The following is a 72089-nucleotide window of genomic DNA, read 5'->3' as shown; positions in this document are numbered from 1 at the left end:
CCCAGCACTGTGGGGCACCTGCCAGCAGGCCCCCACCCATGTCCAACTCATGTTCCCCACCACCCCCACCCCCCAGGGGCAGCCTCCACCAGGCCCCCAACCATGTCTCCCACCACCCCCAGCCCCCAGCCACCAGGGGCAGCCTCCACCAGGCCCCCACCCATGTCTCCCACCACCCCCACCCCCCAGCCACCAGGGGCATCCACCACCAGGCCCCCACCCATGTCACCCAGCACCCCCACCCCCCAGCCACCACGGGCAGCCTCCACCAGGCCCCCACCCATGTCTCCCAGCACACCCACCCCCCAGCAGTGCAGGGGCACCCACCACCAGGCCCCCACCCATGTCTCCCAGCACCCCCACCCCCCAGCAGTGCAGGGGCAGCCTCCACCAGGCCCCCGCCCATGTCTCCCAGCACCCCCACCCCCCAGCAGTGCAGGGGCAGCCTCCACCAGGCCCCCACCCATGTCTCCCAGCACCCCCACCCCCCAGCAGTGCATGGGCACCCACCACCAGGCCCCCACCCATGTCTCCCACCAGCCACACTCCCCTGCAGTGCAGGGGCAGCCTCCACCAGGCCCCCACCCATGTCTCCCAGCACCCCCACCACCCAGCAGTGCAGGCACACCCAGCACCAGGCCCCCACCCATGTCTCCCCCCACCCCCCAGCAGTGCAGGGGCAGCCTCCAGCAGGCCCCCACCTATGTCTCCCACCACCCCCACCCCCCAGCCACCAGGGGCAGCCTCCACCAGGCCCCCACCCATGTCTCCCACCACCCCCACCCCCCAGCAGTGCAGGGGCAGCCTCCAGCAGGCCCCCACCCATGTCTCCCACAACCCCCACCCCCCAGCAGTGCAGGGGCAGCCTTCACCAGGCCCCCACCCATGTCTCCCACCACCCCCACCCCCCAGCAGTGCAGGGGCAGCCTCCACCAGGCCCCCACCCATGTCTCCCAGCACACCCACCCCCCAGGAGTGCAGGGGCAGCCTCCACCAGGCCCCCACCCATGTCTCCCACCACCCCCAATACCCCAGCCACCAGGGGCAGCCTCCACCAGGCCCCCACCCATGTCTCCCACCACCCCCACCACCCAGCCACCAGGGGCACCCACCACCAGGGCCCCACCCATGTCTCCCAGCACGCCCACCCCCCAGCCACCAGGGGCAGCCTCAACCAGGCCCCCACCCATGTCTCCGAGCACCAGAACCCCCCAACAGTGCAGGGGCACCCACCACCAGGCCCCCACCCATGTCTCCCAGCACCCCCACCCCCCAGCAGTGCAGGGGCAGCCTCCACCAGGCCCCCACCCATGTCTCCCACCACCCCCACCCCCCAGCAGTGCAGGGGCAGCCTCCACCAGGCCCCCACCCATGTCTCCCAGCACCCCCACCCCCCAGCAGTGCAGGGGCACCCACCACCAGGCCCCCACCCATGTCTCCCACCACCCCCACCCCCAGCAGTGCAGGGGCAGCCTCCACCAGGCCCCCACCCATGTCTCTCACCACCCCCACCCCCCAGCCACCAGAGGCAGCCTCCACCAGGCCCCCACCCATGTCTCCCACCACCCCCACCCCCCCAGCACTGAAGGGGCAGCCTCCACCAGGCCCCCACCCATGTCTCCCACCACCCCCACCCCCCAGCAGTGCAGGGGCAGCCTCCACCAGGCCCCCACCCATGTCTCCCACCACCCCCACCCCCCCAGCACTGAAGGGGCAGCCTCCACCAGGCCCCCACCCATGTCTCCCAGCACCCCCACCCCCCAGCAGTGCAGGGGCAGCCTCCACCAGGCCCCCACCCATGTCTCCCACCACCCCCACCCCCCAGCAGTGCAGGGGCAGCCTCCACCAGGCCCCCACCCATGTCTCCCAGCACCCCCACCCCCCAGCAGTGCAGGGGCAGCCTCCACCAGGCCCCCACCCATGTCTCCCACCACCCCCACCCCCCAGCAGTGCAGGGGCAGCCTCCACCAGGCCCCCACCCATGTCTCCCAGCACCCCCACCCCCCAGCAGTGCAGTGGCATCCACCACCAGGCCCCCACCCATGTCTCCCACCACCCCCACCCCCCAGCAGTGCAGGGGCAGCCTCCACCAGGCCCCCACCCATGTCTCCCACCACCCCCACCCCCCAGCCACCAGGGGCAGCCTCCACCAGGCCCCCACCCATGTCTCCCACGACCCCCACCCCCCAGCCACCAGGGGCACCCACCACCAGGCCCCCACCCATGTCTCCCAGCACCCCCACCCCCCAGCCACCAGGGGCAGCCTCCACCAGGCCCCCACCCATGTCTCCCAGCACCCCCACCCCCCAGCAGTGCAAGGGCACCAAGCACCAGGCCTCCACCCATGTCTCCCAGCACCTCCCAGCAGTGCAGGGGCAGCCTCCACCAGGCCCCCACCCATGTCTCCCACCACCCCCAACCCCACCCCCCAGCAGTGCAGGGGCAGCCTCCACCAGGCCCCCACCCATGTCTCCCACCACCCCCACCCCTCAGCAGTGCAGGGGCACCCACCACCAGGACCCCACCCATGTCTCCCAGCACCCCCACCCCCCAGCACCAGGGGCCCCATCACCAGGCCCCCACCCATGTCTCCCAGCACCCCCAGCCCCCAGCCACCAGGGGCAGCCTCCACCAGGCCCCCACCCATGTCTCCCAGCACCCCCACCCCACAGCCACCAGGGGCAGCCTCCACCAGGCCCCCACCCATGTCTCCCACCACCCCCACCCCCCAGCCACCAGGGGCAGCCTCCACCAGGCCCCCACCCATGTCTCCCAGCACCCACACCCCCCAGCAGTGCAGGGGCACCCACCACCAGGCCCCCACCCATGTCTCCCAGCACCCCCACCCCCCAGCCACCAGGGGCATTCACCACCAGGCCCCCACCCATGGCTCCCAGCACCCCCACCCCCCAGCCGCCAGGGGCAGCCTCCACCAGGCCCCCACCCATGTCTCCCACCACCCCCACCCCCCAGCAGTGCAGGGGCACCCACCACCAGGACCCCACCCATGTCTCCCAGCACCCCCACCCCCCAGCACCAGGGGCACCCATCACCAGGCCCCCACCCATGTCTCCCAGCACCCCCAGCCCCCAGCCACCAGGGGCAGCCTCCACCAGGCCCCCACCCATGTCTCCCAGCACCCCCACCCCCCAGCCACCAGGGGCAGCCTCCACCAGGCCCCCACCCATGTCTCCCACCACCCCCACCCCCCAGCCACCAGGGGCAGCCTCCACCAGGCCCCCACCCATGTCTCCCAGCACCCACACCCCCCAGCAGTGCAGGGGCACCCACCACCAGGCCCCCACCCATGTCTCCCAGCACCCCCACCCCCCAGCCACCAGGGGCACCCACCACCAGGCCCCCACCCATGTCTCCCAGCACCCCCACCCCCCAGCCACCAGGGGCAGCCTCCACCAGGCCCCCACCCATGTCTCCCACCACCCCCACCCCCCAGCACTGTGGGGCACCTGCCAGCAGGCCCCCACCCATGTCCAACTCATGTTCCCCATCACCCCCAACCCCCAGCAGTGCAGGGGCAGCCTCCAGCAGGCCTCCACCCATGTCTCCCACCACCCCCACCCCCAGCACTGTGGGGCACCTGCCAGCAGGCCCCCACCCATGACCAACTCATGTTCCCCACCACCCCCACCCCCCAGCAGTGCAGGGGCAGCCTCCACCAGGCCCCCACCCATGTCTCCCACCACCCCCACCCCCCAGCCACCAGGGGCAGCCTCCACCAGGCCCCCACCCATGTCTCCCAGCACCCACACCCCCCAGCAGTGCAGGGGCACCCACCACCAGGCCCCCACCCATGTCTCCCAGCACCCCCACCCCCCAGCCACCAGGGGCACCCACCACCAGGCCCCCACCCATGTCTCCCAGCACCCCCACCCCCCAGCCACCAGGGGCAGCCTCCACCAGGCCCCCACCCATGTCTCCCACCACCCCCACCCCCCAGCACTGTGGGGCACCTGCCAGCAGGCCCCCACCCATGTCCAACTCATGTTCCCCATCACCCCCACCCCCCAGCAGTGCAGGGGCAGCCTCCAGCAGGCCTCCACCCATGTCTCCCACCACCCCCACCCCCCAGCACTGTGGGGCACCTGCCAGCAGGCCCCCACCCATGACCAACTCATGTTCCCCACCACCCCCACCCCCCAGCAGTGCAGGGGCAGCCTCCACCAGGCCCCCACCCATGTCTCCCACCACCCCCACCCCCCAGCCACCAGGGGCAGCCTCCACCAGGCCCCCACCCATGTCTCCCACCAACCCCACCCCCCAGCAGTGCAGGGGCAGCCTCCAGCAGGCCCCCACCCATGTCTCCCACAACCCCCACCCCCCAGCAGTGCAGGGGCAGCCTCCACCAGGCCCCCACCCATGTCTCCCACCACCCCCACCCCCCAGCAGTGCAGGGGCAGCCTCCACCAGGCCCCCACCCATGTCTCCCAGCACCCCCACCCCCCAGGAGTGCAGGGGCAGCCTCCACCAGGCCCCCACCCATGTCTCCCACCACCCCCAATACCCCAGCCACCAGGGGCAGCCTCCACCAGGCCCCCACCCATGTCTCCCACCACCCCCACCACCCAGCCACCAGGGGCACCCACCACCAGGGCCCCACCCATGTCTCCCAGCACGCCCACCCCCCAGCCACCAGGGGCAGCCTCAACCAGGCCCCCACCCATGTCTCCGAGCACCCCCACCCCCCAACAGTGCAGGGGCACCCACCACCAGGCCCCCACCCATGTCTCCCAGCACCCCTACCCCCCAGCAGTGCAGGGGCAGCCTCCACCAGGCCCCCACCCATGTCTCCCACCACCCCCACCCCCCAGCAGTGCAGGGGCAGCCTCCACCAGGCCCCCACCCATGTCTCCCAGCACCCCCACCCCCCAGCAGTGCAGGGGCACCCACCACCAGGCCCCCACCCATGTCTCCCACCACCCCCACCCCCCAGCAGTGCAGGGGCAGCCTCCACCAGGCCCCCACCCATGTCTCTCACCACCCCCACCCCCCAGCCACCAGGGGCAGCCTCCACCAGGCCCCCACCCATGTCTCCCACCACCCCACCCCCCAGCAGTGCAGGGGCAGCCTCCACCAGGCCCCCACCCATGTCTCCAACCACCCCCACCCCCCAGCAGTGCAGGGGCAGCCTCCACCAGGCCCCCACCCATGTCTCCCAGCACCCCCACCCCCCAGCAGTGCAGGGGCACCCACCACCAGGCCCCCACCCATGTCTCCCAGCACCCCCACCCCCCAGCAGTGCAGGGGCAGCCTCCACCAGGCCCCCACCCATGTCTCCCACCACCCCCACCCCCCAGCAGAGCAGGGGCAGCCTCCACCAGGCCCCCACCCATGTCTCCCAGCACCCCCACCACCCAGCAGTGCAGTGGCATTCACCACCAGGCCCCCACCCATGTCTCCCACCACCCCCATGCCCAGCAGTGCAGGGGCAGCCTCCACCAGGCCCCCACCCATGTCTCCCACCACCCCCACCAACCAGCCACCAGGGGTAGCCTCCACCAGGCCCCCACCCATGTCTCCCACGACCCCCACCCCCCAGCCACCAGGGGCACCCACCACCAGGCCCCCACCCATGTCTCCCAGCACCCCCACCCCCCAGCCACCAGGGGCAGCCTCCACCAGGCCCCCACCCATGTCTCCCAGCACCCCCACCCCCAGCAGTGCAGGGGCACCCACCACCAGGCCTCCAACCATGTCTCCCAGCACCCCCACCCCCCAGCAGTGCAGGGGCAGCCTCCACCAGGCCCCCACCCATGTCTCCCACCACCCCCACCCCCCAGCAGTGCAGGGGCAGCCTCCACCAGGCCCCCACCTATGTCTCCCACCACCCCCACCCCCCAGCAGTGCAGGGGCACCCACCACCAGGACCCCACCCATGTCTCCCAGCACCCCCACCCCCCAGCACCAGGGGCACCCATCACCAGGCCCCCACCCATGTCTCCCAGCACCCCCACCCCCCAGCCACCAGGGGCAGCCTCCACCAGGCCCCCACCCATGTCTCCCAGCACCCCCACCCCCCAGCCACCAGGGGCACCCACCACCAGGCCCCCACCCATGTCTCCCAGCACCCCCACCCCCCAGCCACCAGGGGCAGCCTCCACCAGGCCCCCACCCATGTCTCCCACCACCCCCACCGCCCAGCAGTGCAGGGGCAGCCTCCACCAGGCCCCCACCCATGTCTCCCACCACCCCCACCCCCCAGCACTGTGGGGCACCTGCCAGCAGGCCCCCACCCATGTCCAACTCATGTTCCCCACCACCCCCACCCCCAGCAGTGCAGGGGCAGCCTCCAGCAGGCCTCCACCCATGTCTCCCACCACCCCCACCCCCAGCACTGTGGGGCACCTGCCAGCAGGCCCCCACCCATGTCCAACTCATGTTCCCCACCACCCCCACCCCCCAGCAGTGCAGGGGCAGCCTCCAGCAGGCCCCCACCCATGTCTCCCACCACCCCCACCCCACAGCACTGTGGGGCACCTGCCAGCAGGCCCCCACCCATGTCCAACTCATGTTCCCCACCACCCCCACCCCCCAGCACTGTGGGGCACCTGCCAGCAGGCCCCCACCCATGTGCAACTCATGTTCCCCAGCCAACATGTCATCACAATCTAGATCCCTGGTCCCTATGGTCAGCCTCCAAATGCAAAACACCCACCCGAGTATTGCATCCACACACTCATAATTTGCAATTACATCACAGAACACCAATTGCAAGTTCCGAAACAAACACATTTCCCTCACATACACCCAATGGGTGTCAGTGAATCTCAAAACACATATCATGAAATGCATGAAACCAATGAGATACCACACATTGAAGTTGACCAAAAAAAATATGTATTAAAGGAAACATAAATAGAATCCAAAATGAAGAAACAGAAATGTGAATGTACAAAAATTAAAAGAAGCATGTCCGTGAAAAAAAGCAAAACCAAAAATAAAATTCCAAAGTAATGTTGTCCAAAGTCAATGTCCACAAAACAAAATCCATTGGGAAATAGAAAAGAAAGCCTTTGCTCCATGGTTAAAATGTGAAAAAATAAATACAATCCAACTGTGAACTATGTACATGGGAACAAGCCAGGGTCCATTATCCCAACAAAAGAAAGGAAACCTATCTAACTACACTAACTAATAAAATAAACTATATACAAAAATGTGGCCAATGTCCGAAAGGTCCAAATAAAATCAAAACAAAAATTAAACCTAACCCTACCTACATAACTATGTACAAGGGCAGCGGGCTAGTTTCACGGCTCACTTGTGGATGTCCCGGGCCAGGGCATCATCGAACTCCTCCTCAATGTCCCGGAGGCGGTCCTCCTCCATGGCCCGAGGGTCCGCAGGGCCGTCGACGTGTCCACCTCCAAACCCCTGCGGATTGCCTCGAGGCACCCGGCCCGCCTCAGGGCCCTCCGCATGGAGTTCTCCGCCCTGACCATTGTGAGCCGTGCCTCTTCCGCCCGCTGCCGCTCTGCATCTATGGCGTGGCCCAACCGCTGCCACACGAAAGACACTCTCTGTCCTGGGTCCTCCTGCCCTCCGGCCGATGCCTGCCCCTCCGATGTTGAAGGCCCCGAGCCTTCATGGCTCCCACCACGTTGCTGCTGCTGCTGTGCCTCTGCCCGTGCACTGCCTCCTGCTGCCTGCACATCCTCCGCCGGCCGGGGTGCAGTCGTAGATGTGGCCACCCCTGCTGGACGTCCGACTCCCGACTGTGGCAGGGATGCCACCTCCACCAGCCTGGCCGCACCGTCAGAGGCAGCTCCACAGGGCACCCAGGTGACTGATGGGTGGGAAGATGGCACGGAGGATGACTGGCGTGTAGGGGGTCCAGTTGAGGAGGGGGTCGTAGCAAGCCCCATCAGACAGAGGAATCCGGCCTGGGTGACCTGTCCCAGCAGGCTGACGTGGTCAACGAGCCATTCGAGATGACGTGCAGTCTCCTCATGAAAAGACTGCAGGTCACCTCGCCTGGCCCGTTGACGCAACGCCACACCAGCCAGGACAGGCTCAACCCGGACCCGGATAGCCACGTCCGCAGGCAGAGGAAGGCCAGTTGACGTGAGCTCATCCCCTGCATGAAAACGGGTCTGGACGTAGGCATCCCTGCTGGTGCAAGATGATGCAGGGACAGGATTGCACACAGGCACCTCCGCGGCGGCCAGTGATGCCTCCTGTCCCTGGTCCTGCACTGCACCACTAGCACCAGTGGGATCCCCACCTCCAGACCCCAACTCTGGTGCTTGCACGGCCTCCTCCTCCACCAAACCCCCCACCAACCTGGATGACTCCGTGCCATCTTCCCCTGTTGGGCCCAGTGGGGTCCCAGTTGCCCCTTCTGTTGCCGAGGAGTCCAACTCCAACCTCCGCCTCTTGGACCTCCCCCCGGCAGCTGCGGCCTGGGACGCGGCACCGGACTCCTCACTCCCCGACGAGATCACAACATGGGAGGGGAGCCAGGCCTTGCGTCTCCGGCTGGCGGTGGGATCCCCGCCGCTGTGCTCCACAGCACCTTCTCCGCTCTCTTCATCAGTTGACGCTGCAGACAGGGAGAAACAAAACACAGGCATCAGGGCACTGTACAATGGACACATACACACATGACAGTTGTACATGAGTGGCATTGGCAAACCTCAGACATGTCATCACAATCCCCAACACACATGTCATTTCAACTCGTACACATGAGCCATACCACAGCCATATCGCAACTGCCAGCACCATCCATACACATACAACAGCATGAGCAGCCAAAGGTGAGCCAGACATCACATGCAACACAGGAAGTGCACCACACATGTACACACACCACCACGCTTGCATGCATGTGTACACCTCTGCCAAGTGTCGCAGTGTTCAGAAGGGCATCCATGTCACATCTGCCAATCAGGCTTCCACATACCGCTGTCACATGCATCCATGTTGCATCACTGTTGCACCCTTGTCAAATACACACACATGCACATGTAGACAGTGCTGATACATGCAGCTGAAAACAACATACACGCGTGACATCACAGACATGTCTACTTAAATACACATTCATCCAAACATGTGTGCCCACACAACTGCATTTGGCATGCAAGCCTACACACACAAGCACCATCCATGTCTCACACATACCAGCCCTCGCATGTGTTAGCCCCACGGCCCTGTACACCCCCACCCATACTCGACCCCATACAAACAGATGTGCAACCTGCACACTACTGAATAATCACCACACGCACTGCTCACAATCAGGATGCATGTACACTCACCGCTCAACTCCAGACGAGTCTGCCTCTCAAGGACCTGGACGTGGAGCGCTGGGGATATGCGTTCCAGGACCCTCATCTGTTCTTCCGACAAGTGGCCCCGGCGCCCCTTGGCATCCGCTGCCTTCAAGAGGCACCGGGCCTTGTTCAGGGTCCTGGACCTGAAGTCCTCCCAGCGCTTCTTGACATGTTGTAAGTCGCGGACTGCCACCCCCTCCGCGTTGATGGCAGTCACGATGTCAGTCCAGATCCGAGTCCGTCCTTCCTTGTCGGCGTGGGAACTTCCGAAGAGGGCATCATACTGCCCCAGGACTTGCTCCACCAGGACACGAACTTCGGTGGCACTGAAGCTGGTGCCCCTCTGCCTCTCTGGCCGGGGGTTGTCAGTGGTCTCAGATGGTGTTTGCCCTGACATGACAACCCCAGAGGCAGGAGTGGGTGGGCAACTGGGTCCTGGGGCTGGGCTGTGGAGCGATGGAATCCGAGTCGGGAGTCTTTGGTTCCAGCAGGGGTGGTCACAGCAACAGCACCCCTGGCTGATGTGCAGGCAGCAAATGGCAGGGCATGTGGGCAGCAGGCAGTCAGGCAGCAGCAGATGGCAGGTGGGAGCATGCTCAGGGCTCTGGGGGGCAGTAGTTCGGCCTTCTGGGCAGGAGCGTGGTCTTCCGTGTGCTTACGCGTGGCCAGCTTGATACAGAGTGTTTTGGCACGTGAAAAATCTGCACGTCAGCGTGTAATTCGAGGAAAGGCCCTTAGCGCGTAAGCGCGTCTGCACGCATACGCATTTTCATTGGACAGAAGGCCCCTCAAGCGCAAGCGCCCCTGTGACGTGACGCGTACAGACGTGCATGGGCATTTCAGCGTGCGTGGAAAACTGCACGTCCGCGTGTAATACGAGGAAAGGCCCTTAGCGCGTATGCACGGCAGCACGCATATGCGATTTCATTGAACCAAAGGCCCTTAGCGCGTGAGCGCATTTGTGATGTGACGCGCGCGGGTGTTTCCCTCATTGCACGTGATGACAGAACACACGTGGATTTCCACCAATCGCGTGTGAAAGTTCCCGGCACCCCGGAACACACGTACCCAGGCTAATCGCGTGTGGAACTTCCCGCGCACCCCGAAACACACGTACCCAGGCCAATCGCATGTACGCCCACTCCCCTCCGATCACACGCGATGACACTCGGACCTACAGTCTTACCACGTATCTGAATACGGGAAACCCGCGCGCGGCAAAAGACGTGCACAGGCGTCAACGCGTCCGCCCACACGAAGGCAGGCGGAGGCGTCCCCGCCCACAGCATAAAAGTGCACGCAAACAACAAACGCGTATATACAGCTACGATGAATGCCCCATTTGTCGCTGCACTGATCGTGGGACACCGCAGGAGGAGGAGAATAGCCAGGGCACGCATTTTCGCACCACGGACAAGCCTTTTTGGGATGCCTGACGACCAGGTCTACGGCAGGTATAGGCTTCCACCCCATATCATCCTAGACCTGATCAGGGAGTGGGAAGATGACCTCACATCCCCCACCCTTTGCTCCCAAGCATTGAGCCCCTTGGAGAAGCTGCTCAATGTCCTGCATTTTTTGGCCACTGGGTCATTTCAGCGGACCACTGCCATAGTGGGGGGGGTCTCACAGGCCACGCAGTCACACTGCCTACACCAGGTACTGGCAATCATGACAGCGCGCCCCTCAGTCCGCAGGCACATATACATGCCCAGAACACCCGCAGAAAGGCACGCCGTTGTCCTGGATTTTTTCAGGGTGGCACACTTCCCCAAAGTGCTCGGTGCCATAGATTGCACCCATGTGGCCCTACGTCCACCCAGGGCCATTGAGCACATCTACCGAAACCGCAAGCACTGGCATTCCATCAATGTACAGGTGGTATGTGATGCAAAGGGAATCATCACCTCTGTCTATGCAAACTACCCTGGCTCCATCCATGACAGTTTCATATACAGAATGTCTGCCCTGAGCTGGGCCCCGGAAGCTGAGCAGCATGGCGACACATGGCTCCTAGGTCAGTACAAATGCCCTTGCACATGCATGCAAGTCACACACAGACAAATATCCAAACCCTAATGATCTCAACTATTATCACCTCCCCAGGGGACAGTGACCCTCTGAGCAACCACATGATGACGCCAATCCGGAACCCCACCACACCATCCCAGGTAAGATACAACGCCGCCCATATTGCAACCAGGGGCATAGTGGAGCGCACATTCGGAGTGCTCAAGTCACGTTTACGCTCCCTTGACCGCTCTGGTAGGCAACTACTCTATGCACCACCAGTAGTGTGCAGGATCATTGTGGCAGCATGTGTCCTGCACAATGTTGCAACACGGCAGGGCTTCCCGGTGGACATGGTGGTGCCCCCACATCCCCAACCACAGGCACAGGCGCTGCCCATGGGAGGGGACAGGGCACGTGGTGAGGAAGCCCGGACCCAGCTTGTGGCCACATTTTTCACCTAAACTCCCACCCCTGCGGAGTGCACACAGGCCTGGCACATACCAGGTGACAATCGATGATGACAAAGAGACAGTCAACTGTCACAACCCTACCACCCTGAGATAGTTGCCATGGAACTGCCACATCGTCTGCATCCCTAGCTACTTAAACACAAGCTATCCTGTGTGACCAAAAGGCACACATATGACATATGACATGATATGGGCCACACACAAGTATTTCAAGGCGCAATGAGGCAGGGAGGGGGGAACAAGGGAAGACAGACAACGGTACTACTAGGCCAGGTGTCATTGAGATTGTGCAAGTGCAGGGGTAGGGGGAAGGGAAAAGTGCAAGGGGAAGGGTGGGGGGGAGTCCAGTACAGGGGAAGTAGCCCCAAATAATAATACATAGGTCGGCTGGTGGCAACTGCAAAGGTAAGTGCAGACAAGTGCTGGGAAGGGAGGGCTGTAGGGATAGAGAGACAGTACTGCAGTGCAGGGGTTGCCAGGGAGGCAGTGCAAGTGGAGAGTGGCTGGGCCAGGGACCGAGGTCGGTGAGAGTGGCACAGTTGCAGCTCCTGTGCAGTTCCAGTGAAGAATTCTGCAAGGGAGAGGCAGAGAGTAAGCAGAAGCAAAGAGGAAGGTCTTGAGGTGCTTCTAGAACTGGAGATGGTTCCCCTCAAGTTCAAGTCAGGCAGGAAGTCTGTTCCAGGGGGAGGGCCCTGCTGCGGAGAGAAATCTACCCCCAGCTAGTTGCTCTGAGAAGCGGATGACCTGGACATGCAAGGTGTGCATCACACACACCTGCAAAACAGGCCATGGCCATCACTGTCATGTCACTCAAACCCTCCCAAACATCAACATGACATGGCAAGCAATACCCATACACCAACACAGTAACGATAAGCTACACATTGCCATGTCCTAAATGTACAGTGGCATCGGACAATGATGCCTGACCCGGAATCAGATGAAATGACAGACCAACAAAATCTCCCACCCAAAATAAGTCATTTCCAAATGCATTACAACAGTCGTAGACGTAACATAACAATGAATGCCTGTCTACATGCACATTATGCATTGCAAAATCAACACTGCAGCTCATGTGTGCAGTGTCCTACTCCTGCATCACACTGCTCAGCGCACAGCACAGTGAACAGCCATTGTGTGTGATGCACACCCTGAGCATCACATCTAAGTGACAGACCACATCAAACATCAAATTAGGCATGTACTGGATCCATAATCGGTCACAGAACATGTGCTGCTGGGACACAGTGGGCACCAGAAGGCAAACAGTGTACACGTGGATATGCAAGGGTGGGAGTACATGTAGTGCATCAGAGTGCAAGTGTGTGGTTCTGCAAGGACATGCACTCCACATATGCATGTGCACTCAAGTGACCATCAGTGTTCCCTACATATCACATGTGAACATCCACCATGTGTACACCCCAGCATGTCAAACCACAACTATCCCCTCGCACCTGAAAGGAAAACACAACACATGAACAGGCATTGATCAGCAGAACACAACATGTACATAGGATACCACCATTACTATGTCAGAGTTCCCATCACACTGCAAGGCAAGGCAACTATCAACAACAACCCCCCCTTCCTCACAAATGACCATGACCCACTGAACAACTGCACCTGGGTCATGGAGCCCCCGACCCTCAATTCCACCTGGCCACAGGATCACCTTTACCCTTCGTCACCATCTCCCACCTTGTGTGTAAAAAGATGCCTGAACCCTCAGAATCCACACTCATTTCCAAAATCACAAAATCCAAGGCATAAAAATGAACCCGAACACCCTCCAGTAGATGACTTGACGTAGCAGTACCTCACAAAGGCCAAGTACTACCACAATGATGCAACAACCAAGGTAGCACAGCAAAACAATGTCACGACAGGATGTGAGACGTGTGGTACATGACATAGGATGATGCACCATGAATGGATGTGTATTGTCACAGGTCCCCTGTACAGGCGCGGGAGTGTCACGAAACAACCACCCCCACCATGTCCCGGGTGCCTACAAGGTAAAACTCACACAGGCCACTGAGACCCTGGTGGGGAAGGAGGTTCAGGGATATGCAGTCGGGACAGGTGTTGACACACTGGATGACTGGAATGAGAGGCAGGAGAGGGGAGGAGGAATGACACATGAAACTAGGGAATGCACGAAAATGTACAACCTGCATGAACACATACACAATCCAAACAAACTTGGACATCATTGTCATGGCCTTCTGTAGTCCAGGCTCAGGAGTGGTACGAACCAACCACCGCCTCTAGGGCTTTGGCACCTGCAAGTTCGGGGCTTACACAGGCATCTGCAACCCCAGTGGGGAAAGAGGGTCAGGAAACGTTGCTTGGATAGGTACGGGAAGCAGGAACACCAGGTAGAGGGTACAGGTTTCAAAATTGCATAGGATCACGGGTGATTAGGAAGAAAAAACATACCAAATTGAACCACACATACATCCATGCATCAGTTCACTCCCCAGCTAGCCTATGCAGAGCAGTTCGAAAGAAAAACAACAAGACACTTAGCTCTGGTTTTGAGTGCTGGCCTCCTGCCTGCGCACTCTCAGGTCCGGTTACAGGAGCACTGCAATGCTGCAAAGTGAGCCACAGTCAACAACCTGTATGTGCCAATTACACAAAAACACAACACCAAACATGCCCCATAGCAACACACTACTCTACAAACAGACACTCTGTGGTTGATGCTTCGTACCCATATATAACATCACCCCTGTGACGGGTCATACACAGTCAATGCAGTAAGTCAGCCGCTGGTGGGTGCGTGGCAAATGGAACACCAATGTGTCACAATTCACACAACATGCAATGTTCCCTGGGTAAGCAGACAGACCCATATAGCAAGCCATGACTACAGAGCAAGTTGCGTACCACCATGACCGAAACAAAGTTGGCAGTGCATTTATCATGAAGTACGTGGAAAAGACATGCACTGCACCCGAGTATGTCCCTTGCTGTATGTCCCTGTGAGCTGCCCCTTTCCATGTCTCGGAAGGCTACATGGTTGATACAAGTGCCTCAAAGGACCTTGGTGTACCGGAGGGTATGTGCCACTGCCCCTGCATGTGTCCCAGACAACCCTACTATCAACAGCCATCAGTTCACAAACACATCTGAGCTGCATTGTGTGCTTCAACACCAATATTCGTCTAAGCTCACCCTCAGTGCTGTGACTAAGCCTGCATGTGCAACTCGCCTGGTGCAAGCTTTGCTGTGTCGTGGCCCCCCTGTGATGCTCACCTTGCCTGGAGTTCCTTGGAACATGTCAGCAGTTCTAGGATGTGGGTCTGCAATCACTGTGCCTCTGCTTGTGCACATATGTGCAAGTGGGCACCAACAAACAAGTCCAGAATTCCGTCGCCCAATGGGCCATGTCTGCTGGCAAAGGTGCTTTGGAGGCTCATCCCCCTGCAGAAAGGGCATGAAACACATGATTAATGCTTCAAAGTCATCTGTGTGTGTCTCATCAGGCATCTCATTACTTGACCATGTCAGAGAGTCACATCACAAATCACACCATCAGTCCGTCTTTCACCTCCAAAGTGTGGAACACTATCTACAGCATGAATTGCAACAAGCATGTGTACAGGAAAGATATGAAACATACTACACAATGCATAGCAATCAATGTACACATTAATCATGACACACCCCATTTAGCAAAAGCTGAACAGTGGACAATGACACCTAAATCATCCCCACTAGGGGTGTCAACACAAGTCACACAGCACCAGACATGCCACAGATATGATAGTCCAAAGCTCTTGTGTAATATTCTGTAACACCGAACCATCCTTGCGAGCCCATGGATAAGGGAGGCAGGAGTGGCATATGTGAGTCAAGGACCCCAAGCAGCATACACATACACAAGACAACCATGAAGGGCCCAGCTGGAACAGACAGTGGATGCCTTCAAAAGCCACAAAGCACCGCACCGTCACATGAAAGCACAATAGACTAGCAATTTTAAACTAACTCAACTATTAACTAATTACACTAACAATGGAAAACCTACATTACCTATTTAAACTAACTATCAAACAGAAACTTAACTAACTAAACTAAAAGAAAAATCAAAAATGGCCACATACGACCCAGGGGGGAGGGGAGGCACCCAGGAGGGGGGAGGTACAGGGTGCTGCTCAACATCCACATGCGATGATGCTGGGCCCAAAAAAAAATCCTCCATGGGCTCAACGCCTGCTCAGCCCGACCTATGTGGGAGATAGATGGTCGTCCGAGTCTGGCTCATCCTGTAAAGGAGGACATGGCACAGTAGCCTGGCCACGCCTAGCCGCAGCTTGCCCCTCGTCGGCAGCAAGTCTGCCGGACGGGTGAGCCTGGTTCTGTGTGGCGATGTGACATAGGTCTGCATGCAGAACCTCACGTGATACACGTGCTTCCTCTTGCAAGGTAGCACGTGTAACACGGAGTTCCTCCTGCAAGGCCTGGCTGGACAACCGCTGCACCTCCCGGCAAGCCTGTAGCTCAGCCGAGATGGTACGCTCAAGCTGTGCAAACCTCTCCTCTGCCTGCTGCCTCTGGGACATCATAAGGACACCCAGAGTGGATCTGAGGGAAGCATACTCCTCCCTCAGGGCATCCATGTGCGCCTCTGCGTGAGCAGCAATTGCTTGACGCAGAGACGACATTTCAGCCTGGCGTGCCCGGTCTGAGGCCGCCATGCCCAGCCTGAGCGAGCGGGCCGTCGACCGTGCCACCTGCTGCTGGAGAAGCACCTGCCTAGCAGGGGGGAGCACAGATCGGGCCACACGCTCCATGCTCTCAGCGATGTTCTCCATTGCTGCCCCCTGCCGTTCGGAATTGGCAGTCATGTCTTGCTCCCACTCAGTATACAGCGGTTGCGCGCGGTGACCGCGTTGCCGGGCTTGACTCCTGCGGGACCCAAGGACCGGGGGTCCTCGCTGTGTTGGCACCGCCTGTGGCTGCACAACTACATGCCCCGTCGACGTGATATCCCAGGCACATCAGTGACAGGTGTGGAGGGTGACCCTGCGTCCCGATCCACCACAGGCGGAGGAACCAAGACTGTCTGATCCCTCAGTGCAGGTGTCGCAGACAGAGGAGTGTCCACATCAGAATCACTCACCCCTGACACATGGACTTGATGCTCATCCAACTCAACATGGACGTCAGAGTCGTCATCAAGGCTGGACTCATAGGCAGCCAGAGACAAGATGGACTGCAGCACTTGGGGGTTTTCGTGGCCTACCACCCCACGACCCCCACTAGTGCCGGGTTGATGTGGTGTTACCAACCCTGGTCTGGCATGACAACACCATCCTCCGCCTCCATTGCATCATCACCTGAAAAATAGAGAGAAAAAGGTCACTACACATGTCAGAAGCACACGACACACACACACACCGACAGCAAAGGCATCCGGCAGACATGTGACACACAACATATGACCTGGCGTGCATGCTGGGTCTACTTTGAATAGCTTCTGTGATCAGACCTGTTGAAAGGTGGCAGTTTCCATGGAAGTGGGTCTATGCAGTGCAGAAAATGTGTACGCCACTCACTACCTACATGTACATGCACTCCATGGTGTGTGCCAGGAAATGTGAAGGCAGTGCAATGTCAAATTCAGACATCACGTGCATTGTGCATTCAATGTGTACCATGTGTAGAAGCCAAGCACCCCTCCACCCCAGTACCAAAGCAGGGATGCCTAGCATGGTATCAAAAGGCTGACCATACACCTGTGTATTGACAGGCAGTGTTGACTGGCATCAACAGCTTAATGCGATTCAAATTACAACACTGCAAATGATGCTGGGACAGTGGGCAGGACACATGATGAAAACTCCGGAGGCCGCCCACGTGTAAAGAAGACACAACAAGAGTTGGACAGAGTCATTGGCCATTGAACAGGCTGAGGCCTGTGAGCCACACAGATTGTCAGAGCCTAAACATGTGTGCAACGCAGGACTGAGCCACAGTTGACATGGGGAGGCCGATGAGATGGCAGGCAATGTATGTAACCAAGGACTCATATTACAGTGATCATCCAGTCAAGGACACATAGGGGCATGCGTGCAATGTACATGGAGCATGAATGGGCACTCATGTCCCTGCGGGACATCTCACCCATGCACAGTACAAGTGGGATACCCTGCATCGAGTACTAAGGCTGTATCACACGGCATATGTCTGGCAGTTTCTACGCTGGAAGTTAGCATCTACACAGGACACACGAACAAGAAACTACACATTGGCAAGATTGAAGCAGACCAGTGCTAAGGTGGAACTGGGGTGCAGAGTGGTGGAGGAGTGGCAAGGGAGCATGCCCACATGGAGTCCCGCATTGAGGCAGAGGAGACATGCATGACGGTAGCATTGCATTACTTACACATCAGAACCATGTACACGTCACATGTAGCAGCAATCATGCACAACACATCCCACAAGTGAAACACACGCGTCCTCAACAAACACGCATCAACACTCAATGGGCTGGGCATCAAAGTCCAGCATCTCTCCCACTCCTTCGACCAATTCAGGTGGTATGAACTCTGCAACGAGAGCCTCATGCGGAGTGAGTTCTTCCTCCTCTGGTGCAGGCCCACCGCCAGTCACCAGAGTCAAGTTGTAATTTGAGGCACGCTTAGCCTTAGTGCTGCGCTTGATGTCATTCCATCGCTTTTTGCACTCCTGCGCCGTGCGCACCTCATGGCCGAATGAACTGACATGTTCATCAACATGCTTCCAGTGGGTGTCACGTTGGGCAGCCGTAGTCTGACTATTGGCACCCACTAGCATGTCACGGCTGTGGCCCCGCACATAGTCCACGAGGAAGTCCAGTTCCTTACAGAAAGGCTTCTTCCTCGACGTGCAGGAGGTTGTGGCTGTGTGTGGGGTCCCAGCCTGTGCTGCAGGTGCAACCTTCCTCCTCTTGGACTGTGGCGCAGACCCTGGCTGGCTAATGCTGCCCTGACCAGTATAGCCAGTGGGTTCGGTGGATAGAGCCAAGGGAGTGGCAGGTGGAGGGATGACCAAAGGCCTGACTTGTGTCAGTGGCAGCTAGGTGCCCACTAATGGACCCTGCGCAGCAACATCAGCTTTGGTAGGGTCATTGACCGCAATGGTCCTGGTTGGCAGACTCACAACCGGGGTGCTGTTGGGTGCATCTGCCCATGCACTTGCCAACACCCGGCTGTTCGGGGCAGCAGATGACATAACTGCCCCAGGGACACGTGTCTTGGTCTGAGCAGCCCGGCGTGCCCCTATGGTTTCCCCCCTGGCCTGTTGGAGATCTACCAAGGGCTCTTCAAGTGCCAACGCAGCCTGCGCTGGCAGACCCTGAGCCTGGGTGGCGGTGTCCACAGCTACACCTGCAGCTACCACTACCCTTGGGCCCTTGGCAGTCGATGGAACGGACTGCCGGGTCATACGGGTGCCAGTGCTAGATGCAGGAGCTGCATCCCCCAGAACCACAGGGGGTGGTGGCATGGCTGCACCGACACATGGCACAACATTGTGCTCAAGTGGCGCACCCCTGCCTCTTCCCCCTCTGTGGCTGCCCTGGACACCCTGGAGTCCCCCTACTCCCTGGTCAACACGGCCACGTCCCCAACCACGCCCGCCACGAGGAGGATGCCCAGCTGAGGCGCCCCTCACCTTTGGTGGCCTCCCAACCATGGCACAGATGTAGTAGTGCTGGCACAGATGGAGTGGTGCCAATGGGAGGTGTACACCACAATTGACCTGGGAAATTGGGGTGAAGGGGTGGGAAGCAAGATGTTAACAGCCCCCCTGCACCTGCAAGGCTGTATGTGACCCCGGTGATGTGGTGACGGGTCACGCAACGCTCAGGCACCCCAAAACTACAGTAAAACCGTGCACGCAACCCTGCAGCCTACGTGCGTGGATTCAACCTCCCGCAGTACGCGGTGGCACCTAGTAACACGAATATCGCGTAAGCGTGGGACACGCAGGCTACTATGACATCGAAAATGGGTGCGATACACAGGGGCACCCGCAGTGGGAAAAAGAGCGTGTGCGACTCACCGTCTGACTAGCGCGATGCAGAAAAACACGCGTAGCCAATACCCCCGCCAAAAGAAGAGATACGTCCTTGATAGCTGTGAAGTTGTGATGGCGCGCCAAACAACAGGAAGCAGCAACACACATCGGTCTCCACGAAAGGCTCGTACAGCGAACTGCTGGGCCCGCTCATCTTTAACCCGTGCTGAAGGAAACGCACGCACGCGTCACGTCACTTACGCGCATGGGCCCTTTCCTCGTATTACACGCGAACGTTGCATTTTTCCACATGCGCTTACGCGCATGGGCCCTTTCCTCGTATTGCACGCGGACGTGCAGTTTTTCACGCGCGCTTACGCGCATGGGCCCTTTCCTCGTATTACACGCGGACGTGCAGTTTTCCACACGCGGTGAAATGCCCATGCATGTCTGTACGCGTCACGTCACAGGGGCGCTTGCGCTTGAGGGGCCTTCTGTCCAATGAAAATGCGTATGCGTGCAGACGCGCTTACGCGCTAAGGGCCTTTCCTCGAATTACACGCTGACGTGCAGATTTTTCACATGCCAAATCACTCCATATCAAGCTGGCCACGCGTAAGCACACGGCAGACCACGCTCCTGCCCAGAAGGCCGAACTACTGCCCCCCAGAGCCCCGAGCACGCTCCCACCTGCCATCTGCTGCTGCCTGACTGCCTGCTGCCCACGTGCCCTGCCATTTGCTGCCTGCACATCAGCCAGGGGTGCTGTTGCTGTGACCACCCCTGCTGGAACCGAAGACTCCCGACTGGGATTCCATCGCTCCACAGCCCAGCCCCAGGACCCAGTTGCCCACCCACTCCTGCCTCTGGGGTTGTCATGTCGGGGCAAACACCATCTGAGACCACTGACAACCCCCGGCCAGAGAGGCAGAGGGGCACCAGCTTCAGTGCCACCGAAGTTGGTGTCCTGGTGGAGCAAGTTCTGGGGCAGTATGATGCCCTCTTCGGAAGTTCCCGTGCCGACAAGGAAGGACGGACTCAGATCTGGACTGACATCGTGACTGCCATCAACGCGGAGGGGGTGGCAGTCCGTGACTTACAACATGTCAAGAAGCGCTGGGAGGACTTCAGGTCCAGGACCCTGAACAAGGCCCTGCGCCTCTTGAAGGCAGCGGATGCCAAGGGGCGCCGGGGCCACTTGTCGGAAGAACAGATGAGGGTCCTGGAACGCATATCCCCAGCGCTCCACGTCCAGGTCCGTGAGAGGCAGACCCGTCTGGAGTCGAGCGGTGAGTGTACATGCATCCTGATTGTGAGCAGTGCGTGTGGTGATTATTCAGTAGTGTGCAGGTTGCACATCTGTTTGTATGGGGTCGAGTATGGGTGGGGGTGTACAGGGCCGTGGGGCTATCACATGCGAGGGCTGGTATGTGTGAGACATGGATGGTGCTTTTGTGTGTAGGCTTGCATGCCAAATGCAGTTGTGTGGGCACACATGTTTGGATGAATGTGTATGTAAGTAGACATGTCCGTGATGTCACACATGTATGTTGTTTTCGGCTGCATGTATCAGCACTGTGTACATGTGCATGTGGGTGTATTTGACAAGGGTGCAACAGTGATGCAACATGGATGCATGTGACAGCGGTATGTGGAAGCCTGATTGGCAGATGTGACATGGATGCCCGTCTGAACACTGCGACACTTGGCAGAGGTGTACACATGCATGCAAGTGTGGTGGTGTGTGTACATGTGTGGTGCACTTCCTGTATTGCATGTGATGTCTGGCTCACCTTTGGCTGCTCATGCTGTTGTATGTGTATGGATGGTGCTTGCAGTTGCGATATGGCTGTGGTATGGCTCATGTGTGCGAGTTGAAATGACATGTGTGTTGGGGATTGTGATGACATGTCTGAGGTTTGCCAATGCCACTCATGTACAACTGTCATGTGTGTATGTGTCCATTGTACAGTGCCCTGATGCCTGTGTTTTGTTTCTCCCTGTCTGCAGCGTCAACTGATGAAGAGGGCGGAGAAGGTTCTGTGGAGCACAGCGGCGGGGATCCCACCGCCAGCCAGAGACGCAAGGCCCGGCTCAACTCCCATGTTGTGATCTCGTCGGGGAGTGAGGAGTCCGGTGCCGCATCCCAGGCCACAGCTGCCGGGGGGAGGTCGAAGAGGCGGAGGTTGGAGTTGGACTCCTCGGCAGTAGAAGGGGCAGCTGGGACCCCACAGGGCCCAACAGGGGAAGATGGCACGGAGTCATCCAGGTTGGTGGGGGTTTTGGTGGAGCAGGAGGCCGTGCAAGCACCAGAGACGGGGTCTGGAGGTGTGGATCCCACTGGTGTCAGTGGTGCAGTGCAGGACCAGGGACAGGAGGCAGCACAGGCGCCGCAGAGGTGCCTGTGTGCAATCCTGTCCCTGATCCTGTCCCTGCATCATCTTGCACCAGCAGGGATGCCTACGTCCAGACCCGTTTTTAGGCAGGGGATGAGCTCACGTCAACTGGCCTTCGTCTGCCTGTGGACGTGGCTATCCGGGTCCGGGTTGAGCCTGTCCTGGCTGGTGTGGCGTTGCGTCAACGGGCCATGCGAGGTGACCTGCAGTCTTTTCATGAGGAGACTGCCCGTCATCTCGAATGGCTCGTTGACCACGTCAGCCTGCTGGGACAGGTCACCCTGGCCAGATTCCTCCGTCTGATGGGGCTTGCTACGACCCCCTCCTCAACTGGACCCCCTACGTGCCAGTCATCCTCCGTGCCATCTTAACACCCATCAGTCACCTGGGTGCCCTGTGGAGCTGCCTCTGACGGTGCGGCCAGGCTGGTGGAGGAGGCATCCCTGCCACAGTCTGGAGTTGGACGTCCAGTAGGGGTGGCCACATCTACAACTGCACCCCAGCCAGCGGAGGATGTGCAGGCAGCAGGAGGCAGTGCACGGGCAGAGGCACAGCAGCAGCAGCAACGTGGTGGGAGCCATGAAGGCTCGGGGCCTTCAACATCGGAGGGGCAGGCATCGGCCGGAGGGCAGGAGGACCCAGGACAGAGAGTGTCTTTCGTGTGGCAGCGGTTGGGCCACGCCATAGATGCGGAGCGGCAGCGGGCGGAAGAGGCACGGCTCACAATGGTCAGGGCGGAGAACTCCATGCGGAGGGCCCTGAGGCAGGCCGAGTGCCTCGAGGCAATCCGTAGGGGTTTGGAGGTGGACACGTCGACGGCCCTGCGGACCCTCCGGGCCATGGAGGAGGACCGCCTCCGGGACATTGAGGAGGAGTTCGATGATGCCCTGGCCCGGGACATCCACAAGTGAGCCGTGAAACTAGCCCGCTGCCCTTGTACATAGTTATGTAGGTAGTGTTAGGTTTCATTTTTGTTTTGATTTTATTTGGACCTTTCGGACATTGGCCACATTTTTGTATATAGTTTATTTTATTAGTTAGTGTAGTTAGATAGGTTTCCTTTCTTTTGTTGGGATAATGGACCCTGGCTTGTTCCCATGTACATAGTTCACAGTTGGATTGTATTTATTTTTTCACATTTTAACCATGGAGCAATGGCTTTCTTTTTTATTTCCCATTGGATTTTGTTTTGTGGACATTGACTTTGGACAACATTACTTTGGAATTTTATTTTTGGTTTTGCTTTTTTTCACGGACATGCTTCTTTTAATTTTTGTACATTCACATTTCTGTTTCTTCATTTTTGATTCTATTTATGTTTCCTTTAATACATATTTTTTTTGGTGAACTTCAATGTGTGGTATCTCATTGGTTTCATGCATTTCATGATATGTGTTTTGAGATTCACTGACACCCATTGGGTGTATGTGAGGGAAATGTGTTTGTCTCGGAACTTGCAATTGGTGTTCTGTGATGTGATTGCAAATTATGAGTGGGTGGATGCAATACTCGGGTGGGTGTTTTGCATTTGGAGGCTGACCATAGGGACCAGGGATCTAGATTGTGATGACATGTTGGCTGGGGAACATGAGTTGCACATGGGTGGGGGCCTGCTGGCAGGTGCTCCACAGTGCTGGGGGGTGGGGAACATGAGTTGGACATGGGTGGGGGCCTGCTGGCAGGTGCTCCACAGTGCTGGGGGGTGGGGGTGGTGGGAGACATGGGTGGGGGCCTGCGGAGGCTGCCCCTGCACTGCTGGGGGGTGGGGTTGGTGGGGAACATGAGTTGGACATGGGTGGGGGCCTGCTGGCAGGTGCCCCACAGTGCTGGGGTGTGGGGGTGGTGGGAGACATGGGTGGGGGCCTGGTGGAGGCTGCCCCTGGTGGCTGGGGGGTGGGGGTGGTGCGAGACATGGGTGGGGGCCTGGTGGAGGCTGCCCCTGCACTGCTGGGGGGTGGGGGTGCTGGGAGACATGGGTGGGGGCCTGGTGGAGGCTGCCCCTGGTGGCTGGGGGGTAGGGGTGCTGGGAGACATGGGTGGGGGCCTGGTGGTGAGTGCCCCTGGTGGCTGGGGGGTGGGGGTGGTGGGAGACATGGGTGGGGGCCTGGTGGAGGCTGCCCGTCGTGGCTGGGGGGTGGGGGTGGTGGGAGACATGGGTGGGGGCCTGGTGGAGGCTGCCCCTGCACTGCTTGGGGGTGGGGGTGGTGGGAGACATGGGTGGGGGCCAGGTAGAGGCTGCCCCTGGTGGCTGGGGGGTGGGGGTGCTGGGAGACATGGGTGGGGGCCTGGTGGAGGCTGCCCCTGGTGGCTGGGGGGTGGGGGTGCTGGGAGACATGGGTGGGGGCCTGGTGGAGGCTGCCCCTGGTGGCTCGGGTGTGGGGGTGGTGCAAGACATGGGTGGGGGCCTGGTGGAGGGTGCCCCTGCACTGCTGGGGGGTGGGGGTGGTGGGAGACATGGGTGGGGGCCTGGTGGAGGCTGCCCCTGGTGGCTGGGGGGTGGGGGTGGTGTGAGACATGGGTGGGGGCCTGGTGGAGGCTGCCCCTGCACTGCTGGGGGGTGGGGGTGGTGGGAGACATGTGTGGGGGCCTGGTGGAGGCTGCCCCTGGTGGCTGGGGGGTGGGGGTGTTGGGAGACATGGGTGGGGGCCTGGTGGAGGCTGCCCCTGCACTGCTGGGGGGTTGGGGGTGCTGGGAGACATGGGTGGGGGCCTGTTGGTGGGTGCCCCACAGTGCTGGGGGGGTGGGGGTGGTGGGAGACATGGGTGGGTGCCTGGTGGAGGCTTCCCCTGGTGACTGGGGGGTGGGGGTGGTGTGAGACATGGGTGGGGGCCTGGTGGAGGCTGCCCCTGCACTGCTGGGGGGTGGGGGTGCTGGCAGACATGGGTGGGGGCCTGGTGGTGGGTGCCCCACAGTGCTGAGGGGGGTGGGGGTGGTGGGAGCCATGGGTGGGTGCCTTTTGGAGGCTGCCCCTGGTGACTGGGGGTTGGGGGTGGTGGGAGACATGGGTGGGGGCCTGGTGGAGGCTACCCCTGCACTGCTGGGGGGTGGGGGTGGTGGGAGACATGGGTTTGGGCCTGGTGGAGGCTGCCCCTGGTGGCTTGGGGGTGGGGGTGCTGGGAGACATGGGTGGGGGCCTGGTGGAGGCTGCCCCTGCACTGCTGGGGGGTGCGGGTGCTGGGAGACATGGGTGGGGGCCTGGTGGTGGGTGCCCCACAGTGCGGGGGGGTGGGGGTGGTGGGAGACATGGGTGGGGGCCTGGTGGAGGCTGCCCCTGGTGGCTGGGGGTTGTGGGTGGTGGGAGACATGGGTGGGGGCCTGGTGGTGGGTGCTCCACAGTGCTGGGGGGGGTGTTGGGAGACATGGGTGGGGGCCTGGTTGTGGGTGCCCCACAGTGCTGGAGGGGGTGGTGGGAGACATGGGTGGGGGCCTGGTGGAGGCTGCCCCTGCACTGCTGGGGGGTGGGGTTGCTGGGAGACATGGGTGGGGGCCTGGTGGTGGGTGCCCCACAGTGCTGGGGGGGTGGTGGGAGACATGGGCGGGTGCCTGGTGGAGGCTGCCCCTGGTGCCTGGGGGGTGGGGGTGGTGTGAGACATGGGTGGGGGCCTGGTGGAGGCTGCCCCTGCACTGCTGGGGGGTGGGGGTGCTGGGAGACATGGGTGGGGGCCTGGTGGTGGGTGCCCCACAGTGCGGGGGGGTGGGGGTGGTGGGAGACATGGGTGGGGGCCTGGTGGAGGCTGCCCCTGGAGGCTGGGGGGTGGGGTTGGTGTGAGACATGGGTGGGGGCCTGGTGGAGGCTGCCCCTGCACTGCTGGGGGGTGGGGGTGCTGGGATACATGGGTGGGGGCCTGGTGGTGGGTGCCCCTGGTGGCTGGGGGGTGGGGCTGGTGGGAGACATGGGTGGGGGCCTGGTGGAGGCTGCCCCTGCATTGCTGGGGGGTGGGGGGAGACATGGGTTGGGGCCTGGTGGTGGGTGCCCCGCAGTGCTGGGGGGGGGAGACATGGGTGGGGGCCTGGTGGAGGCTGCCCCTGCACTGCTGGGGGGTGGGGGTGCTGGGAGACATGGGTGGGGGCCTGGCGGTGGGTGCCCCACAGTGCTGGGGGGGTGGTGGGAGACATGGGTGGGTGCCTGGTGGAAGCTGCCCCTGGTGGCCGTGGGGTGGGGGTGGTGTGAGACATGGGTGGGGGCCTGGTGGAGGCTGCCCGTGCACTGCTGGGGGGTGGGGGTGCTGGGAGACATGGGTGGGGGCCTGGTGGTGGGTTCCCCTGGTGGCTGGGGGGTGGGGGTGGTGGGAGACATGGGTGGGGGCCTGGTGGAGGCTGCCCCTGCACTGCTGGGGGGTGGGGGTGCTGGGAGACATGGGTGGGGGCCTGGTGGTGGGTGCCATACAGTGTTGGGGGGTGGGAGTGGTGGGAGACATGGGTGGGTGCCTGGTGGAGGCTGCCCCTGCACTGCTGGGGGGTGGGGGTGCTGGGAGACATGGGTGGGGGCCTGGTGGTGGGTGCCCCACAGTGCGGGGGAGGTGGGGGTGGTGGGAGACATGGGTGGGGGCCTGGTGGAGGCTGCCCCTGGTGGCTGGGGGTTGGGGGTGGTGGGAGACATGGGTGGGGGCCTGGTGGAGGCTGCCCGTGCACTGCTGGGGGGTGGGGGTGGTGGGAGACATGGGTGGGGGCCTGGTGGAGGCTGCCCCTGGTGGCTGGGGGGTGGGGGTGGTGTGAGACATGGGTGGGGGCCTGGTGGAGGCTGCCCCTGGTGGCTGGGGGGTGGGGGTGCTGGGAGACATGGGTGGGGGCCTGGTGGAGGCTGCCCCTGCACTGCTGGGGGGTGGGGGTGCTGGGAGACATGGGTGGGGGCCTGGTGGTGGGTGCCCCACAGTACTGGGGGGGTGGGTGTGGTGGGAGACATGGGTGGGTGCCTGGTGGAGGCTGCCCCTGGTGGCTGGGGTGTGGGGGTGCTGGGAGACATGGGCGGGGGCCTGGTGGAGGCTGCCCCTGGTGACTGGGGGGTGGGGGTGCTGGGAGACATGGGTGGGGGCCTGGTGGAGGCTGCCCCTGCACTGCCGGGGGGTGGGGGTGCTGGGAGACATGGGTGGGGGCCTGGTGGTGGGTGCCCCACAGTGCGGGTGGGGTGGGGGTGGTGGGAGACATAGGTGGGGGCCTGGTGGAGGCTGCCCCTGGTGGCTGGGGGGTGGGGGTGGTGGGAGACATGGGCGGGGGCCTGGTGGAGGCTGCCCCTGCACTGCTGGGGGTTGGGGGTGGTGGGAGACATGGGTGGGGGCCTGGTGGAGGCTGCCCCTGGTGGCTGGGGGGTGGGGGTGGTGGGAGACATGGGTGGGGGCCTGGTGGAGGCTGCCCCTGCACTGCTGGGGGGTGGGGGTGCTGGGAGACATGGGTGGGGGCCTGGTGGTGGGTGCCCCTGGTGGCTGGGGTGTGGGGGTGGTGGGAGACATGGGTGGGGGCCTGGTGGAGGCTGCCCCTGGTGGCTGGGGGGTGGGGGTGGTGGGAGGCATGGGTGGGGGCCTGGTGGAGACAACCCCTGGTGGCTGGGGGTGCAGGGGGACATGCGTTGGTGGGCAGTAGTGCAAGTTGACACGTGGGTTGGCTGGGGGTCATGGCCCTGGTGGATGGTGTGCCTGCAGGACATGTGCAGGGTAGGCCCCAGTGGTGTGAGCCACCTGCAGGGGCCGTGGAGGGTGTAGAGGGAACACCTGAGAGGACCCACACGTGCAATTCACGGGTGGTGCTCCCCGCGCACCCCTGTAATACACGTACCCTGATGGAATCGCGTGTGGAACTTCCCGCGCACCCCTGAAATGTGCGTACCCTGCTCGCACGGGCCCAATCACGTGTGGAACATCCCGCACACCCCTGGAAATAACGTACCCTGATGGAATCGCGTCTGGCACTTCCCGCGCACCCCTGAGATACGCGTACCCTGCTCGCACGGGCCCAATCGCGTGTGGAATTTCCCGCGCACCCCTAAAATACACGTACCCTGCTGAAATCGCGTGTGGCACTTCCCGCGCACCCCTGAGATACGCGTAACCTGCTCGCACGGGCCCAATCGCGTGTGGAATTTCCCGCGCACCTCTGAAATACACGTACCCTGCTGAAATCGCGTGTGGCACTTCCCGCGCACCCCTGAGATACGCGTACCCTGCAGAAATCGCGCGTGGAACTTCCCGCGCACCCCTGAAATACGCGTACCCTGCTCGCATGGGGCCAATCGCGTGAGGTACTTCCCGCGCACCCCAGTGATACACGTAGCCCACTTGCCGTGCTGGTACAGGGTTAGCGCAGCCCTTTGTGCTGGATTGGGTATATTGATGGCTTTTCCCTGCGCGAGAGGTGTTCTTGGGGGCCTAACTGGCGCTGTTGCAGGGTCGCTGCGCCACTGTGCGCCACGGCTGGTTTTGGTGGCTGGAATCCATGAATACGCTGTGCGCGGAAATGGATTTTAGCGCACGTGGCTGGCGCAGGGATTCGCATGCGCACACTGTGCGCCAGCCGTGTGCGCCACTTGTGCGCTGAATTCTATGAATTACCGCCTTAGTGCTTAATAATCAACTTTGTAAATAGAGCCTTTCCGACACATAATCCTGATTACCTTTTCTGTCCATTTTATTGACAGATATACATAGGATTCTCCTATGTGCAGCACGTTTCTCGTCCTGATGAAGGGCCTTCCACCTACAGCTACTCAAGGTAACTTCTAGGCCAAAAAAACAGTTGTGTTGACCCATATCACTTGTGTTGTAAACACTTCACCATTGTACTGTTTCTACACACTTGTTTAATATGTATCCCAATTACATTCTCAATACCCTGATTCTTCATCACTATTAGGGAATACAGGATTTGTAATTGATGGAAATCTTAACCCAAAATGTATTTTTGGGCCATGTTACTTATGTACTATGCCATGTTTTGTGTTCATGTTCTTTGTTGAGTATCCTATGTCTCCAAAAATGTATATGTAACATATGCTACTTTTATATTAAAAACAAAGAAGCATTTATCTTGAACCATATGGTTTCTCAAAAATCAGGATTGAATGATTTGTTTTACTGTTTGGGCTCTCCACATGACCTTACTCAATTGTGTTTGATAAATGTTTACCTACCTGGGTAGAGTAAGGCATTAACCAGGTGCTCTTTGTTAAATATTCAAATCCTGAATTCTACACAAAGTTGTAATGAGAAATGCCTATACAATATATAATTGAATGTGTTTACACAGTTGGGCCACATTAACACAGTATTTATAATAATAATGATAATGATAATAATACTAATAATAATAATTTGTTTTTTATATAACACTTTATTCTAAAACACTTTACATATTACATTTTTACATACATTACTATTATTACCCAATCGAAATTGATACTCATTTATCGATCTCAAAAGGATGAAAGGCGGAGTTGGCCTTACTGGGATTTGAACCTGCGACATGCAGATCAAACAGAGATCACAGCAACAAGCATTTAACCCGCTGAGACATCTCACCGGCATTAAAAGCTACTCTCTCACTCTAAATTTCTCTGCCAATAATTTAAGTTGACAGAATGTTCTTCAATACCCATAAGGTCAACTTCTTATTGATTTCTTTCTCATAAAAACACCACACAACCTTTCCCGTGAAAAATCACGCATCCTTTCCTGTTACCTCAACTTAATATTTTGCTATCATTCAAGATATTGACCAAAGAATTCAATTATTTCCAGAAATACTGTAGCTAGGACAACAGTACACAATCTAAATATCAGTAGGAAACGTTACTAAAAATCTGGACTTGTTTCACCACATTTTACATAGAATAGATTGCAGAATGCTTATACTATCTCTAGCAATTAAATGTACTAATATTTACGTATTTGACTATAAATTACTAGTAAATTGCATTGTAATCTAAAAATACATTAAACACATTGATTAGTGTCTAAATCAATATTCATTGAGCATAATAATGTCATTTTTATTTAAAACTCAAGCTACACTGTACATTTCAGTTTCAATACAATTCAATATGTATTTCTAAGATAGATAGGCACTCTGTTTGTGTGTGATTCTCATGTGTGTGTGATGGACATGTGTGTGTGCATGTGTGTGAAGTTGCCTGTGCATGTTTGTGCATGTGTGTATAGTTGTATGTGTGTGTGTGTGTGTGTGTGTGTGCATGTGTGAGTTTGTGTTACTATCCTTGTGGGGACTTGGGTGTGTAAACATGCACACGCTGTGGGGACTTGATTTCACTGTGGGGACCTAAACCCAAGTCCCCACATGGTAATGCCTTCCAAATGACTTAAAACAACTTAAAAGACATCTGTGCCAATTTTTAGAACTTTTTAAAAAATGGCTTTGTGGGGACCTGTGTTTATTTTGGTGTGTTGATTTTTTACTCAGCTCTGCCCCCGCAGGGTGGGTGTGGTATTGCAGTCATCAACACACGGACAGGAATTTAAACACACTTGATAAATCAGATGCCCTACATGCTTAGGCAGCAGACAGCAGATTCATGGGAACCATTTATACACAAATACAATTGTGTTTTAAATGGCCTGAACTCTGCGTTTAAATGTAAAATAATGAAATTAAGCTGTTTTTTGTGTATTTTGTATGTTTACAGAATTGGATATAATTGATATGCAATGTAAATCTTCCCTCATTGATTGCACAACACACTTCCAGATTAATTTCAAGCATTGACTACTTTTGTAAAAAACGAATCACAATATGACTTACTTTACTTTCTTATTTTTCTGTGATTTTGTTGAAGTCCCCATATGGGTGGTGTGTGATGAAATTGAATTCTACACTGTCAAGACAACACATTATGTGCACGGATGTCATCTTGTCTATAGTCTGATATGTGAATTAATTGAATGTTGGCATCACATTTTGTCTGATTATTCAAAAAATATTCACAAAGTTGATGTTTAATTGATACTCATTTGGTTTCCTTACAAGTTGATCTCTAAGGGAAAAAAGTGGCAGTAATGGAATTAGCGCCACTTTGATCAATCTGCTGATATAAGGGTTATTGAAAATGGACACTAATTCCTCTGGTGAAATTAACCCAGAAGAAATGAGCGCTGGAGGAATAAGTAATGAAAACCAGTGATAATTCCCCCGGGGCTTAATCCTCCAGTGGAATTAGAGCTGGAAATAAAAATGCTAATTCCATCCTATCTTCAGGTAAAAATACTGAACAAAACACTGCCAAAAATAGTGGCCAATTCAACCAAAAATACCCAAATGGTGAAGGAAAATGCATTCAGGTGATGCAAATGAAGCCACAGATGCACCCAATTGGCCATACAAGGGTATGTGAATACGAATTGTATGTAATGATGCTGAAGTCCCAATAGAGCTGATATGATGGTACTGAGTCCACCAAAAGGATGGTGTGTGGTCATGTTGAGGTCTCCGTTGGGATGTTGTTTGATGACATAGAGGTCCTCACAGGGATGGTGTGTCATTGTATAGAAGGCCATATAAGAATAGTGTGTATTTATGCTCAAGGTCCCATAGAAATGCAATGCAATGATATTGAATCCTCCAACTGAATGGTGTGTGCTGATGTTGAGGTCCCCACAGGGTTGATATGTGATGATATTGAAGTCCTCACATGGATGGTGTGCGCTGATGGTGAGGTCCCCAAAGGTATGATATGTGATGATATTGAAGTCCTCACATGGATGGTGTGTGCTGATGGTGAGGTCCCCACAGGGATGATATGTGATGATATTGGAGTCCTCACATAGATGGTGTGTGCTGATGGTGAGGTCCCCACAGGCATCATATGTGATGATATTGAAGTCCTCACATGGATGGTGTGTGTTGATGTTGAGGTACCCACAGGGTTGATATGTGGTGATATTGAAGTCCTCACGTGGATGGTGTGTGCTGATGGTGAGGTCCCCACAGGGATGATATGTGATGATATTTAAGTCCTCAAATGAGTGGTGTGTGCTGATGTTGAGGTCCCCACAGGGTTGATATGTGATGATATTTAAGTCCTCAAATGGGTGGTGTGTGCTGATGTTGAGGTCCCCACAGGGTTGATATGTGATGATATTGAAGTCCTCACATGGATGGTGTGTGATGATGTTGAAGTCTCCTTAATGAAGATGTATTATGATATTAAACATTTTGTATGTGGGCTCTTTGACATTAAATGCCTTACAGATATGTAATGCTTCAAGGAAGTAAAAGAGAGGTTTTGTGAAGATGTTGAAATCATTTAAGAAAGTATTTATAGGCCTGAGTGTGTTTTATGTTAACATGAACTCATGTAATGGTAATGTTACATCATGCTCTGCTTAGTACATGGCCAAATCAGAAATTGAACGAAATCTCACCTGACAATGGGGGTGATTACGAGTTGGGCAGTATTCTGTCTGTAAATCCACTGGACTTACCGTTGCCACCACTTAGTTTGGCAGATTTATAGGTGGATTACACGTGGTGGTGGCGGAGTATGATCCCTTTTTTTCATTGGACTCTATGGGGCATTTTTGGCAGAATTACTGCCTAAGGGAGCAAGGGCTAAAGGTCAGTGTGAACAAGTGCCAGTTTTGCTGGACAAGCAGCAAATACAGCAGAAACATCATCTCTGCAGACATCATTCCTGTAGATCCCGCAAAGACGGAAGCCTTCCTCACCTGGTCAAGACCTCAGAACTTGAAGGAGTTACAGAGTTTCCTTTCTTTAACAGCTACTGGAGATTTGTTGTGGGATATGCCAACATCGTGCAACCGCTTGTGGACCTCATCAAAGGATACCTGCCTAACTAGAGGAGCGGCAGGACTACTCTGCAGACCATTTACACCATCCACATGAGCCCTTTGATGATAGGTGGACCGACTAATGCCAGGAGGCATTCAAGGAGCTGAGGCAGATCCTCACTACTTGAGCTCCTCGAATACTCAAACCAATTCTGGGCTACACAGATCCTCAGTTGCCTTGCATCTTGCACATTGATGCAAGTCTTCCACCTGGTGATTGTGTGTTGATCCACAGCCTGGAAAAAGAGTGGACAGAACAAGCTGAGTAACAAGTGGGAGTCTCAACCATTCAACATTGAGCATCAATTAGTAGTGCTGCCTGTCTACTGACTATGGGTATGAGGACAGCCAGGAAACATCAAGACCTTGCAATGGAACCATCTGCTCCAAGTCCAGGATGAGTTTGAGCTGACACTGGCAGTGAGAGAAGAGGACGTGAACCCGACTCAGAGTGTTCTTTCGAGACTAATCCTGATCCCATTGCTCCTGGTAAATTGGATGTGGCAGGTTACCCTTACCCATTCCTCCACTGGAATATAGGGAGCCTGACTTGGTACAGGGTTGATCGCTGGGTCAGGAATGAACCCTAGATGAGGCCCCGGCTGATCTTCATCCTGCAACCAGGGAGAGCATGACTGTCATGAAACTAACATAGGATTCACTGGGGGTCCAATGTGAGTTTCCCATTGCCTGATCCTAAGTTTTCCATTCTTTCTTCTTTAGTGCATGTGCCTGCGAGTTCAGGGATACTTTGGCAGGGCGCAGGGCATGAGAGGGGGTTGGGGGGTAACAGGAGAGAGACACGGGGCATGGGCGAGGGGTGGGGGGCAACAGCAGGGAGACACGGGGCATGACCGGGGGTGCGGGGCAACAGGAGAGAGACATGGGGCATGAGCAGGGGGTGGGGGGTAACAGGAGAGAGACACGGGGCATGAGTGGGGGGTTGGGGGTAACAGGAGAGAGACACGGGGCATGAGAGGGGGGTGAGGGGTAACAGGAGAGAGACACGGAGCATGAGCGGGGGGTGGGGGGCAACAGGAGAGAGACACGGGGCATGAGAAGGGGGTGGGGGTAACAGGAGAGAGACACATGGCATGAGCGGGGGGTGGGGGTAACATCAGGGAGACACGGGGTGACCGGGGATGGGGGCAACAGGAGAGAGATACGGGGCATGAGAGGGGGGTGGGGGTAACAGGAGAGAGACACGTGGCATGAGCGGGGTGTGGGGGTAACATCAGGGAGACACGTGGCATGACCGGGGGTGGGGGGCAACAGGAGAGAGATACGGGGCATGAGAGGGGGGTGGGGGGTAACAGGAGAGAGACACGGGGCATGAGCGGGGTGTGGGGGTAACATGAGAGAGACATGGGGCATGAGCTGGGGGTGGGGGGGCAAAATCAGGGAGACACGGGGCATGAGCGGGGGGTGGGGGGAACAAGAGGGAGACACGGGGCATGAGGGGGGGTGGGGGTAACAGGAGAGAGACACAGGGCATGAGCGGGGGTTGGGGGCAACAGCAGGGAGACACGGGGCATGACTGGGGGGTGGGGGGCAACAGAAGGGAGACACGGGGCATGACTCGGGGGTGGGGGGCAACAGGAGAGAGACAAGGGGCATGAGAGGGGGGTGGGGGGGTAACAGGAGAGACATGGGGCATGAGCGGGGGTGGGGGGCAACAGCAGGGAGACACGGGGCATGACCGGGGTGTGAGGGGCAACAGGTGAGAGACACAGGGCATGAGAGGGGGTGGGGGTAACAGGAGAGAGACACGGAGCATGAGTGGGGGGTAACAGGAGAGAGACACGGAGCATGAGCAGGGGGTGGGGGGTAACAGGAGACAGACACGGGGCATGAGTGGGGGTGGGGGCAACAGCAGGGAGACACGGGGCATGAGCGGGGGGAAACGAGGGAGACACAGGGCATGAGAGAGGGGTGGGGGTAACAGAAGAGAGACACGGGACATGAGTGGGGGTGGGGGGCAACGGGAGGGAGACGCAGGGCTTGATGGGGGGTGGGGGGCAACAGGAGAGAGACACGGGGCAATAGAGGGGGGTGGGGGGCAAACAGGAGAGAGACACGGGGCATGAGCGGGAGTGGGGGGCAACATGAGAGAGACACGGGTCATGAGCGGGGGGTGGGGGGTAACAGCAGGGAGACACAGGGCTTGAGCGGAGGATGGGGGGAACACGAGGGAGACACGGGGCATGAGAGGGGGTGGGGGGTAACAGGAGAGAGACACGGGGCATGAGCGGGGTGGGGGGCAAGAGCAGAGAGACACGGGGCATGAGCGGGGGGTGGGGGGTAAGAGGAGAGACATGAGGCATAAGCGAGGGGTGGGGGAACAGGAGAGAGACACGGGGCATGAACGGGGGGTGGGGGGCAAAAGCAGGGAGACACGGGGCATGACCAAGGTGGTGGGGGGGCAACAGGAGAGAGACACAGGGCATGAGAGGGGGGTGGGGGGTAGCAGGAGAGAGACACGGGGCATGAGAGGGGGGTGGTGGGGTAACAGGAGAGAGACACAGGGCATGAGCGGGGTTGGGGGGCAACAGCAGGGAGACACGGGGCATGAGCAGAGGGTGGGGGGCAACAGCAGGGAGACACGGGGCATGAGCGGGGGGTGGGGGGAACACGAGGGAGACACGGGGCATGAGCGGGGGGTCGGGGTTAACAGGAGAGAGACACGGGGCATGACCGGGGGGTGGGGGGTAACAGGAGAGAGACACGGGGCATGAGCGGGGGGTAGGGGTAAGAGGAGAGAGACTCGGGGCACGAGCGGGGGGTGGGGGGCAACAGCAGGGAGACACGGGGCATGACCGGGGGTGGGGGTCAACAGGAGAGAGACACGGGGCATGAGAGGGGGGTGGGGATAACAGGAGAGAGAAAAGGGGCATGAGCGAGGGTGGGGGGCAACATGAGAGAGACACAGGGCATGAGCGGGGGTGGGGGGCAACAGCAGGGAGACACGGGGCACGAGTGGGGGTGGGGGGAACACGAGGGAGACACGGGGCATGAGAGGGGGTGGGAGGTAACAGGAGAGAGACACGGGGCATGAGCGGGGGGTTGGGGGCAACAGCAGGGAGACACAGGGCATGACTGGGGGGTGGGGGGCAACAGGAGAGAGACACGGGGCACGAGCGGGGGGTGGGGAGTAACAGGAGAGACATGAGGCATAAGCGAGGGGTGGGGGAACAGTAGAGAGACACGGGGCATGAGCGGGGTGTTGGGGCAACAGCAGGGAGACACGGGGCATGACCGGGGTGGTGGGGGGCAACAGGAGAGAGACACGGGGCATGAGAGGGGGGTGGGGGGTAACAGGAGAGAGACACGGGGCATGAGCGGGGGTGGGGGGAAACAGCAGGGAGACACGGGGCATGAGCGGAGGGCAACAGCAGGGAGATACGGGGCATGAGCGGGGGGTGGGGGAACACGAGGGAGACACGGGGCATGAGCGGGGGGTCGGAGTTAACAGGAGAGAGACATGGGGCATGAGCGGGGGGTAGGGGGCAACAGGAGAGACACGGGGCATGAGCGGGCAGTGGGGGGCAACAGCAGGGAGACACGGGGCATGACCAAGGGGGTGGGGGGCAACAGGAGAGAGACACGGGACATGAGGGGGTGTAGGGGGTAACAGGAGAGAGACACGGGGCATGAGCGGGGGTATGGGTAACAGGAGAGAGACTCGGGGCATGAGCGGGGGGTGGGGGGCAACAGCAGGGAGACACGGAGCATGACCGGGGGTGGGGGTCAACAGTAGAGAGACACGGGGCATGAGAGGGGGGTGGGGGTAACAGGAGAGAGACACGGGGCATGAGCGAGGGTGGGGGGCAACATGAGAGAGACACAGGGCATGAGCGGGGGTGGGGGGCAACAGCAGGGAGACACGGGGCATGAGCGGGGGTGGGGGGAACACGAGGGAGACACGGGGCATGAGAGGGGGGTGGGAGGTAACAGGAGACAGACACGGGGCATGAGCGGGGGGTTGGGAGCAACAGCAGGGAGACATGGGGCATGACTGGGGGTGGGGGGCAACAGAAGGGAGACACGGGGCATGACCGGGGGGTGGGAGGTAACATGAGAGAGACACGGGGCATGAGAGGGGGATGAGGGGTAACAGGAGAGAGACACGGGGCACGAGAGGGGGGTAGGGGTAACAGCAGAGAGACACGGGGCATGAGCGGGGTTGGGGGGCATCAGGAGGGAGACACGGGGCATGACCGGGGGGTGGGGGCGACACGAGAGAGACACGGGACATGAGTGAGGGGTGGGGGGTAACAGGAGACAGACACGGGGCATGAGCGGGGGTGGGAGGCAACAGCAGGGAGACACGGGGCATGAGTGGGGGGAAAACGAGGGAGACATGGGGCATGAGCGGGGGGTGGGGGGTAACAGAAGAGAGACAGGGGACATGAGCGGGGGGCAAAAGGAGGGAGACACAGGGCATGACCGGGGGGTGGGGGGCAACAGGGAGACACAGGGCATGGCTGGGGGGTCGGGGCAACAGGAGAGGGACTCAGGGCTTGACCTTGGGGTGGGGGGCAACAGGAGAGAGATACGGGGCATGAGAGGGGTGGGGGGTAACAGGAGAGAGACAGGGGGCATGAGCGGGGGTCGGGGGCAACAGCAGGGAGACACGGGGCATGAGCGGGGGGTGGGGGAACACAAGGGAGACACGGGGCATGAGCAGGGGTGTGGGGGTAACAGGAGAGAGACACGGGGCATGAGCGGGTTGTGAGGGGCAACAGCAGGGAGACACGGGGCATGAGTGGGAGTGGGGGGTAACAGGAGAGACACGAGGCATGAACGGGGGGTGGGGGGCAACAGCAGGGAGACACGGGGCATGACTGGGGGGTGGGGGGTAAAAGGAAAGAGACACAGGGCATGAGAGGGGGGCGGGGGGGTAACAAGAGAGAGACACGGGGCATGAGTGGGGGGTGGGAGGCAACAGCAGGGAGACACGGGGCATGAGCAGGTGGTGGGGGTTAACAGGAGAGAGACACGGGGCCTGAGCGGGGGTGGGGGGCAACAGGAGGGAGACACAGGGCATGACCGGGGGGTGGGGGGCAACAGGGAGACACAGGGCATGGCTGGGGGGTCGGAGCAACAGGAGAGGGACTCAGGGCTTGACCTTGGGGTGGGGGGCAATAGGAGAGAGACACGGGGCATGAGAGGGGGGTGGGGGGCAACAGGAGAGAGACAGGGGGCATGAGCGGGGGTCGGGGGGGCAACAGCAGGGAGACACGGGCATGAGCGGGGGGTGGGGGGAACACAAGGGAGACACGGGGCATGAGCAGGGGTGTGGGGGTAACAGGAGACAGACACGGGACATGAGCGGGTTGTGAGGGGCAACAGCAGGGAGACACGGGGCATGAGTGGGGGTGGGGGGTAACAGGAGAGACACGAGGCATGAACGGGGGGTGGGGGGCAACAGCAGAGAGACACGGGGCATGAGTGGGGGGTGGGAGGCAACAGCAGGGAGACACGGGGCATGAGCAGGGGGTGGGGGTTAACAGGAGAGAGACACGGGGCCTGAGCGGGGGTGGGGGGCAACAGGAGGGAGACACAGGGCATGACCGGGGGGTGGGGGGCAACAGGGAGACACAGGGCATGGCTGGGGGGTCGGGGCAACAGGAGAGGGACTCAGGGCTTGACCTTGGGGTGGGGGGCAATAGGAGAGAGACACAGGGCATGAGAGGGGGGGTGGGGGGGTAACAAGAGAGAGACACGGGGCATGAGTGGGGGGTGGGGGGGCAACAGCAGGGAGACACGGGCATGAGTGGGGGGTGGGAGGCAACAGCAGGGAGACACGGGGCATGAGCAGGGGGTGGGGGTTAACAGGAGAGAGACACGGGGCATAAGCGGGGTTGGAGGGCAACAGCAGGAAGACACGGGGCATGAGCGGGGGTGGGGGGCAACAGGAGAGAGACACGGGGCATGAGCGGGGGGTGGGGGGTAACAGGAGAGAGACACGGGGAATGAAAGGGGGGTGGGGGGTTAACAGGAGAGAGACACGGGGCATGAGCGGGGTTGAGGGTAACAGGAGAGAGACTCGGGCATGAGCAGGGGGTGGGGGGCAACAGCAGGGAGAGACGGGGCATGACCGGGGGTGGGGGCAACATGAGAGAGACACTGGGCATGAGAGGGGTGTGAGGGTAACAGGAGAGAGACACGGGGCATGAGCCGGGGGTGGGGGGCAACATGAGAGAGACACGGGGCATGAGCGGGGGGTGGGGGGCAACAGCAGGGAGACACGGGGCATGAGCGGGGGTGGGGGAAACACGAGGGAGACACGGGGCATGAGCGGGGGGTCGGAGTTAACAGGAGAGAGACATGGGGCATGAGCGGGGGGTAGGGGGCAACAGGAGAGAGACACGGGGCATGAGCGGGCAGTGGGGGGCAACAGCAGGGAGACAGGGGGCATGACCAGGGGGTGGGGGGCAACAGGAGAGAGACACGGGGCATGAGGGGGTGTGGGGGGTAACAGGAGAGAGACACGGGGCATGAGCGGGGGTATGGGTAACAGGAGAGAGACTCGGGGCATGAGCGGGGGGTGGGGGGCAACAGGAGAGAGACACGGGGCATGAGCGGGGTGTTGGGGCAACAGCAGGGAGACACGTGGCATGACCGGGGGTGGGGGGCAACAGGAGAGAGATACGGGGCATGAGAGGGGGGTGGGGGGTAACAGGAGAGAGACACGGGGCATGAGCGGGGTGTGGGGGTAACATGAGAGAGACATGGGGCATGAGCTGGGGGTGGGGGGGCAAAATCAGGGAGACACGGGGCATGAGCGGGGGGTGGGTGGAACACGAGGGAGACACGGGGCATGAGAGGGGGTGGGGGTAACAGGAGAGAGACACAGGGCATGAGCGGGGGTTGGGGGCAACAGCAGGGAGACACGGGGCATGACTGGGGGGTGGGGGGCAACAGAAGGGAGACACGGGGCATGACTCGGGGGTGGGGGGCAACAGGAGAGAGACAAGGGGCATGAGAGGGGGGTGGGGGGGTAACAGGAGAGACATGGGGCATGAGCGGGGGTGGGGGGCAACAGCAGGGAGACACGGGGCATGACCGGGGTGTGAGGGGCAACAGGTGAGAGACACAGGGCATGAGAGGGGGTGGGGGTAACAGGAGAGAGACACGGAGCATGAGTGGGGGGTAACAGGAGAGAGACACGGAGCATGAGCGGGGGGTGGGGGGTAACAGGAGACAGACACGGGGCATGAGTGGGGGTGGGGGCAACAGCAGGGAGACACGGGGCATGAGCGGGGGGAAAACGAGGGAGACACGGGGCATGAGAGAGGGGTGGGGGTAACAGAAGAGAGACACGGGACATGAGTGGGGGGTGGGGGGCAACGGGAGGGAGACGCAGGGCTTGATGGGGGGTGGGGGGCAACAGGAGAGAGACACGGGGCAAGAGAGGGGGGGTGGGGGGCAAACAGGAGAGAGACACGGGGCATGAGCGGGAGTGGGGGGCAACATGAGAGAGACACGGGTCATGAGCGGGGGGTGGGGGGTAACAGCAGGGAGACACAGGGCTTGAGCGGAGGATGGGGGGAACACGAGGGAGACACGGGGCATGAGAGGGGGGTGGGGGGTAACAGGAGAGAGACACGGGGCATGAGCGGGGTGGGGGGCAAGAGCAGAGAGACACGGGGCATGAGCAGGGGGTGGGGGGTAAGAGGAGAGACATGAGGCATAAGCGAGGGGTGGGGGAACAGGAGAGAGACACGGGGCATGAACGGGGGGTGGGGGGCAAAAGCAGGGAGACACGGGGCATGACCAAGGTGGTGGGGGGCAACAGGAGAGAGACACGGGGCATGAGAGGGGGGTGGGGGGTAGCAGGAGAGAGACACGGGGCATGAGAGGGGGGTGGTGGGGTAACAGGAGAGAGACACAGGGCATGAGCGGGGTTGGGGGGCAACAGCAGGGAGACACGGGGCATGAGCAGAGGGTGGGGGGCAACAGCAGGGAGACACGGGGCATGACCGGGGGTGGGGGTCAACAGGAGAGAGACACGGGGCATGAGAGGGGGGTGGGGGTAACAGGAGAGAGAAAAGGGGCATGAGCGAGGGTGGGGGGCAACATGAGAGAGACACAGGGCATGAGCGGGGGTGGGGGGCAACAGCAGGGAGACACGGGGCACGAGTGGGGGTGGGGGGAACACGAGGGAGACACGGGGCATGAGAGGGGGTGGGAGGTAACAGGAGAGAGACACGGGGCATGAGCGGGGGGTTGGGGGCAACAGCAGGGAGACACGGGGCATGACTGGGGGTGGGGGGCAACAGGAGAGAGACACGGGGCACGAGCGGGGGGTGGGGAGTAACAGGAGAGACATGAGGCATAAGCGAGGGGTGGGGGAACAGGAGAGAGACACGGGGCATGAGCGGGGTGTTGGGGCAACAGCAGGGAGACACGGGGCATGACCGGGGTGGTGGGGGGCAACAGGAGAGAGACACCGGGCATGAGAGGGGGGTGGGGGGTAACAGGAGAGAGACACGGGGCATGAGCGGGGGTGGGGGGCAACAGCAGGGAGACACGGGGCATGAGCGGAGGGCAACAGCAGGGAGATACGGGGCATGAGCGGGGGGTGGGGGAACACGAGGGAGACACGGGGCATGAGCGGGGGGTCGGAGTTAACAGGAGAGAGACATGGGGCATGAGCGGGGGGTAGGGGGCAACAGGAGAGAGACACGGGGCATGAGCGGGCAGTGGGGGGCAACAGCAGGGAGACACGGGGCATGACCAGGGGGTGGGGGGCAACAGGAGAGAGACACGGGACATGAGGGGGTGTAGGGGGTAACAGGAGAGAGACACGGGGCATGAGCGGGGGTATGGGTAACAGGAGAGAGACTCGGGGCATGAGCGGGGGGTGGGGGGCAACAGCAGGGAGACACGGAGCATGACCGGGGGTGGGGGTCAACAGTAGAGAGACACGGGGCATGAGAGGGGGGTGGGGGTAACAGGAGAGAGACACGGGGCATGAGCGAGGGTGGGGGGCAACATGAGAGAGACACAGGGCATGAGCGGGGGTGGGGGGCAACAGCAGGGAGACACGGGGCATGAGCGGGGGTGGGGGAACACGAGGGAGACACGGGGCATGAGAGGGGGGTGGGAGGTAACAGGAGACAGACACGGGGCATGAGCGGGGGGTTGGGAGCAACAGCAGGGAGACATGGGGCATGACTGGGGGTGGGGGGCAACAGAAGGGAGACACGGGGCATGACCGGGGGGTGGGAGGTAACATGAGAGAGACACGGGGCATCAGAGGGGGATGAGGGGTAACAGGAGAGAGACACGGGGCACGAGAGGGGGGTGGGGGTAACAGCAGAGAGACACGGGGCATGAGCGGGGGTTGGGGGGCATCAGGAGGGAGACACGGGGCATGACCGGGGGGTGGGGGCGACACGAGAGAGACACGGGACATGAGTGAGGGGTGGGGGGTAACAGGAGACAGGACACGGGGCATGAGCGGGGGTGGGAGGCAACAGCAGGGAGACACGGGGCATGAGTGGGGGGAAAACGAGGGAGACATGGGGCATGAGCGGGGGGTGGGGGGTAACAGAAGAGAGACAGGGGACATGAGCGGGGGGCAAAAGGAGGGAGACACAGGGCATGACCGGGGGTGGGGGGCAACAGGGAGACACAGGGCATGGCTGGGGGGTCGGGGCAACAGGAGAGGGACTCAGGGCTTGACCTTGGGGTGGGGGGCAACAGGAGAGAGACAAGGGGCATGAGAGGTGTGGGGGGTAACAGGAGAGAGACAGGGGGCATGAGCGGGGGTCGGGGGCAACAGCAGGGAGACACGGGGCATGAGCGGGGGGTGGGGGAACACAAGGGAGACACGGGGCATGAGCAGGGGTGTGGGGGTAACAGGAGAGAGACACGGGGCATGAGCGGGTTGTGAGGGGCAACAGCAGGGAGACACGGGGCATGAGTGGGGGTGGGGGGTAACAGGAGAGACACGAGGCATGAACGGGGGGTGGGAGGCAACAGCAGGGAGACACGGGGCATGACTGGGGGGTAAAAGGAAAGAGACACAGGGCATGAGAGGGGGCGGGGGGGTAACAAGAGAGAGACACGGGGCATGAGTGGGGGGTGGGAGGCAACAGCAGGGAGACACGGGGCATGAGCAGGGGGTGGGGGTTAACAGGAGAGAGACACGGGGCCTGAGCGGGGGTGGGGGGCAACAGGAGGGAGACACAGGGCATGACCGGGGGGTGGGGGGCAACAGGGAGACACAGGGCATGGCTGGGGGGTCGGGGCAACAGGAGAGGGACTCAGGGCTTGACCTTGGGGTGGGGGGCAATAGGAGAGAGACACGGGCATGAGAGGGGGGTGGGGGGCAACAGGAGAGAGACAGGGGGCATGAGCGGGGGTCGGGGGCAACAGCAGGGAGACACGGGGCATGAGCGGGGGGTGGGGGGAACACAAGGGAGACACGGGGCATGAGCAGGGGTGTGGGGGTAACAGGAGACAGACACGGGGCATGAGCGGGTTGTGAGGGGCAACAGCAGGGAGACACGGGCATGAGTGGGGGTGGGGGGTAACAGGAGAGACACGAGGCATGAACGGGGGGTGGGGGGCAACAGCAGGGAGACACGGGGCATGACTGGGGGGTGGGGGGTAAAAGGAAAGAGACACAGGGCATGAGAGGGGGGTGGGGGGGTAACAAGAGAGAGACACGGGCATGAGTGGGGGGTGGGGGGCAACAGCAGGGAGACACGGGCATGAGTGGGGGGTGGGGGTTAACAGGAGAGAGACACGGGGCATAAGCGGGGTTGGAGGGCAACAGCAGGAAGAAACGGGGCATGAGCGGGGGTGGGGGGCAACAGGAGAGAGACACGGGGCATGAGCGGGGGGTGGGGGGTAACAGGAGAGAGACACGGGGAATGAAAGGGGGGTGGGGGGTTAACAGGAGAGAGACACGGGGCATGAGCGGGGTTGAGGGTAACAGGAGAGAGACTCGGGCATGAGCAGGGGGTGGGGGGCAACAGCAGGGAGAGACGGGGCATGACCGGGGGTGGGGGGTAACAGGAGAGAGACACGGGGAATGAAAGGGGGGTGGGGGGTTAACAGGAGAGAGACACGGGGCATGAGCGGGGTTGAGGGTAACAGGAGAGAGACTCGGGCATGAGCAGGGGGTGAGGGGCAACAGCAGGGAGACACGGGGCATGAGTGGGGGTGGGGGGTAACAGGAGAGACACGAGGCATGAACGGGGGGTGGGGGGCAACAGCAGGGAGACACGGGGCATGACTGGGGGGTGGGGGGTAAAAGGAAAGAGACACAGGGCATGAGCAGGGGTGTGGGGGTAACAGGAGACAGACACGGGGCATGAGCGGGTTGTGAGGGGCAACAGCAGGGAGACACGGGGCATGAGCAGGGGGTGGGGGTTAACAGGAGAGAGACACGGGGCATAAGCGGGGTTGGAGGGCAACAGCAGGAAGACACGGGGCATGAGCGGGGGTGGGGGGCAACAGGAGAGAGACACGGGGCATGAGCGGGGGGTGGGGGGTAACAGGAGAGAGACACGGGGAATGAAAGGGGGGTGGGGGGTTAACAGGAGAGAGACACGGGGCATGAGCGGGGTTGAGGGTAACAGGAGAGAGACTCGGGCATGAGCAGGGGGTGGGGGGCACAGCAGGGAGAGACGGGGCATGACCGGGGTGGGGGCAACATGAGAGAGACACTGGGCATGAGAGGGGTGTGAGGGTAACAGGAGAGAGACACGGGGCATGAGCCGGGGGTGGGGCCAACATGAGAGAGACACGGGGCATGAGCGGGGGGTGGGGGGCAACAGCAGGGAGACACGGGGCATGAGCGGGGGTGGGGGGAAACACGAGGGAGACACGGGGCATGAGCGGGGGGTCGGAGTTAACAGGAGAGAGAAATGGGGCATGAGCGGGGGGTAGGGGGCAACAGGAGAGAGACACGGGGCATGAGCGGGCAGTGGGGGGCAACAGCAGGGAGACAGGGGGCATGACCAGGGGGTGGGGGGCAACAGGAGAGAGACACGGGGCATGAGGGGGGGTGGGGGGTAACAGGAGAGAGACACGGGGCATGAGCGGGGGTATGGGTAACAGGAGAGAGACTCGGGGCATGAGCGGGGGGTGGGGGGCAACAGGAGAGAGACACGGGGCATGAGCGGGGTGTTGGGGCAACAGCAGGGAGACACGTGGCATGACCGGGGGTGGGGGGCAACAGGAGAGAGATACGGGGCATGAGAGGGGGGTGGGGGGTAACAGGAGAGAGACACGGGGCATGAGCGGGGTGTGGGGGTAACATGAGAGAGACATGGGGCATGAGCTGGGGTGGGGGGGCAAAATCAGGGAGACACGGGGCATGAGCGGGGGGTGGGTGGAACACGAGGGAGACACGGGGCATGAGAGGGGGGTGGGGGTAACAGCAGGGAGACACGGGGCATGACTGGCGGGTGGGGGGCAACAGAAGGGGAGACACGGGGCATGACTCGGGGGTGGGGGGCAACAGGAGAGAGACAAGGGGCATGAGAGGGGGTGGGGGGGTAACAGGAGAGACATGGGGCATGAGCGGGGGTGGGGGGCAACAGCAGTGAGACACGGGGCATGACCGGGGTGTGAGGGGCAACAGGTGAGAGACACAGGGCATGAGAGGGGGTGGGGGTAACAGGAGAGAGACACGGAGCATGAGTGGGGGGTAACAGGAGAGAGACACGGAGCATGAGCGGGGGTGGGGGGTAACAGGAGACAGACACGGGGCATGAGTGGGGTGGGGGCAACAGCAGGGAGACACGGGGCATGAGCGGGGGAAAACGAGGGAGACACGGGGCATGAGAGAGGGGTGGGGGTAACAGAAGAGAGACACGGGACATGAGTGGGGGGTGGGGGGCAACGGGAGGGAGACGCAGGGCTTGATGGGGGGTGGGGGGCAACAGGAGAGAGACACGGGGCAAGAGAGGGGGGTGGGGGGCAAACAGGAGAGAGACACGGGGCATGAGCGGGAGTGGGGGGCAACATGAGAGAGACACGGGTCATGAGCGGGGGGTGGGGGGTAACAGCAGGGAGACACAGGGCTTGAGCGGAGGATGGGGGGAACACGAGGGAGACACGGGGCATGAGAGGGGGGTGGGGGGTAACAGGAGAGAGACACGGGGCATGAGCGGGGTGGGGGGCAAGAGCAGAGAGACACGGGGCATGAGCAGGTGGTGGGGGGTAAGAGGAGAGACATGAGGCATAAGCGAGGGGTGGGGGAACAGGAGAGAGACACGGGGCATGAACGGGGGGTGGGGGGCAAAAGCAGGGAGACACGGGCATGACCAAGGTGGTGGGGGGCAACAGGAGAGAGACACGGGGCATGAGAGGGGGGTGGGGGGTAGCAGGAGAGACACACGGGCATGAGAGGGGGGTGGTGGGGTAACAGGAGAGAGACACAGGGCATGAGCGGGGTTAGGGGGCAACAGCAGGGAGACACGGGGCATGAGCAGAGGGTGGGGGGCAACAGCAGGGAGACACGGGGCATGAGCGGGGGGTGGGTGGAACACGAGGGAGACACGGGGCATGAGCGGGGGGTCGGGGTTAACAGGAGAGAGACACGGGGCATGACCGGGGGGTGGGGGGTAACAGGAGAGAGACACGGGGCATGAGCGGGGGGTAGGGGTAAGAGGAGAGAGACTCGGGGCACGAGCGGGGGGTGGGGGGCAACAGCAGGGAGACACGGGGCATGACCGGGGGTGGGGGTCAACAGGAGAGAGACACGGGGCATGAGAGGGGGGGTGGGGGTAACAGGAGAGAGAAAAGGGGCATGAGCGAGGGTGGGGGGCAACATGAGAGAGACACAGGGCATGAGCGGGGGTGGGGGCAACAGCAGGGAGACACGGGGCACGAGCGGGGGTGGGGGGAACACGAGGGAGACACGGGGCATGAGAGGGGGTGGGAGGTAACAGGAGAGAGACACGGGGCATGAGCGGGGGGTTGGGGGCAACAGCAGGGAGACACGAGGCATGACTGGGGGGTGGGGGGCAACAGCAGGGAGACACGGGGCACGAGCGGGGGTGGGGGGAACACGAGGGAGACACGGGGCATGAGAGGGGGGTGGGGGGTAACAGGAGAGAGACACGGGGCATGAGCGGGGGTGGGGGGCAACAGCAGGGAGACACGGGGCATGAGCGGAGGGCAACAGCAGGGAGATACGGGGCATGAGCGGGGGGTGGGGGAACACGAGGGAGACACGGGGCATGAGTGGGGGGTCGGAGTTAACAGGAGAGAGACATGGGGCATGAGCGGGGGGTAGGGGGCAACAGGAGAGAGACACGGGGCATGAGCGGGCAGTGGGGGGCAACAGCAGGGAGACACGGGGCATGACCAGGGGGTGGGGGGCAACAGGAGAGAGACACGGGGCATGAGGGGGTGTAGGGGGTAACAGGAGAGAGACACGGGGCATGAGCGGGGGTATGGGTAACAGGAGAGAGACTCGGGGCAAGAGCGGGGGGTGGGGGGCAACAGCAGGGAGACACGGAGCATGACCGGGGGTGGGGGTCAACAGTAGAGAGACACGGGGCATGAGAGGGGGGTGGGGGTAACAGGAGAGAGACACAGGGCATGAGCGAGGGTGGGGGGCAACATGAGAGAGACACAGGGCATGAGCGGGGGTGGGGGGCAACAGCAGGGAGACACGGGGCATGAGCGGGGGTGGGGGGAACACGAGGGAGACACGGGGCATGAGAGGGGGGTGGGAGGTAACAGGAGACAGACACGGGGCATGAGCGGGGGGTTGGGAGCAACAGCAGGGAGACATGGGGCATGACTGGGGGTGGGGGGCAACAGAAGGGAGACACGGGGCATGACCGGGGGGTGGGAGGTAACATGAGAGAGACACGGGGCATGAGAGGGGGATGAGGGGTAACAGGAGAGAGACACGGGGCACGAGAGGGGGGTGGGGGTAACAGCAGAGAGACACGGGGCATGAGCGGGGGTAGGGGGCATCAGGAGGGAGACACGGGGGCATGACCGGGGGTGGGGGCGACACGAGAGAGACACGGACATGAGTGAGGGATGAGGGGTAACAGGAGAGAGACACGGGGCACAAGAGGGGGGTGGGGGTAACAGCAGAGAGACACGGGGCATGAGCGGGGGTTGGGGGGCATCAGGAGGGAGACACGGGGCATGACCGGGGGGTGGGGGGTAACAGGAGAGAGACACGGGGCATGAGCGGGGGGTAGGGGTAAGAGGAGAGAGACTCGGGGCACAGCGGGGGTGGGGGGCAACAGCAGGGAGACACGGGGCATGACCGGGGGTGGGGGTCAACAGGAGAGAGACACGGGGCATGAGAGGGGGGTGGGGGTAACAGGAGAGAGAAAAGGGGCATGAGCGAGGGTGGGGGGCAACATGAGAGAGACACAGGGCATGAGCGGGGGTGGGGGCAACAGCAGGGAGACACGGGGCACGAGCGGGGGTGGGGGGAACACGAGGGAGACACGGGGCATGAGAGGGGGTGGGAGGTAACAGGAGAGAGACACGGGGCATGAGCGGGGGGTTGGGGGCAACAGCAGGGAGACACGAGGCATGACTGGGGGGTGGGGGGCAACAGCAGGGAGACACGGGGCACGAGCGGGGGTGGGGGGAACACGAGGGAGACACGGGGCATGAGAGGGGGGTGGGGGGTAACAGGAGAGAGACACGGGGCATGAGCGGGGGTGGGGGGCAACAGCAGGGAGACACGGGGCATGAGCGGAGGGCAACAGCAGGGAGATACGGGGCATGAGCGGGGGGTGGGGGAACACGAGGGAGACACGGGGCATGAGTGGGGGGTCGGAGTTAACAGGAGAGAGACATGGGGCATGAGCGGGGGGTAGGGGGCAACAGGAGAGAGACACGGGGCATGAGCGGGCAGTGGGGGGCAACAGCAGGGAGACACGGGGCATGACCAGGGGGTGGGGGGCAACAGGAGAGAGACACGGGGCATGAGGGGGTGTAGGGGGTAACAGGAGAGAGACACGGGGCATGAGCGGGGGTATGGGTAACAGGAGAGAGACTCGGGGCAAGAGCGGGGGGTGGGGGGCAACAGCAGGGAGACACGGAGCATGACCGGGGGTGGGGGTCAACAGTAGAGAGACACGGGGCATGAGAGGGGGGTGGGGGTAACAGGAGAGAGACACAGGGCATGAGCGAGGGTGGGGGGCAACATGAGAGAGACACAGGGCATGAGCGGGGGTGGGGGGCAACAGCAGGGAGACACGGGGCATGAGCGGGGGTGGGGGGAACACGAGGGAGACACGGGGCATGAGAGGGGGGTGGGAGGTAACAGGAGACAGACACGGGGCATGAGCGGGGGGTTGGGAGCAACAGCAGGGAGACATGGGGCATGACTGGGGGTGGGGGGCAACAGAAGGGAGACACGGGGCATGACCGGGGGGTGGGAGGTAACATGAGAGAGACACGGGGCATGAGAGGGGGATGAGGGGTAACAGGAGAGAGACACGGGGCACGAGAGGGGGGTGGGGGTAACAGCAGAGAGACACGGGGCATGAGCGGGGGTTGGGGGGCATCAGGAGGGAGACACGGGGCATGACCGGGGGGTGGGGGCGACACGAGAGAGACACGGGACATGAGTGAGGGGTGGGGGGTAACAGGAGACAGACACGGGGCATGAGCGGGGGTGGGAGACAACAGCAGGGAGACACGGGGCATGAGTGGGGGGAAAACGAGGGAGACATGGGGCATGAGCGGGGGGTGGGGGGTAACAGAAGAGAGACAGGGGACATGAGCGGGGGCAAAAGGAGGGAGACACAGGGCATGACCGGGGGGTGGGGGGCAACAGGGAGACACAGGGCATGGCTGGGGGGTCGGGGCAACAGGAGAGGGACTCAGGGCTTGACCATGGGGTGGGGGGCAACAGGAGAGAGACACGGGGCATGAGAGGGGTGGGGGGTAACAGGAGAGAGACAGGGGGCATGAGCGGGTGTCGGGGGCAACAGCAGGGAGACACGGGGCATGAGCGGGGGGTGGGGGAACACAAGGGAGACACGGGGCATGAGCAGGGGTGTGGGGGTAACAGGAGAGAGACACGGGGCATGAGCGGGTTGTGAGGGGCAACAGCAGGGAGACACGGGGCATGACTGGGGGGTGGGGGGTAAAAGGAAAGAGACACAGGGCATGAGAGGGGGGCGGGGGTAACAAGAGAGAGACATAGGGCATGAGTGGGGGGTGGGAGGCAACAGCAGGGAGACACGGGGCATGAGCAGGGGGTGGGGGTTAACAGGAGAGAGACACGGGGCCTGAGCGGGGGTGGGGGGCAACAGGAGGGAGACACAGGGCATGACCGGGGGGTGGGGGGCAACAGGGAGACACAGGGCATGGCTGGGGGGTCGGGGCAACAGGAGAGGGACTCAGGGCTTGACCTTGGGGTGGGGGCATACCTGCCTAACCTCCGGAATTTTTCCGGAGGCTCCGGAATTTTAAGCATTTCTCCGGGTCTCCGGAAAAATCCCTTGAATCTCAGGAATTTTGAGGTTTTTTCCGGGTCCCGTCATATTCTCCACCTGATCCAATCAGGTGGAGAATATGACGGGACCCGGAAACGGCGCGAAATGTTCGTACCCACTGCCTGCAACGCTATAGTAAGCAGAGCCGCCGAAATAATGGTGCTTTCAATCCATGTCATTCGATAGAAAGCAGCATTATTTCTGCTGCGGCGCCGCATTCATTTTGCTGAATATAGCACAGAATGAATAAATGATTTTCAGTGCTTTGGTAAGCAACATGAAGGTGGCAACGCCGCCGTAATAATAGTGCTTTCCATCCAATGACATGGATTGAAAGCACTATTATTGTAGCCTTCATTTTGCTTACTATAGCATTGAAAATAATTCATTCAATGCTAAATTCAGCAAACTGAATGCGCCGCTGCCGCAATAATAGCGCTTTCAATCCAATGACATGGATTGAAAGCACCATTATTTCGGCGGCTCTGCTTACTATAGCATTGAATGAATTATTTTCAGTGCTATAGTAAGCAAAATGAAGGCTACAACAATCGGGTTTACCTTTTTGAAAGGTGGGCAGGGCGTGTGGGCGGAGTCTTGTGTGGATGTGTGCGGGGCTTAAATCTCAGGAATTTTGATTTTCAAATGTAAGCAGGTATGGGTGGGGGGCAATAGGAGAGAGACACGGGGCATGAGAGGGGGGTGGGGGGCAACAGGAGAGAGACAGGGGGCATGAGCGGGGGTCGGGGGCAACAGCAGGGAGACACGGGGCATGAGCGGGGGGTGGGGGGAACACAAGGGAGACACGGGGCATGAGCAGGGGTGTGGGGGTAACAGGAGACAGACACGGGGCATGAGCGGGTTGTGAGGGGCAACAGCAGGGAGACACGGGGCATGAGTGGGGGTGGGGGGGTAACAGGAGAGACACGAGGCATGAGTGGGGGGTGGGAGGCAACAGCAGGGAGACACGGGGCATGAGCAGGGGGTGGGGGTTAACAGGAGAGAGACACGGGGCATGAGCGGGGTTGGGGGGCAACAGCAGGAAGACACGGGGCATGAGCGGGGGTGGGGGGCAACAGGAGAGAGACACGGGCATGAGCGGGGGGTGGGGGGTAACAGGAGAGAGACACAGGGAATGAAAGGGGGGTGGGGGGTTAACAGGAGAGAGACACGGGGCATGAGCGGGGTTGAGGGTAACAGGAGAGAGACTCGGGCATGAGCAGGGGGTGGGGGGCAACAGCAGAGAGAGACGGGGCATGACCGGGGGTGGGGGGCAACATGAGAGAGACACTGGGCATGAGAGGGGGGTGAGGGTAACAGGAGAGAGACACGGGGCATGAGCCGGGGTTGGGGGGCAACATGAGAGAGACACGGGGCATGAGCGGGGGGTGGGGGGCAACAGCAGGGAGACACGGGGCATGAGCGGGGGTGGGGGGAACACGAGGGAGACACGGGGCATGAGCGGGGGGTCGGAGTTAACAGGAGAGAGACATGGGGCATGAGCGGGGGGTAGGGGGCAACAGGAGAGAGACACGGGGCATGAGCGGGCAGTGGGGGGCAACAGCAGGGAGACAGGGGGCATGACCAGGGGGTGGGGGGCAACAGGAGAGAGACACGGGGCATGAGGGGGGTTGGGGGGTAACAGGAGAGAGACACGGGGCATGAGCGGGGGTATGGGTAACAGGAGAGAGACTCGGGGCATGAGCGGGGGGTGGGGGGCAACAGCAGGGAGACACGGAGCATGACCGCGGGTGGGGGTCAACAGGAGAGAGACACGGGGCATGAGAGGGGGGTGGGGGTAACAGGAGAGAGACACGGGGCATGAGCGAGTGTGTGGGGCAACATGAGAGAGACACAGGGCATGAGCGGGGGTGGGGGGCAACAGCAGGGAGACACGGGGCATTAGCGGGGGTGGGGGGAACACGAGGGAGACACGGGGCATGAGAGGGGGGTGGGAGGTAACAGGAGACAGACACGGGGCATGAGCGGGGGGTTGGAGCAACAGCAGGGAGACATGGGGCATGACTGGGGGTGGGGGGCAACAGAAGGGAGACACGGGGCATGACCGGGGGGTGGGAGGTAACATGAGAGAGACACGGGGCATGAGAGGGGGGTGAGGGGTAACAGGAGAGAGACACGGGGCACGAGAGGGGTGTGGGGGTAACAGCAGAGAGACACGGGGCATGAGCGGGGGTTGGGGGGCAACAGGAGGGAGACACGGGGCATGACCGGGGGGTGGGGGCGACACGAGAGAGACACGGGGCATGAGTGAGGGGTGGGGGGTAACAGGATACAGACACGGGGCATGAGCGGGGGTGGGAGGCAACAGCAGGGAGACACGGGGCATGAGTGGGGGGAAAACGAGGGAGACACGGGGCATGAGCGGGGGGTGGGGGGTAACAGAAGAGAGACACGGGACATGAGCGGGGGGTGGGGGGCAAAAGGAGGGAGACACAGGGCATGACCGGGGGGTGGGGGGCAACAGGAGAGAGACACGGAGCATGACCGCGGGTGGGGGTCAACAGGAGAGAGACACGGGGCATGAGAGGGGGGTGGGGGTAACAGGAGAGAGACACGGGGCATGAGCGAGTGTGGGGGGCAACATGAGAGAGACACAGGGCATGAGCGGGGGTGGGGGGCAACAGCAGGGAGACACGGGGCATTAGCGGGGGTGGGGGGCAAAAGGAGGGAGACACAGGGCATGACCGGGGGGTGGGGGGCAACAGGGAGACACAGGGCATGGCTGGGGGGTCGGGGCAACAGGAGAGGGACTCAGGGCTTGACCTTGGGGTGGGGGGCAATAGGAGAGAGACAGGGGGCATGAGCGGTGGACGGGGGCAACAGCAGGGAGACACGGGGCATGAGCGGGGGGTGGGGGAACACAAGGGAGACACGGGGCATGAGCAGGTGTGTGGGGGTAACAGGAGAGAGACACGGGGCATGAGCCGGTTGTGAGGGGCAACAGCAGAGAGACACGGGGCATGAGTGGGGGTGGGGGGTAACAGGAGAGACACGAGGCATGAACGGGGGTGGGGGGCAACAGCAGGGAGACACGGGGCATGACTGGGGGGTGGGGGGTAAAAGGAAAGAGACACAGGGCATGAGAGGGGGGCGGGGGGGTAACAAGAGAGAGACACGGGGCATGAGTGGAGGGTGGGGGGGGCAACAGCAGAGAGACGCGGGCATGAGTGGGGGGTGGGAGGCAACAGCAGGGAGACACGGGGCATGAGCAGGGGGTGGGGGTTAACAGGAGAGAGACACGGGGCCTGAGCGCGGGGGTGGGGGGCAACAGGAGGGAGACACAGGGCATGACCAGGGGGTGGGGGGCAACAGGGAGACACAGGGCATGGCTGGGGGGTCGGGGCAACAGGAGAGGGACTCAGGGCTTGACCTTGGGGTGGGGGGCAATAGGAGGAAGACACGGGGCATGAGAGGGGGGTGGGGGTAACAGGAGAGAGACAGGGGGCATGAGCGGGGGTTGGGGGCAACAGCAGGGAGACACGGGGCATGGGGAACACAAGGGAGACACGGGGCATGAGCAGGGGTGTGGGGGTAACAGGAGAGAGACACGGGGCATGAGCGGGTTGTGAGGGGCAACAGCAGGGAAACACGGGGCATGAGTGGGGGTGGGGGGTAACAGGAGAGACACGAGGCATGAACAGGGGGTGGGGGGTAACAGCAGGGAGACACGGGGCATGACTGGGGGGTGGGGGGTAAAAGGAAAGAGACACAGGGCATGAGAGGGGGGTGGGGGGTAACAAGAGAGAGACACGGGGCATGAGTGGGGGGTCGGGGGGCAACAGCAGGGAGACACGGGCATGAGTGGGGGGTGGGAGGCAACAGCAGGGAGACATGGGGCATGAGCAGGGGGTGGGGGTTAACAGGAGAGAGACACGGGGCATGAGCGGGGGTGGGGGGCAACAGCAGGAAGACACGGGGCATGAGCGGGGGTGGGGGGCAACAGGAGAGAGACACGGGGCATGAGCGGGGGGTGGGGGGTAACAGGAGAGAGACACGGGGAATGAAAGGGGGGTGGGGGGTTAACAGGAGAGAGACACGGGGCATGAGCGGGGTTGAGGGTAACAGGAGAGAGACTCGGGCATGAGCAGGGGGTGGGGGGCAACAGCAGGGAGAGACGGGGCATGACCGGGGGTGGGGGGCAACAGGAGAGAGACACTGGGCATGAGAGGGGGTGAGGGTAACAGGAGAGAGACACGGGGCATGAGCCGGGGGTGGGGGGCAACATGAGAGAGACACGGGGCATGAGCGGGGGGTGGGGGGCAACAGCAGGGAGACACGGGCATGAGCGGGGGTGGGGGGAACACGAGGGAGACACGGGGCATGAGAGGGGGGTGGGGGTAACAGGAGAGAGACATGGGGCATGAGCGGAGGGTGGGGGGTGACAGGATAGTGACACGGGGCATAAGAGGGGGTGGGTGGAAACTGCAGGGAGACACGGGGCATGAGCGGGGGCTGGGGGCAACAGCAGTGAGATACGGGGCATGAGCGGAGGGTGGGGGCAACAGCAGGGAGACACGGGGCATGAGCGGGGTGGGGGAACACGAGGGAGATGCGGGGCATGAGCGGGGGTGGGGGTTAACAGGAGAGAGACACGGGGCATGAGCAGGGGGTGGGGGGCAACAGGAGAGAGACATGGGGCTTGACCGGGGGGTGGGGGGCAACAGGAGAGAGACACGGGGCAAGAGAGGGGGGTGGGGGGTAACAGGAGAGAGACATGGGGCATGAGCAGGGGGGTAACAGGAGAGAGACACGGGGCATGAGAGGGGGGTGGCGGGGGTAACAGGAGAGAGACACGGGGCATGAGCGGGGGTGGGGGGCAACAGCAGGGAGACATGTGGCATGAGCGGAGGGTGGGGGGCAACAGCAGGGAGACACGGGGCATGAACGGGGGGTGGGGGGAACAAGAGGGAGACACGGGGCATGAGCGGGGGTGGGGGTTAACAGGAGAGAGACACGGGGCATGAGCAAGGGTGGGGGGCAACAGCAGGGAGACACGGGGCATGACCGGGGGGCTGGGGGGCAACATGAAAGAGGCACAGGGCATGAGCGGGGGGTGGGGGGCAACAGCAGGGAGACACGGGGCATGAGAGGGGGTGGGGAGTAACAGGAGAGAGACACGGGGCATGAGCAGAGGATAGGGGTAACAGGAGAGAGACACGGGGCATGAGAGGGGGTGGGGGTAACAGGAGAGAGACACAGGGCATGAGCGGGGGGTGGGGGGCAACAGGAGGGAGACACGGGGCATGACCGGGGGTGGGGGCGACAGGAGAGAGACACGGGGCATGAGAGAGGGGTGGGGGGTAACAGGAGAGAGACACGGGGCATGAGCGGGGGTGGGGGGCAACATGAGAGAGACACAGGGCATGAGCGGGGGTGGGGGGCAACAGCAGGGAGACACGGGGCATGAGCAGGGGTGGGGGAACACGAGGGAGACATGGGGCATGAGAGGGTGGTGGGGGTAACAGGAGAGAGACACAGGGCATGAGCGGGGGGTGGGGGGGCAACAGAAGGGAGACACAGGGCATGACTGGGGCGTGGGGGGCAACATAAGGGAGACACGGGGCATGACCGGGGGTGGGGGGCAACAGGAGAGAGACACAGGGCATGAGAGGGGGGTGAGGGGTAACAGGAGAGAGACACGGGGCATGAGAGGGGGGTGGGGGGTAACAGGAGAGAGACACGGGGCATGAGCGGGGGGTGGGGGCAACAGGTGGGAGACACGGGGCATGACCGGGGGTCGGGGCAACAGGAGAGAGACACGGGGCATAAGAGGGGGGTGGGAGGCAACAGCAGGGAGACACGGGGTATGAGTGTGGGGAAAACGAGGGAGACACAGGGCATGAGAGGGGGGTGGGGGTAACAGAAGAGAGACACGGGACATGAGCGGGGGATGGGGGGCAAAAGCAGGGAGACACGGGGCATGACCGGGGGTGGGGGGCAACAGAGAGACACAGGGCATGGCTGGGGGGTCGGGGGCAACAGGAGAGAGACACAGGGCTTGACCTGGGGGTGGGGGGCAACAGGAGAGAGACACGGGACATGAGAGGGGGGTGGGGGGTAACAGGAGAGCGACACGTGGCATGAGCGGGGGTCTGGGGCAACAGCAGGGAGACACGGGGCATGAGCGCGGGGTGGGGGAACATGAGGGAGACACGGGGCATGAGCAGGGGTGTGGGGGGTAACAGGAGAGACACGAGGCATGAGCGGGGGGTGGGGGGAACAGTAGAGACACGGGGCATGAGCGGGGTGTGGGGGGCAACAGCAGGGAGACACGGGGCATGACCCGGGGGTGGGGGGCCACAGGAGAGAGACACGGGGCATGAGAGGGGGGTGGGGGGTAACAGGAGAGAGACACAGGGCATGAGAGGGGGGTGGAGGGGTAACAGGAGAGAGAAACGGGGCATGAGCGGGGGGTGGGGGGCAACAGCAGGGAGACACGGGGCATGAGCGGGGGGTGGGGGGCAACAGCAGGGAGACACGGGGCATGAGCAGGGGGTGGGGGTTAACAGGAGAGAGACACGGGGCATGAGCGGGGGTGGGGGGCAACAGGTGGGAGACATGGGGCATGACCGGGGGGTCGGGGCAACAGGAGAGAGACACGGGGCATGAGAGGGGGGTGGGGGGGTAAAAGGAGACAGACACAGGGCATGAGCGGGGGGTGGGAGGCAACAGCAGGGAGACACGGGTTATGAGCGGGGGGAAAACGAGGGAGACACGAGGCATGAGAGGGGGGTGGGGGGTAACAGAAGAGAGACACGGGACATGAACGGGGGTGGGGGGCAAAAGCAGGGAGACACGGGGCATGACCGGGGGTGGGGGGCAACAGAGAGACACGGGGCATGGCTGGGGGGTCGGGGGCAACAGGAGAGAGACACAGGGCTTGACCTGGGGGTGGGGGGCAACAGGAGAGAGACACGGGGCATGAGAGGGGGTGGGGGTAACAGGAGAGAGACACGTGGCATGAGCGGGGGTCTGGGGCAACAGCAGGGAGACACGGGACATGAGCGGGGGTGGGGGAACATGAGCGAGACACGGGGCATGAGCGGGTTGTGAGGGGCAACAGCAGGGAGATACGGGGCATGAGCGGGGGTGGGGGTAACAGGATTGACACGAGGCATGAGCGGGGCGTGGGGGGCACAGTAGAGACACAGGGCATGAGCAGGGTGTGGGGGGCAACAGCAGGGAGACACGGGGCATGACCCGGGGGTGGGGGGCCACAGGAGAGAGACACTGGGATCATGGGTGCCAGCTTTGGTTTTTATATATATATTTATGCAGGGCACAGGTGGGGGTATTTCTGCACCTGTAGTGAAAATCCAAAGCTGGCACCCATGATCCCAGTGTTTAATTTCCTAACAACTGCTGTCAGCACAACAGAAACATTTATTTGTGATTAAGCAGTTTGACAACCATTTAACATCTTTATAAATATAACGTATTATAAAAAAACACAAAGGAAGAGGCACAACAATTACAGGGTATTTGTTTGGTGGTCAGATAAAAAAAGAAACACATTTCAAAGAAAACTAGCGAATGCAAGTTTAAGCAGCATGATTGAGTTTGGAAATTACGTTTTTTTACTGAGTGCAAGATGCCCATTTGGAAAACAATAGTGTGTCCAGCAGGTAGAAAGCCTCCTTATAACAGTGGGGGCCCCCACCCAAATAATAGTCATGGCCACTTAATTCATGCGGTGTCCCTTTCAGGCCAGAAGAAAGAAAATAGGATGAGCAAAGAAATCGCTCAAACGCGGGAAAAAATAGGCTCAGCAAATACGACCTGTAAACGCGCGAATGACGATCAGAGCCACTGGCTTCACTCTGCGTATCTGCGGGCCTGGAAGAAGACTTGTCAGTGATTCTTGGGTTGTGAAGAGTGCAGACACTGGCCAATATTCAAAATAGATACACGTGTGGCATCATGAAAGATTACCTTTTTAAAACTTAGCATTTTCCGTGCATTCATGTTAAACTAGGCACAATATGTTTTAAATAAGAAACCATAACATGTTTTAATTACTCTAAAGAACTGTGCACTTTAAATACTTCTATGTTAAACTAACCACTATACTCCTGACAAACTGTATCACCCTAAATGCAAGGATTCTTTTAAAGTATTTGTCTCTCAATGAACATTGGGTTGGGTTGGGCTCGCACTGGGGATCACATTTCAACAACGGCTTCAGCTTCAAGGCTATTGTCATGTAGAAGGGGCCCTGCCCTGGGGAATTTCACACCTGCCTTGAGCTTAGACCAAACACTAATGTGGAGGAGGGGAGAGGAAGCAATGAGTGGGAGAGGGCTGGGAATTCCAGAGTGGTTTCAGACTGGCTTTTCAAAAACATTTTCCGTGTCAGAGCAAAATGCTACATTTTCTTAATAAACATGTACTTTTTTATTACATTTAAAATGGGTGCTTTTCTGAGAGTCATGTTTAGGGCATAATGCGTTTTGCCAGAACCCATTTAACAGTAATACTATGACTGTTATATAGTTTACACTGTACTGGCTTAATTAAAAAACCTTGCTCTTTATCACCACTTTCATTCTGTTGTCCTAAATGCTTAATTTTATAGCACTTTATGCCCTAACCCGGCTTCACATTTTAAAGCGAACTTGATAAGTAATGTTGGTCACAGCTCGATGGGTTTAAAGATAGTTTGGCAGATTTTTGTGTAGTTGCTATGTTCCAACATATTTTTAGGAAAATATATGTAAAATGGTGCATTTTAAATACACTGGGTCATTTTTTTTCTCATAATCAGTCATGATTACAAGAAATAAAGTTAAGGATTTAATACAACATTACAAGATGCTGGCGCTTAAATGTCTTTCCTCCAGTGGCAAAGCCAATCATGCAGACATCTTGCTTCTCAATCTACAGTATGGGCCTCATTACGACTTTGGAGGTAGCCATGCCCTTAATAAAGGCATGGCTGCCTCCAAAATCGGGTCCGGGTTCCCTGAATGGGGAAATACCGGGCCATTCCGAGTATGAAGGGCCCGGTATTTCCTCTTTCAGGGAACCCGCGCCCGGTCCTTCCCCATTCCCATTCGAGCCCTCATAGGGATCAATGGGAATGGGGAGGGAGCTAACAACAGGCCCATTACGAACAGGCCCATTGTTAGCTCCCTGGTCCCTCGCGGGACCCGCTATGGACGTCTGGAAAAACCAGACGTCCAGAGCGTGTACCACGAGGGGACCTCGTAATAGTGCGGAGTGGGTTTAACGGCACCGGCACCATTACTGGCGCCGTTAAACCCATTCCGCACTTCTTTTAATGAGGCCCTATGTCTCAGATATATAAGTACTCACCGACCGCACAGAAACACCACCTCCTTTAGCATCCCTTAATATTACCAATGTAAGTCTTCTCTTTTTTTATTTTACCACTCCTATTATCAGAATAAACTCTTCTTATCGTACCGATAGCTGCATGAGGACACGCCACAGGTTTCAATTCATGATGCACACATGCGAGCACCTAAAGTTAGGGTGACCAGATTTCCAAAATGAAAAAACGGGACGACCAACAACATAAAAGAGGGACTACCTCATCGCAGCCCACCAATTACCGCCCCTCCCCAACATGCCCCCACAACCACCACCCAATCATATTTCCAGCACTTCTTTTTATAAACTGTAAATGATCTCATTTGTGCAGTTTTGTCTGTGAATCTTGGCATGCAGTAACACAGGGGTGTCATATTGACCCCCAAACATAGACTGCATACCCTGGGACTGACTACTGTCTCCCAGGGCATGTAAAGTCACCATTGGCTTTATTAGTCCAAATTTGTGAACAGAACCAGTACAAACCATCATATTGTGGAAGTACTGGAAGGGGTTAATTAGATTACCCCTGGGTCTGTTTTCAAGGGGGCACTGTGCAGTCCCCCCTTGTCGAGTTTCTGGCTGGTGGCAGTGGTTACCACGCGAAATATTCCTTAAGAATATTTGCTATGGGATTTTGCCATTCATTTTAAACGCACCACTTTTTGGTGCAATGTTAAAGATACCGCCGGGTTATTTATTTAATATTTATTCCCCGGTTGGGTCTTTTTGCCAGGACTCGGTTTTAAAATGGCGTTTGTGTTCGCCTCTGTAACTCCAAACCCAAGTCGAGCCCTTTGTTCCGCTTTTGGCGGGCTTCTGCACAGAAGCCTCCCAAAGTGGTGCCACTCTGTCTGGGTACACAGGATGTGTGGGAGGGGGGTTTAGGCACCCTGGACTGAGTTGCCTTGGCAACTCAAGTCGCACTTTTGCATGATTGGCCCAGTGGTGAGCCGCCGGGCCGACCACTTAGCATGTTTGATTGACAGCTAGGACTGGTGAATGGGGGTTTTCTGCATAAAAGCAGGGCTTTGGGGACTGGGACTTCAGACATCGCCACAGGACCAAAGAATCCGAAGAGGGAGAAGCTGAGCTGACCTGCAACGACGACACCACCGGTGGAGCCCTGTTGAACCGACTCACCACTTGTTCCAACGACAGAGGAGATCTTCAGCCCGAAGAGTCGTCTTCCTTTAACTGGTGGGGATAACCAGTTTGCCAGCCTTTTCGCCTTCCCGGATCATCTCGTGGCCGCCTTGCCTGTGCCAAGCACCCCGGCAACTGGGATACCACGTTTTACCACGACCGCGAATAAAAGGGTAGTACCTTTTAACCAGAGAACTCTGCGGCTGGTTTCTTCCCTGGCAGTGCAACGACCTTCAGCTTTCCTCCACGTCGACTTCTTATCTTCCTCTGGACGACGCTTTGACTTGCACCCGCTGCCAGGAACAACTGCTCCTCCTGGAGGATCCTCTCCACTGTCAAGGTACTGTGTCTGCCTGGCCTCCCTGGCAACGGTCTGTGTGGGGTGTCTCTTAAATCCTCCACTTACCACTTGGGTTGGCCCTAGGGTGGCTAACTGAACTTTTCTGAGCTTAACTCCTGCCTTTTTAAACTCTCTGCAAGACTTTTCAAGACTTTTAAACTGTGTGATCCTGGGCACATTTGTGTCCCACTCTCTCTAGGAGGGAGCTGGGCCTCTGAACTTTTGGCTCACCAGTAGACTTTGACTTTCCTGCCTTGCTGAGTATTTCTAAAGTGTTGTGTTGTGTGCTTTTCTAATTTCTGCCTTTTCCCTCCCTTTTTTGATAACTTTTTGGAGTGTCATCTTTAGTTAAGCGCTCACCTCTGTCTGGAAATAAGTGGTGTTAACTAAGACTTTTCTAATAAGGAATAAGGGAGGTGTATATACTTCTAAGTGACTGTGTTTGGAACTTGCTTGCCATATTAGTGTTAGTGTATTTTACAAGTGTGTTTTTAAATAAATAATAATATACTTCTTTACCAAAGCTGTGGTCAGTGTTTGCTTGTGCTACTGTATTTCTGTACCTAATGTGTATACTCTACATACTGTCTAACTCTTCTTGAGAGAAGTCTGGCTGCTCAGCCACAGCTACCAGGTAGATCTGGGTGGTACAGACTGCTACCAATTGGGTTTACTGCCAACACCTGTAGTCCTAAGCCTTTTGCAGTGGTCCCTAAGGGAACTGCACAGGTTTCTGCCTAACACTGGTGTACAGCGGTGGGATTTGTATTGAGTATACATTTTAGTGTGCTTATAGATACCTTAGTGACTAAAGGCAAGAAAATGGAGCTAATAGAAAGGTTGTTAGCAAACCAAAGTCTGGATGGTGGTTCAGAGGAACCTACCACTCCAGCAAATGTAGATAACAGTGATGATGTTGATATGGATCAAGGTATTAATAATCATGAAGATGAGCCAGAAGAGGAAAGTGAGCCTAATGCAGTTAGCCACACTGAGCCTCTGCCTGCTCTGCCAGCTGTACCTACTGGGCCTTTACCAGTTCCCACATGTAATCCTGCATATTTTGAACTAGAAAAAATGAAGCTTGAATTAGAGTACAAACATTTCCTTACTCAATCTGAACGAAATCAAGAACTAGAGTTCAGAAGAATCAATGCCCAATTTGAGCAGAAGCAAGCTGAACTGAGGCTCAGAGAAATAGAGCTTAATCATGAACTTGAAATGAAAAAGTTGTCTGTGGAAACTGCTTCTCTCTCCTCTGGTTCCTCTAGAAGTTCCAGTCCCAAAAGACCCCGGATGCCAAAGGAATTGATTGGTATGGATGAGCCTAAGTTGGATGTGTTGGATTGGTTGAGTTTGTTTGAATATAATCATGGGCTCCAGGACATCACAGGTAATGCTTTACTTACCTGGTTGTTCTCTAGGCTCCCCCCTGTTGCAACTGATGCGGTAATGGAGTTGGGGGAGGAGGATAGGAAGGATTATGAATGTGTGAAGCTAGCTTTGATAGCTAGATTTGGGAAGACCCCTTCCCAGTACCTTAAGAGGTTTAGGACCCTCAAAAAGAATGATGGTACCCCTTGGGCTACGTGGGTGAATGAGTGTTTGAAAAACTTAAAGGGATGGATTAAGGGTTACAAGGTGAACACTTATGAGGGAATGAAGAATCTTGTGATGTTGGAGTCAATTTATGATGCCTGCTCTCCTGAGCTCAGACAGCACTTGGCTGATTCAAGGGAATTAGATTCCAGGAAGCTAGCTAAGGCTGCTGACTTGTGGGTTGCCAACAGGGCTACTCACAAGGACTCTGGGGTCACTCAGAAAAAGGATGAGGGAAAGCAGCCACCAAAAGGGAACCAAGAGATTTCTAATACCTCCCAACCCAAAGAGGACCCCAAACAACAAAATAACCAGGGTAAGTCCCAAGGGAAACCACAACAGGCTAGTGTACCTTCTGGTCACAAACCAGAAGGAGGTCAGACCAAGCCACCCTTCCAGAGAGCATTTGGCACATGCTATCTCTGTGGGGCAACTGACCACATCAAAGGAGATCCCAGAAGTAAGGGTAAACCTGCAGGGATCAGCAAAGTCTCCTTAGCCTTCACTCCTGAGGAGGAAGTCCAAATGGCTAGTGCTCACTTTGAAGTCTTTGCTGAAGAACCTTTGGGTCTTCAAGAAAGTGTAACAGTAGAGTCCATGGGCCTGGTTAGTGATCAGAATAGGAGTGTGTACAACTCCATACCAGAAAACTCTAAAGTTTATTATGTGGACAGTGTTCTTGTCAATGGCCAGGATACTCCTGCCAGGCGAGACTCTGGGGCCAGCAGAACAGTAGTGGATGAAAGCTTTTTCAGGCCTGAGGATGTTGCTAAGGCACCCAAAGGTCCCACTAAAATGTCTGGAGACCCCGTCCAAATGGTTCCAATTCTACCAGCCCTCATTCAGTGTAATGACATGACAGTGTTGATTCCTGTCAGTGTTCAGACTGAGGTGCCTGGTAGAGTCCTGTTAGGGAATGATCTAAGAACTCTAGGAGTAGTATCCAGTACCCCCAGGCCTCCCAGTATGGAGACCCAGAACCTAACCAAATTGGCTAGAGAGGCCACCTTAAGGAACCACTCTAAGCCTCTGGGAACCTCTACTGAAAACCCCACTACAAGCCCTGGTGTTGGTAAGTTGACCTCTGACCCAGGCACATTTCAGGCTAAAATGTTAGGGAAATGGGAGCCCCAACCAAGCTCCATCATTGTTCCCCCAGTTCTAGAGTCTGTGACTCCCCCTGCTTCTGAGGAAGAGGTGGATAGACCTACTGGACCCCTAACTAGGCCTAAGAGAACTGGTAATTCTCAGTGCTGGTGGAAAACCAGAAAAGAAAAGTCTAAGGCCAAAAACCTTCAGACTGTTGGACCTTCCACAGAAGACTCCAACCCAATTCCTAGTCTTAAGGGGGAAACTCCTAAAGTAGGTAAAGGTAGATCTAAGAGGAAGGAGAAGCATGTACCTTGCTTATCTCCATCCCCTCCAACCAAGAGGCCTAAAACCCAACCTTCTCCCAACAGAGAGGTGGTGAGGACCTCTGGAGGCCCCTCTAGATCTAAGGGAATCCTTTATAAGGACCCCTTGAAAAAGCCTAACACAGGTTCAGAAGTTATACCAACTTCTGAGGGACTGGTCAACCAGATCCCCTATAACTTTAAAAAGACTGATGTTCCTCAAAGGGTTTGTAGGTCATATAGCTTACAAAGGAAAACCTTTGACTCGTCCACTGAACATAAGTTAGGGTGTCTCCACCAAAATGCTGATGGTCTCTCTAGGGTGTTTATAACCGACTAGAGGTATGAGATTCATCCAGGAGTGGATTAAATCCTCCTGTCCCTTAGTCTGGGGGGGCGAGTGTTAGGGAGAATTCTCTGTTAAGGCTAATTTCCCAAACCTAGTGAGTCCCCCAGCAGCTTTGCTGGATTTTTGGGGTTTATTTTTTTCTCCTGCTAAGAGTGAGACTCTTTTTCGCCCACTCTTAGACATGATTTGAGATATCCTTTGACTTTGTAATGTGTTTTATGGGTATGGGGTCTTTTACTCCATAGGGCTTCCTGTGTTTTTGGGATGTGTGTTACACAGCACCCTCAGTGCAGTAACACAGGGGTGTCATATTGACCCCCAAACATAGACTGCATACCCTGGGACTGACTACTGTCTCCCAGGGCATGTAAAGTCACCATTGGCTTTATTAGTCCAAATTTGTGAACAGAACCAGTACAAACCATCATATTGTGGAAGTACTGGAAGGGGTTAATTAGATTACCCCTGGGTCTGTTTTCAAGGGGGCACTGTGCAGTCCCCCCTTGTCGAGTTTCTGGCTGGTGGCAGTGGTTACCACGCGAAATATTCCTTAAGAATATTTGCTATGGGATTTTGCCATTCATTTTAAACGCACCACTTTTTGGTGCAATGTTAAAGATACCGCCGGGTTATTTATTTAATATTTATTCCCCGGTTGGGTCTTTTTGCCAGGACTCGGTTTTAAAATGGCGTTTGTGTTCGCCTCTGTAACTCCAAACCCAAGTCGAGCCCTTTGTTCCGCTTTTGGGGGCTTCTGCACAGAAGCCTCCCAAAGTGGTGCCACTCTGTCTGGGTACACAGGATGTGTGGGAGGGGGGTTTAGGCACCCTGGACTGAGTTGCCTTGGCAACTCAAGTCGCACTTTTGCATGATTGTCCCAGTGGTGAGCCGCCCGGCTCACCACTTAGCATGTTTGATTGACAGCTAGGACTGGTGAATGGGGGTTTTCTGCATAAAAGCAGGGCTTTGGGGACTGGGACTTCAGACATCGCCACAGGACCAAAGAATCCGAAGAGGGAGAAGCTGAGCTGACCTGCAACGATGACACCACCGGTGGAGCCCTGTTGAACCGACTCACCACTTGTTCCAACGACAGAGGAGATCTTCAGCCCGAAGAGTCGTCTTCCTTTAACTGGTGGGGATAACCAGTTTGCCAGCCTTTTCGCCTTCCCGGATCATCTCGTGGCCGCCTTGCCTGTGCCAAGCACCCCGGCAACCGGGATACCACGTTTTACCACGACCGCGAATAAAAGGGTAGTACCTTTTAACCAGAGAACTCTGCGGCTGGTTTCTTCCCTGGCAGTGCAACGACCTTCAGCTTTCCTCCACGTCGACTTCTTATCTTCCTCTGGACGACGCTTTGACTTGCACCCGCTGCCAGGAAATAATGCCCCTCCTGGAGGATCCTCTCCACTGTCAAGGTACTGTGTCTGCCTGGCCTCCCTGGCAACGGTCTGTGTGGGGTGTCTCTTAAATCCTCCACTTACCACTTGGGTTGGCCCTAGGGTGGCTAACTGAACTTTTCTGAGCTTAACTCCTGCCTTTTTAAACTCTCTGCAAGACTTTTCAAGACTTTTAAACTGTGTGATCCTGGGCACATTTGTGTCCCACTCTCTCTAGGAGGGAGCTGGGCCTCAGAACTTTTGGCTCACCAGTAGACTTTGACTTTCCTGCCTTGCTGAGTATTTCTAAAGTGTTGTGTTGTGTGCTTTTCTAATTTCTGCCTTTTCCCTCCCTTTTTTGATAACTTATTGGAGTGTCATCTTTAGTTAAGCGCTCACCTCTGTCTGGAAATAAGTGGTGTTAACTAAGACTTTTCTAATAAGGAATAAGATAAGGGAGGTGTATATACTTCTAAGTGACTGTGTTTGGAACTTGCTTGCCATATTAGTGTTAGTGTATTTTACAAGTGTGTTTTTAAATAAATAATAATATACTTTTATACCAAAGCTCTGGTCAGTGTTTGCTTGTGCTACTGTATTTCTGTACCTAATGTGTATACTCTACATACTGTCTAACTCTTCTTGAGAGAAGTCTGGCTGCTCAGCCACAGCTACCAGGTAGATCTGGGTGGTACAGACTGCTACCAATTGGGTTTACTGCCAACACCTGTAGTCCTAAGCCTTTTGCAGTGGCCCCCTAAGGGAACTGCACAGGTTTCTGCCTAACACTGGTGTACAGCGGTGGGATTTGTATTGAGTATACATTTTAGTGTGCTTATAGATACCTTAGTGACTAAAGGCAATAAAATGGAGCTAATAGAAAGGTTGTTAGCAAACCAAAGTCTGGATGGTGGTTCAGAGGAACCTACCACTCCAGCAAATGTAGATAACAGTGATGATGTTGATATGGATCAAGGTATTAATAATCATGAAGATGAGCCAGAAGAGGAAAGTGAGCCTAATGCAGTTAGCCACACTGAGCCTCTGCCTGCTCTGCCAGCTGTACCTACTGGGCCTTTACCAGTTCCCACATGTAATCCTGCATATTTTGAACTAGAAAAAATGAAACTTGAATTAGAGTACAAACATTTTCTTACTCAATCTGAACGAAATCAAGAACTAGAGTTCAGAAGAATCAATGCCCAATTTGAACAGAAGCAAGCTGAACTGAGGCTCAGAGAAATAGAGCTTAATCATGAACTTGAAATGAAAAAGTTGTCTGTGGAAACTGCTTCTCTCTCCTCTGGTTCCTCTAGAAGTTCCAGTCCCAAAAGACCCCGGATGCCAAAGGAATTGATTGGTATGGATGAGCCTAAGTTGGATGTGTTGGATTGGTTGAGTTTGTTTGAATATAATCATGGGCTCCAGGACATCACAGGTAATGCTTTACTTACCTGGTTGTTCTCTAGGCTCCCCCCTGTTGCAACTGATGCGGTAATGGAGTTGGGGGAGGAGGATAGGAAGGATTATGAATGTGTGAAGCTAGCTTTGATAGCTAGATTTGGGAAGACCCCTTCCCAGTACCTTAAGAGGTTTAGGACCCTCAAAAAGAATGATGGTACCCCTTGGGCTACGTGGGTGAATGAGTGTTTGAAAAACTTAGAGGGATGGATTAAGGGTTACAAGGTGAACACTTATGAGGGAATGAAGAATCTTGTGATGTTGGAGTCAATTTATGATGCCTGCTCTCCTGAGCTCAGACAGCACTTGGCTGATTCAAGGGAATTAGATTCCAGGAAGCTAGCTAAGGCTGCTGACTTGTGGGTTGCCAACAGGGCTACTCACAAGGACTCTGGGGTCACTCAGAAAAAGGATGAGGGAAAGCAGCCACCAAAAGGGAACCAAGAGATTTCTAATACCTCCCAACCCAAAGAGGACCCCAAACAACAAAATAACCAGGGTAAGTCCCAAGGGAAACCACAACAGGCTAGTGTACCTTCTGGTCACAAACCAGAAGGAGGTCAGACCAAGCCACCCTTCCAGAGAGCATTTGGCACATGCTATCTCTGTGGGGCAACTGACCACATCAAAGGAGATCCCAGAAGTAAGGGTAAACCTGCAGGGATCAGCAAAGTCTCCTTAGCCTTCACTCCTGAGGAGGAAGTCCAAATGGCTAGTGCTCACTTTGAAGTCTTTGCTGAAGAACCTTTGGGTCTTCAAGAAAGTGTAACAGTAGAGTCCATGGGCCTGGTTAGTGATCAGAATAGGAGTGTGTACAACTCCATACCAGAAAACTCTAAAGTTTATTATGTGGACAGTGTTCTTGTCAATGGCCAGGATACTCCTGCCAGGCGAGACTCTGGGGCCAGCAGAACAGTAGTGGATGAAAGCTTTTTCAGGCCTGAGGATGTTGCTAAGGCACCCAAAGGTCCCACTAAAATGTCTGGAGACCCCGTCCAAATGGTTCCAATTCTACCAGCCCTCATTCAGTGTAATGACATGACAGTGTTGATTCCTGTCAGTGTTCAGACTGAGGTGCCTGGTAGAGTCCTGTTAGGGAATGATCTAAGAACTCTAGGAGTAGTATCCAGTACCCCCAGGCCTCCCAGTATGGAGACCCAGAACCTAACCAAATTGGCTAGAGAGGCCACCTTAAGGAACCACTCTAAGCCTCTGGCAACCTCTACTGAAAACCCCACTACAAGCCCTGGTGTTGGTAAGTTGACCTCTGACCCAGGCACATTTCAGGCTAAAATGTTAGGGAAATGGGAGCCCCAACCAAGCTACATCATTGTTCCCCCAGTTCTAGAGTCTGTGACTCCCCCTGCTTCTGAGGAAGAGGTGGATAGACCTACTGGACCCCTAACTAGGCCTAAGAGAACTGATAATTCTCAGTGCTGGTGGAAAACCAGAAAAGAAAAGTCTAAGGCCAAAAACCTTCAGACTGTTGGACCTTCCACAGAAGACTCCAACCCAATTCCTAGTCTTAAGGGGGAAACTCCTAAAGTAGGTAAAGGTAGATCTAAGAGGAAGGAGAAGCATGTACCTTGCTTATCTCCATCCCCTCCAACCAAGAGGCCTAAAACCCAACCTTCTCCCAACAGAGAGGTGGTGAGGACCTCTGGAGGCCCCTCTAGATCTAAGGGAATCCTTTTTAAGGACCCCTTGAAAAAGCCTAACACAGGTTCAGAAGTTATACCAACTTCTGAGGGACTGGTCAACCAGATCCCCTATAACTTTAAAAAGACTGATGTTCCTCAAAGGGTTTGTAGGTCATAAAGCTTACAAAGGAAAACCTTTGACTCGTCCACTGAACATAAGTTAGGGTGTCTCCACCAAAATGCTGATGGTCTCTCTAGGGTGTTTATAACCGACTAGAGGTATGAGATTCATCCAGGAGTGGATTAAATCCTCCTGTCCCTTAGTCTGGGGGGGGCGAGTGTTAGGGAGAATTCTCTGTTAAGGCTAATTTCCCAAACCTAGTGAGTCCCCCAGCAGCTTTGCTGGATTTTTGGGGTTTATTTTTTTCTCCTGCTAAGAGTGAGACTCTTTTTCGCCCACTCTTAGACATGATTTGAGATATCCTTTGACTTTGTAATGTGTTTTATGGGTATGGGGTCTTTTACTCCATAGGGCTTCCTGTGTTTTTGGGATGTGTGTTACACAGCACCCTCAGTGCAGTAACACAGGGGTGTCATATTGACCCCCAAACATAGACTGCATACCCTGGGACTGACTACTGTCTCCCAGGGCATGTAAAGTCACCATTGGCTTTATTAGTCCAAATTTGTGAACAGAACCAGTACAAACCATCATATTGTGGAAGTGCTGGAAGGGGTTAATTAGATTACCCCTGGGTCTGTTTTCAAGGGGGCACTGTGCAGTCCCCCCTTGTCGAGTTTCTGGCTGGTGGCAGTGGTTACCACGCGAAATATTCCTTAAGAATATTTGCTATGGGATTTTGCCATTCATTTTAAACGCACCACTTTTTGGTGCAATGTTAAAGATACCGCCGGGTTATTTATTTAATATTTATTCCCCGGTTGGGTCTTTTTGCCAGGACTCGGTTTTAAAATGGCGTGTGTGTTCGCCTCTGTAACTCCAAACCCAAGTCGAGCCCTTTGTTCCGCTTTTGGCGGGCTTCTGCACAGAAGCCTCCCAAAGTGGTGCCACTCTGTCTGGGTACACAGGATGTGTGGGAGGGGGGTTTAGGCACCCTGGACTGAGTTGCCTTGGCAACTCAAGTCGCACTTTTGCATAATTGGCCCAGTGGTGAGCCGCCCGGCTCACCACTTAGCATGTTTGATTGACAGCTAGGACTGGTGAATGGGGGTTTTCTGCATAAAAGCAGGGCTTTGGGGACTGGGACTTCAGACATCGCCACAGGACCAAAGAATCCGAAGAGGGAGAAGCTGAGCTGACCTGCAACGACGACACCACCGGTGGAGCCCTGTTGAACCGACTCACCACTTGTTCCAACGACAGAGGAGATCTTCAGCCCGAAGAGTCGTCTTCCTTTAACTGGTGGGGATAACCAGTTTGCCAGCCTTTTCGCCTTCCCGGATCATCTCGTGGCCGCCTTGCCTGTGCCAAGCACCCCGGCAACCGGGATACCACGTTTTACCAAGACCGCGAATAAAAGGGTAGTACCTTTTAACCAGAGAACTCTGCGGCTGGTTTCTTCCCTGGCAGTGCAACGACCTTCAGCTTTCCTCCACGTCGACTTCTTATCTTCCTCTGGACGACGCTTTGACTTGCACCCGCTGCCAGGAACAACTGCCCCTCCTGGAGGATCCTCTCCACTGTCAAGGTACTGTGTCTGCCTGGCCTCCCTGGCAACGGTCTGTGTGGGGTGTCTCTTAAATCCTCCACTTACCACTTGGGTTGGCCCTAGGGTGGCTAACTGAACTTTTCTGAGCTTAACTCCTGCCTTTTTAAACTCTCTGCAAGACTTTTCAAGACTTTTAAACTGTGTGATCCTGGGCACATTTGTGTCCCACTCTCTCTAGGAGGGAGCTGGGCCTCTGAACTTTTGGCTCACCAGTAGACTTTGACTTTCCTGCCTTGCTGAGTATTTCTAAAGTGTTGTGTTGTGTGCTTTTCTAATTTCTGCCTTTTCCCTCCCTTTTTTGATAACTTATTGGAGTGTCATCTTTAGTTAAGCGCTCACCTCTGTCTGGAAATAAGTGGTGTTAACTAAGACTTTTCTAATAAGGAATAAGGGAGGTGTATATACTTCTAAGTGACTGTGTTTGGAACTTGCTTGCCATATTAGTGTTAGTGTATTTTACAAGTGTGTTTTTAAATAAATAATAATATACTTTTATACCAAAGCTCTGGTCAGTGTTTGCTTGTGCTACTGTATTTCTGTACCTAATGTGTATACTCTACATACTGTCTAACTCTTCTTGAGAGAAGTCTGGCTGCTCAGCCACAGCTACCAGGTAGATCTGGGTGGTACAGACTGCTACCAATTGGGTTTACTGCCAACACCTGTAGTCCTAAGCCTTTTGCAGTGGTCCCTAAGGGAACTGCACAGGTTTCTGCCTAACACTGGTGTACAGCGGTGGGATTTGTATTGAGTATACATTTTAGTGTGCTTATAGATACCTTAGTGACTAAAGGCAATAAAATGGAGCTAATAGAAAGGTTGTTAGCAAACCAAAGTCTGGATGGTGGTTCAGAGGAACCTACCACTCCAGCAAATGTAGATAACAGTGATGATGTTGATATGGATCAAGGTATTAATAATCATGAAGATGAGCCAGAAGAGGAAAGTGAGCCTAATGCAGTTAGCCACACTGAGCCTCTGCCTGCTCTGCCAGCTGTACCTACTGGGCCTTTACCAGTTCCCACATGTAATCCTGCATATTTTGAACTAGAAAAAATGAAGCTTGAATTAGAGTACAAACATTTTCTTACTCAATCTGAACGAAATCAAGAACTAGAGTTCAGAAGAATCAATGCCCAATTTGAGCAGAAGCAAGCTGAACTGAGGCTCAGAGAAATAGAGCTTAATCATGAACTTGAAATGAAAAAGTTGTCTGTGGAAACTGCTTCTCTCTCCTCTGGTTCCTCTAGAAGTTCC

Source organism: Ambystoma mexicanum, chromosome 2p, assembly GCF_040938575.1.
Source record: "Ambystoma mexicanum isolate Mex_15411 chromosome 2p, UKY_AmexF1_1, whole genome shotgun sequence".
Taxonomy (NCBI): domain Eukaryota; kingdom Metazoa; phylum Chordata; class Amphibia; order Caudata; family Ambystomatidae; genus Ambystoma; species Ambystoma mexicanum.
The sequence above is the reverse complement of the archived record's forward strand: the minus strand, read 5'-3'. Positions refer to the sequence as shown.